We start from the raw sequence: 57,355 nt of genomic DNA on the forward strand, positions 1-57,355 counted from the left end.
TTTTTGACAAAGAAGTTCAGATGTGATGATAGGCTCTCACAGTTCTAATGCTGGGGAGCCATGCATTCATTCTAGCTTCAACTTTATCAGTTGCTGTTTTCTTTTCTGGAATGGTAAACCTGAGTTCTCAACGGTACTTTAAAAAGTGAGATTGTTTCTCCACTGTACATCTTTCCTGGGAAAAGCAGAAGGGATTCATCCAACGTTTTACTTTTACTCATGTCCTCGTATCATTTCCCAGAACCTCAAGCAGTGTTTGCATGTTTAGCTTAAAATGCATGTCCGAGTCTCTCATCCTGCTTATTTTCTTGTTCCTAGTCTCCTGTCCTTGCTGGGCAAAGCCTGAAGGAAAAGAGTTGTGCACTGAAATCTGTAATGCCTGTCAGAATTGTAGGGTTTTTTTTTTCCAGGCTTTAATTCATTGCACTGAACTTTTCCTCTGTTTATGTGTATCTAGCACTGGGCTTAGTGGTTGTTAGAAATATGAGCATTGTGTGGGTACCTGAATTGTAGCTTTAACTAAGCCATGCCATTTGCACATGAGTTGATTGTGAGCACTTGAGTTATCGTTGGTTCTAAAATATTTTCCTCGGCTATATCTGATGCTGAAATCTAATTTTTCTTGCCCCAGCATACCTCATCTCAGAACTGGAAGCTGCCAGAATGCTGTGTGTGAATGCCCCTCCTAAAAAAGCACAGGAAGGAGGTGGCAGTGAAGTCTTTCAGGAGCTAAAAGGCATATGTATTGCTTTAGGCATGTCCAAGCCTCCAGCCAACATAACGATGTTCCAGTTCTTCAGTGGAATTGAAAAAAAAGTAAGGACCAAAGGAACAAAACTAGAGTGCTTACTGTGTTGCCGTTTCAATGGAAAATAGTTCTGCTACCAAGGAGAGACTTGTCTCTCTTGAAATTCCAGAGTTTGAATTGTGGTGGTTTACTGGGTATGCTAAGAGTCAGAATTTGGAAAATGAGTTTAAAGGCTTTTTCCATGCCAAGGCACGGGGTCACGGACTACCGTATCGTTGCCTTAAAGGGTGAGGTGTTTCTTACTCTGCTCTAGGTTTTAATGTCATGACCTGCTGCAGGAGACATAGAAAATGCTGAGCTCAGGCCTTGGGAAGAATATAAGAAAGGAGAAATCTATTACAAGATACAGACATAAGAACAAACTTCTACAGGAACCTCCTGTTAAAAATGTTTAGACTAAAAGGTGTTGTTTAACTGAAGTCAAGTTTACTCCTTTTCCCTGAGGCTTTATCAGTTCTTGTGGTTCCATTTTTGGTTTCTTTATATGTATGCGTTCTCCAGGTGGCTCTTTGTTTTCCTTTTGTTCAAGCAGTTCTTACAAAGCTGAAAAATGAGGTAGTATAGACTATCTAGTGTGCAGACAAATAGCTTTTCTTTTGCAGGGAAAAGCAGAATAGCAGCAAAGAATCTTTGTGAACTTTAAAGAACAGAGGTGTTTACGTAGCTCCACAGAATACTCTCAGAGAAGTTAACTCTTTAGCTGCATTGCACTTAACCAAACTTAAGCAGCTGGAACCAGTGCTCCATTTCTTGCCCCCACCCCCTCAAGAAAAAAAAAATCATCTTTGATTTGTACCTGTTGAAAAAGGGAATGGTGTTTATTTTTTTTTTTTTTTTTTTTTTTTTTTTTTTTCTCCCATCAGTCCAAGATGTGGTATGGAAGCAGTTTGTTTTTGTTTCTGGTTTTGGTGTTGTCATGGGCATTTGTCAGTTAGATATATAAGAAATCTGTGCTTCCATTTTCAATGAAAGGTAAAAAATATTCTAAAAATGTACAGCGCTAGCAAGCTTTGGTGAGAGAGGTGTAAAAATACAAATTATACAATCAGAATCTTTTAAATCTAACATTTTGTTTTACCCTGTCACTGAATTTCCTTGTACATTGTCTTGCTTTAAAGCCAAACTTGCATATACCTTGCAAAATCATTGAGGCTACATTAATGTTATCTTTAGGATTTGTATCCATAGTTTCTATTATTCAAACTGAACAATCTTTACGGTTTAATGAAGTAAAAAATTTAACCTGCAGATCAGGCTCTGAGCAACCTGATCTAACCCTGTTCAGTGCAGGAGAGATGGGCTAGGTGACCATTAAGGATCCCTTCCAACTCAAAAGATCGTGTGATTCTGTGATGTTTCAGAAATACTGTACAGCTTACAGCCCAAATGTGTCAGATGTTTGTAGTGTTTGGGGACAAAGTAAAGCTATCTAATTAATGAAAAACATCATTTTCTATTTTCATTTCTAATTTTCATTTTCTAATGAAAATATATTGAGAAGTTGAGAAGAATGTGAAAACTTGAGTAAAATTTTCACTTTAAGGAGATAGCTACAGCAAGAAATCACCCTCAAGTTTACTTGTTTTTAAAAAGAGAGCCTTGCAATGACAATGCTTTGTACTGGAGTATGAAAATCAAGCTATGTTTTAATTTGTGTTTGGTTTGGGTTACCATCTTTGTGTAATTGCCTTGTTGTTAATGATCCACCCACAGCTCAGCTGTTCTGTTTAAAATCTTGTTTAACAAATGGGACTCAGCACCTGTTGGAAGACAGGGTCACCATACATGTTAGATTAACTGCTAGAATGAACAGCTGGAAAGGTTGAAAAATGTGGTTTGCAGTAGTGGAAAAGGGAAGCTTCATAATTCCAACATACTTTGATCAAAGTCTTTATCCATGCTGCTCCATTGCTTCCTCACAAAGTCCTTAGATTATCTTTCTCAAAACTTCTAACAATATTACCCAAATTTTTATAATCCAAATTAAATATTGAATCATATTGAATACTTCTTCCTTTTGATTGAAAAGAGAGGTCACTTTTTAGGTTCTGTTTCCTGTAGTCCAAACCTTTTTGATACAAGCTTTTCTGTTTTTTCCTAAAATAAGAGGATGACATATAGAGTATCTATATTCAAGGGGAGCTGTAACTCATGGAAACTTATTATTCAAAGTGTGTATTTATATAATTCTCTCTCTTAATTTTTAGATAATTGTAGCCAGGACTACCAGAGATACTAAAATAGTGTTTCTTTTCAAAATAGGTATACTTTTCTGTCTCAAAAAAAACAACTTGATATTGGAAGCTGCTTTGTTTTATCTGCAACCATTTAATAGTCTTCTGCTGTAAGCTGAATCTTGAAAAGCTGGTTTTTAGGCAATGCTTACATTTTTGTATGTCTTCTAACAGCTGAAAGAAACCCTAGCAAAGGTTCCACCTAATCATGTTGGAAAACCTCTCTTGAAGAAGCAGCTGGGACCAGCTCACTGGGTAAGCAGTTGCAGGTGTTAGAGCCTGTTTCCCTTGTTCATTTATATAAGGATGAAAAGACAATTTTTTTGCAGTATTTTAAAATGTATGCTGATACAGTAAATCCTCAACTGCTGAAAGATCTTTCTTGAGCTCGTGAATCCGTATGAACAGATGCATACAAATGTTTTCCAAAGTAAGGGAGAAAGCTACGGTGCTGAGCTGTGTGCTTGTGCCTTCCTCTCCTGCTGCTTTCCAGTGCTGGATGAAGTAGCTTTGCTGAAATAATGTAACACCCCTTTCTGTAGGTTCTTTTTAGCTAACCCATAGGTTAGCTAGGAAATGAGAGGAACTCCTCTCATTTCTTTCTCTCCTTCTGTGCTGCTGGAGTAGTCTTTTTTCTTCATAGTCTCTTCCCCATGAAGCAGTGGGTGCACAGGTGGAAGCTGAGAAAGGCTGTACACCCAGGTGGCAAAACCATAATCATCTCCAGTCAGGACTTGGTTTTGTCATCTGCTGCTCTAGAAGGATGTTGCCTTGGTGAGGTGCTGCTGCTGAGCAGCACAAAGCTATGACAAGACTGAGTCTCTTTTGAACTTCTTTCTCAAAGACTTGAAGACTTTCTATTTCCAACAGTTTGTATCCTTAAATACTTGTATTGCTTGGGCTGAAAATGGGCACCCACCACTTCCCTTCAGCCAGGCTTCAGTCTGTACACAAATCATCTCCTTACTGGAACATATTTCAGCTGTTGCTCTGACTAGAACATTGCGTGCTACCATGTGTATTTCTAGTGATGGCTTCTACCTGTAGGGCACTTAGTTGTCATATCTGTATGCATACTGTGTTTTAATCAAGATCCTCTTACAGTACTTTACTTTTAGTGCTCTGTCTTTGGCTTTAAGCTTACTTCTTTTTAAGCAGGCAAGGGCACTTTGGTCCCTAGGATTTAGGTTGTCCTTGCATCTCCTTCAGTTTGTTACGTCTAGTCTTTTCTCACTTTCTGTTTCTCTGTCCTGGGAGTATTGAGAAATGCATCAGAAGTGTGCAGCTTTATGTCTCTTATGAGCCACAAACAACTGTGTCTGTTAGAAATAGTACAAGACTGAATGTGGAGGTAGCAGCCTATGAAGCCTTTGGGAAAACAGTGTCAGCAGACATAGCTTACGTGGAGCCATTTGACAAGATAGTTGATTGCAGGCTTAAGCCCTGGTTAATGTCTGCATGTGTCTGGTTCTCTTTTATCCATGTATTTTATTGTCTGAAGTAGAAATGTTTTATCTCTAATCTATAGGTTATGTTTGCAAATTTTTGTTTCAGGAAAAAATTGAAGCAATTAATCAAGCCATAGTCAACGAATACGAAGTCCGAAGAAAACTGTTAGTCAAACGTTTGGATGTTACTGTGCAGTCCTTTGGCTGGTCAGATAGAGCTAAGGTACAAATAACTTGAAGTCCTGGTTTATGGTGATTCTTTATCTTATGTGACCCTGGAAAACCGCTTCACTGTTTTACCCTTTGAGCAAGAGACAACCAGAGGAGTTATCTGGTTTTGGTTTAAGTTTCATAAAGAATTTTCTGACAGTGTAAGATGATCACCAGATTTTACTTAAAACTGATTTGTTGGATTTAAAAGCAGCATGTGAAATGAGAAGATGGACCGTGTGTAACATACAGGAAAGCCAGAAAGTACAGAAAGTTACTGTACATACTGGCTGCTAGAAAAATAGTAACAAAAGATTATGGATACAACCATTTGCATTGAGAGGACCTCAGTGTGAATCTCTAAGTGCTGTGTCTGTGCAATGGTATAACAGCATCTTTCTCTTCTTGACCCTTTAGCTTTGTGCTGTTTACAGTGATCAGATTTCCTCAAAGGGTGTCTGCAAGCACAGCTCAACAGCTGCCCATGTGAAAAGCTCCTAAGGCACTATTTGCACTTTTACCTCATAGTCAGGATAATATTTTATATGCTGTTCTTATCTTTGAACTGTGCAAGTGGCTGTGATATGAGTTGTGTTTTCTCTAAGTAATATGATTGTTCTTTTAAAAGTAATTACATGCCTTCCCCGTTTTCTATGTTTTATCGTTTAAAAAAATAACAGATGTATAAAGTATGTCAGGATCTTAAAAATGGTATGTAACTTTTGTTTTCTAGGGCTAAACCAAATCTGCTAGCACACTGCTAGCAGTTTTGAGACTGAGGTTTGTTATTAGTCATAATTTGTGACCTAGAAGTGTCAAATGCTTTACTTTGGTATGTGATTTATATAGAAGCAACTGCATTTTAATTGTAAAATGTGAGCTCTAAGGTAATAAAGTTAATGTTTTCCTTCATTTTGAATAAATGATTCAGTTGTAACTTGTATTTTAAGTTCTTGGTTCTAAAAATTTACCCTGGAGACACTTGGAAATGCATACCTCCCCTCTTATCAGTTCCAGCTTTCTGCTTTTAGATGAAAAATGGAATTTTAGTATTTTAAAACTTGTTCTTAAATTCTTGCCCCGTTGAGAAATCTGTTGGAAAACCTCCCTTGCCTGTTCCCACTGCTGTCAATAGAGGTCCAGCTGTCTCTGCAGCCATTTTGGCTGAGTTTGGATTGCAATCTTTTATTTTAACTGCGTCCTTCATTATGCTTTAACCACACAGAGACATAACTAGCATACTTGCTCACACAGATCTGTTACCTCTGTCAACTGGATAACTGCTATTGTGCCTTCAGGTATTTGAAATATGAATACTATAATGCAGTAGAGGAAGAGAGATTGCAAAGCAAAGTTGAATCCAAAGATCCAATTTCTAGCGTGGGCTGTACAGTATGCAAGACAGAACTGAACTGAGAGGAGTAGTTGAGAGATTTAGTTATGCCAGTACCTCTTGATGGCTTGACTCTGTGATGATGCTGATTGGAAGAAAGACTCCAAAAGAGTGATTGCAGCCTTTTTCTAGTGATGCAGGGCTGGGGACTTGGTGATATTATTGTAAATGAAATGGATGTGGGGTAGAGATTTGTGCAGGCTTAGGAGGAGGGCTTGAAATGAGTTCCAAATTTGTTCCATTTCTGGTACCACATTAGTGGTAATTTATATACCTGTATGACCCTCCTTTACTGTGTTTGCCTGAGAACTAAGTCTGCATGTACTTGGTTGCTGTTAAGATTGTCAGAAAATCAGTTTCTCGTCAGTTGATTTAGAATAGTGTTAATATGACAAATGTTAGCTTTATTGTGGTGATTACAAAGTGATTGTTACTGCTTTTATATTCACTGTTTTTTTTTTTTTCTATTTGCAGTGACATCTTCTGCAGTTGATTCTTCTAGCGAGATTGCTTTCCCATCTCTTTAGCTGACTGAGTTTTGTTTTTCTTTTCTTCAACAGAGTCAGACAGAAAAGCTGGCTAAAGTCTACCAGCCAAAACGTGCCCTCTTATCCACTAAGTGCACTATTTCTGTTGCAAATCTCTTGGCAGCTCGGCAAGATCTGTCAAAAATTATGAGAACAAGCAGCGGATCCATCCGAGAGAAGACTGCGTGTGCCATTAATAAGGTACCCTTGGTGACAAGTAGCTAACATCACTTTTTCTATCATGAATATTAAAGTTACTTGAATGCAGTAATAAATCCTACTTTCTTTTTATGATTGTAAATGAAAGTTGGAAATAAGGGATAAGAAACTTGACGTCTATGTACTCTAAATTGTACATCAGGGCATTATGAGGAACTGTAGCTTTACTTGTTAAGGTTCAGAGTGCCCCTTCGTAGGGGCACTGGAAAAAACCAAAAAAGTGAAACATTTGATTATTTTCAGCAGGAGTTGCCTGCTCTGTCTCAGCATTACTGATGTTCTTGCGTTGCTACTGCCTAATTCTGTCATGATATCCAAAATAACAGCTACATACTAACTTTCTGTCCTATATAAATAGAATCTATTAAAATCTTTGAATATGTCACAGGTCAGATTCTCCTCTGCACACAAATGAGAGATTCTAGGCAAGTGTGTACTTTTAGTAATGATATAGTAGAAATATGATTTGGACTAAACAGTTTCCGTGTTTCAAGAATTAGGTTTTTACAGGCTCACAAAAGTACATTTACTGAACTTGAAGATCAGCAGCTGTGCACCGAAGTGCACTTTTAAAATTGTATATTCATACATGCTTTTCTCCATTTTGTACTTCAGGTAATGTTCTAGTTCATTTAGAATGCAATAGTGGCATTATTTGACCTCCTACTGCAAATAGCTTTTGCACCTTTTTAGTGTAGTTGGAGTGTGAAACTTAAAAGGAAGTAAGTGGGAAGACAGATGTGACTATCATCAGATTATATATACACTTTACTAGGAATGCGGCACAGCCCTGCTGCTGATTTGTGTTCTATTGACTTAATTCCATTATCAATATTAAGTGTCTTTCAAGACAGTAACAAAAATTAACAGAATAACTTGCTTCTGTGAGATCTTACAACTCCTAAGGCACTTGTCCCTTTCCCTTTGCAGGTGCTTATGGGTAGAGTGCCTGACAGAGGAGGAAGGCCCAATGAAATTGAACCGCCACCTCCTGAGATGCCACCCTGGCAGAAGAGACCAGAGGCTGGTCCACAACAAAGTGGTGGCCGAGGAGGAAGAGGTGGCTATGAATCCTCATATGGAGGGCGAGGAGGTTATGACCATGGGGGTCATAGCCATGGTGGTCATGAGCGAGGAGGAAGAGGAGGCTATGACTCATCATATGGAGGACGAGGAGGCCATGAACGAGGAGGTCATGATCAAGGAGGCCATGATCGAGGAGGGCGAGGAGGACGTGGGGGCGGCTATGATCATGGTGGCAGAGGAGGTGGAAGAGGAAACAAACTCCAAGGAGGGTGGACAGATGGTGGAGGTGGTGGCTACCAGGATGGCAACTACAGGGATAGCAACTACAGAGATGCAGGTTTTCAAACGGGTGGCTACCATGGCGGTGGTGGTGGTGGTGGCGGCGGCGGCGGCTACCAAGGAGGAGGCTATGGTGGCTACCAGTCATCTTCATACACAGGAAGTGGCTACCAAGGGGGTGGTGGCTACCAGCAAGACAACAGATACCAAGATGGTGGGTCCCACAGTGACCGAGGGGGTGGGCGTGGAGGAGGGAGGGGTGGCCGTGGTGGTCGTGGTGGCCGTGGAGGTCAAGGAGGAGGCTGGGGAGGCAGAGGTGGACAGAATTATAATCCAGGGGGGCAATTTGAGCAGCACTTCCAGCATGGAGGCTATCAGTATAATCAGTCTGGTTTTGGACAAGGAAGGCACTTCACAAGCTGAGGTTGCTAAAAACTTTTGCTTCAGCAGAGCTCAAATAATAAAAACCTGGTTTCAGAGTCTTGGTTTAATCATTTCAGAATTAGTACAGGTTTGTACATATGAGGCAGAATCTTTTGGGGTGGGATGTTTTGTATTGAACTAAGTACAGCTTTCTGTGCTTTCCTTCCCCCCCAGTCTGTTGGAATTGAATGCATCATAACTACTCACTGCACTTCACTTAATCGTAAATTAATAGTCATGCTTTTTTGATGTTGGACTGACATCTGCTCAGAACACATTGATTCCAAAACTACCTGCTGTGTTTTGCTTGAAGCTTTGATTGGAAAAATTATAAAGGCTGGTCTAGTCAAAATTATATGTTTCAATATACAATGGAATTTCTGCATCCCCTAGCCATTGTTCAGTTACATGACGTAAAATCAGTGCTAAATATTGCTTCCGGATTGCTGTCCTGTTGTTTTAATCAAAGTTACACACATACACAGGCCCACACAGCAACTTCCCTCTAACAGACAGGTTTGTTATCTATTATATGAGCTCTGCTGTAGATGTCATGTTTGGTAGCCTTATCTTCCATTAAGCAAATTTTTTCCCACCTGCTCAAGTCTGAAGACTTACCACCGCCAAAACCTGCAAAGATTATTTAAAACTAAGCTAAATTGTGAACTGGTAGTGTACATAGGCCTGTAGTTCGGTGTAGCAATTCAAACTGACCTGCATCCATCCAAAACAAGTTGCTCCTCCTTCAAACTTAATTTTTACTTGAAATCAGCTAAGAAAAAAAAAAAAGACAAACTGAAATGATTTTATTTGCAAGTTAATACCACTGGCTCAGCAGATCTAGGGCAATTTGTTTTGGGGGTTGTCTTTTTAAAGAAATGCACTACGGCCTGGGAAGTTTAGTTCCTGCCTGGAGGAAGCCCTTTTATTATTGCTGCAGAAAACAAAGCCTGGCTGAGTTTGATGTTCTAATGCATTAGTTTAGTTTTTTGTTTTTTTTTTTTCCTTTACTGAAAGCCACATAATGCTTCTTGCTGGGTTTTTTGTGTACATAAACATTGTCAAGCTGTGAAAGAAAATGGCTGAAGGTTTGCTGTTGTATAAAAGGTGAGCAATAAAAGTATCTGTATGTTCCCCTTTGCTTTGGTTTCTTTTCCTTCTGGTGATGAGTAAAAAGCAGTTTCTACAGTAGATGGGAACTTCTAGGTATTTCTGATTGCTTCATCAATTTTTTTGTTTTAATCAATTAGGTGGTCTAATCATCTCAGATGTACTGTGCATTTTGCCTCCTTAAAAGCTGTCAGGACAGGAGCAAATGGGAGGAATGGATCTTCGTTGTTTTCGATTTGTCCTCTTCCTTCTCTGATTTGGTGTAGCAGCACAGTCTCCCTTGCTGGAGGTTTCCATGCGAGCTAAGCTCTGCCATCATCAGGCTCCTTCACGCCACATGAACATGGTATGCTTCTGGGAGCTCTACTGATGCTGTCCGGGCTTGTGGGAAGGTTAGGTTCTTGCCTGGGTAGTTGTAGTAGAGACTGACCTGATGGCAATCCCTGGGCTACTTGAAATATCCAGAGGTCTGAATTCAGATAAAAGTTCATTGGATTACAGAAATAATATGAGCATTTGAGGAGTGTGTGTAACACTGGCCTCACTGAGATTCAAGCTGATCCTGTAAGTAAGCTGATAAAATGTTTAGAATCGATCTCCCTATGTTTCATTACCTGACCAATCTGAAAAGGCCCTATTCATTCTGACCACTAGGTGCTGCTAGTGGTTCGCAAGCAGGAAGTGAAGGTCTCTAAAGGCACTGGAGAATCTGTGTTGATGTCTGTAGGTTTTTTAATGCTTCAAACAAATCTAATGAGGCTAACAAGGGAAAAGTTGCCATATTGAATCCATATCGCTGGAATCACTGAAATAGACTGATCTCAGTAATTACAGTTCAAATCATAAACTTCATCTAAAATGAGTATTTCTTCATGAAGGTGTTGGTTTCTTGCAGCAGCACGCTACAGATAATGCATCTCTGTTGCTGAGAGTGTAATACCTTGTGAACATTAGCTGGTGACTAGTTGCATTCATGTAAGAATAATCAGTTTTTAATTTAAATTTTTATTTATTTATTTTTAAGAAATAGGATTCTTGCAACTGGGACAGTCCTAGACTGATACAGATAGACTGACAGAGGTAAAGAGCCGTTGTCTGGGAATGTAATGGCTTCAAGTTGACAGTTTCTGCTTTTTCTCATACAGCTTTTCGTGTAAGGAGACCATTGTTTTCTGCCAGCACTGCAAACCTGTATCTAGGGAGAGGGAATCCAATAGGCTCTTTAGAGAGCCTCTGGTTGAGTTGCATCGGCACCTTCAGAGATCTTCCTGTGGCAGAGCTGCCAGTTTCTCTGCACGGCTATGACTTGCTGTACTGGGTGTTCTCAGCTCTGCATGCTGAGATGATGTGGTGAAATGCTGGGGATGAGGGGACACAGATTCCCTTCCCTCTTGTTTTACCCAACTTGTTCTCAAAATACACGATTTCTCCTCCCTCTTCCAGGACCTAGGTGAGCTGTCTCCAATTTTACTGTTGTTTGAGGGGGAACAATCTTAGGGGTGGGGGTGGGGGGTGTGAAAAAGGCAAAACAGGAGGCTTCAGTCTTCCAACAGGAAAGAAAATGCTTTGCTTCTGCCAGCTGTTGTTATTTTCCTTACTCTGTTGTTTCCTCCCAGTGTGCTGTGACTTCTTTGTTCTCCGGAGAAAACAAACTTTGTGGGGAGAGCAGCCTTTATTAATGAAAGCAAACAGCCACTTCTTTGTTATTGTCTGTATGATGCCCTGATAATGTTTTGCAAACATAATTCCTGCTATGCTGGAAGGAGTCTCATGACTGGAAGTTGGGAGTGCAGCGATGGCTTGTGGAAGTTATTGGGCTTATGGTGGTTTGGATATATGTGCTGCATTTCACTGTGCAGTGATTGAAAGCAGAACTCCAGGATATCAAGAAGGCAACTAAGTAAGCAAGTGTTATGTAGTGGAACAAAGTTCTTCCTTTAAAGATGGTCGTGTTTGACAATCCTCTTTTTCTTCCACAAGTTTTGGGCATCGTGCTCTATTCTTCCCTTTGCCTTTCTTTTTCTCCAGTAGCTTTTATTCTCTGATGTTTCACTTGCATTGCTTTCCTACTGTCTCTTAGGATGACCCTCTCTCAAGTGTTGTCATAGTGCAATGAAATGACCATGGGGAGCAGGATGTAGTCCTGGACACACTCTTGCTTCCCGCATTAGGAGGTTGGTACATGTTCTATCTGCACTGTGCTCACAGCTGGATTTTCCTTGCAGCTCTAAGAAACCGATAAAAGTTCATTCCTTATTGTGCGCAAACCTGTAATGCAGCAAGGGAAAGAACATCAAGCTGAGCTTTCACCTGCCCTAGGGAGCCTTTTGTAGCTGTTTCCTAGCTGGTTTATCCTTTAGGATTGGTGTTGGTTGGCCAGACCAAGCCCTGAGGTGTGCAGCTTCATGGTGGTGTGTGCCATTACGAGTAGTGGCCCCAGAGGGGCTCCCTAGCTACGGGTTGGATTTCTCAGCTAGACCATACAGATTATTTGTTCTAACATGATGGGGGCTTTGGCTGCATGTCTTCATGAAAATGCTGTTCACACATGAATTAATTAGTGCAGCAAATGCCCCAAACACTGGGCTGTGTTTCTTAGTGTTTCCTAGTGCCTATGAAGTCAGTCTTATCAGCCATGTACTTCAAATGGGACTGGGAAGAGGCGGGGGGGGGAAACAAGATTGTGCCAGTATACTGGAGCATGAAATGTTCTGTGTTGTGAATGTGTTCCCTGTGATGGGTCATACACCTGGGAAATGAATATTAAACACTGCTGATTTGAGGACAATTGCAGAGGGAGTAGATGGCTCTCACTAATGCTTGATGACTCTGTCAGGTGTCCAGGAGACTTATGTGAGTTCTGGGAGCACAGATGTTAGCTCAGTTCCCTGTTAGGCCGATGGAGGCCAGCACTAAATCTTGACTGTGCTCATTTCATGTGGCTTAGCTTTAGTTCTGCCATGTTTAAGACTGCAATGTTGTTACTGCTAAAGACTTCCAGGCCTTTAATCCTGCTGACAGTTTTTTGATCCTGCTGCCTCTCATCTTTTGATTTCTTTGGGCAAAAGGCATGCTACAAAAACATGTCTGTATTTGAAGAAGTTGAGCATGATTTAGCAATCTCAAACGAGGTGGCTTACGATCAACTCCAAGCTTAATTTATCAGCCTCTTAACGTATCCTTATGTTAGAATCACATCAGTGCTATGACTGTAGCAGTATGATGTGAATGTGAACTTCTGTTTCCTCTGTGCAGGCTTTCAAAATATTGATGTGTTGTTTTTTTTGTTTTTTTTTTCAGGTAACGTGCTTTCAAAGGGACGTAAACTGAAAAAGCAAGTGCCATTGCCAGCTGTAAACATTGCCTTCTCTCTTTGGCTGAAAAAAGTAGTACCTCTAATGGCTAAACAAACAAGGTTAGAAGGGAAAAAATATTTTTTCTTTTGTGTTTACTTTGTGCTTTTTACAGCTCGGAGTGCTGTCAGTGTCATTGTTTCCCCTTTATTGTCCAGTAATTTCCCTTCTCGTCCACGTGGATTTTTCCCACAACAGAGGAGAGAAAAACAAGTACAGAAAGTAGGAAAACACTATTGTAAAACCAAAGAAAGAGTGAGTCTGTCTGTACTGTGGGCAGGTGGAAGGTCGTAACTCGTTTTCACACATGAAGCAGAGATAAAGGTGATAAGGACTCTTTAAACTTTCCGGCATTGGCTTAATTCATGGAAAAAGCAGACTCTTTGGCTAAATAGAACAGTGCCCCAGCAGTAGCCTTTTGCTGATGGCTTTTCTTTCTCAAGACTGGGCTGTCAGCAGCTGTAAATAGCAATTTGGAGTTCAGCACAGATTTTCCAATGAGTTTAGCCTGAGAGAGACATGTTGGCTGCAATGTTTATTTGAAAATCCAGTTCAGTTGGTGCTGATAACTCAGAAATTTGTTACCAAAATTACATCTGTTTCTCTGGTGTCCCTGTGTTGGCAAACTCTATCAGGACTCTTGAGAAGTAATTGGAGCTGTTTTCTGTGCTGTGTCAAAGCCCATCAGTTAGGCTGATGCTGAGTGAAGCAAACCTTGAGTGTGTGTATATATATATACATTATTTTTTTTTTCTGTGATATTCACAGAACAACAAGCCTCAATTTCTCCTGCCTCTTGTCTCCCTGAAATCTGCATTTGGATCTCCTTCCTTCCTTCCTTCCCCTTCTGCTTGGTCCCCATTGGGATCCTCTTCCATTCTTGGTGTCATGTAGAGAGGGAGAGCACTCCTAGCACTCTTCTTCCCACACTTAGTCCCCATCTGTCTGTTCTTTGTTCTCTGTGGTGTTGTTTTTCCTGTGTCCAAGTTCCCTCACATGTAGATATTTCACATAAGAGACACCTGAAACATTTGGAGCTTGTGTCCCGAGTAGGAAGGATCCCCATCTGGTTGCTTAGGCTGCCCTGGCAGGGCTGTCCAGTTCCCTGTGGGGAAAGCACTGGTGGGTTCACCAGGATCTGTGTTCACTTTGGCTTGTGCAGAGGAGTCCCTGAAACATGGGGGTGACAGCTCACTCCATTTCAGAAATGTGAAATTTTAGGCAGCAGCTACCCCTGAACTGACTCTGCAGCTCAGATTTTTATCCTCTGTATTAAAAGGAAAAAGGCCCACCTCTTCAAGTTTATGCTTTGAACTAGCTTTGATTAGCATGCATGTTATTGCATCCCTTTTCCCTTCTCAACTTTTCTCTGACTTACGCTGGCTGAGAAATATGGCTTTTAGAAGTTAATTAGTCTAGGAGTTTTTATTTAATTATTTATTTTTAATAGAGCTGGGATTGTTCTTTTAAAATCCAAAGGCTGATTAAGGTGTGGAGGCAGGAGGGGCAAGACCTGGAGCAAGAGACAGCTGAAATACTAACATTGTTTTACTGTTCGCTCAGAGCTAGTTGTTCCCTTGACTCCTTACACAGCAGTCAGGGCTACTTAATAAAGCTGATGGCAAAGCTGAAACTCTCTTATTTGTAACACAGGATGTTGTCCAGGTTTTGTGGAAGCACAAACTCGTGGTGGGTTTGGCTTGAAGAGCCACATCATCTCTTACAGGGTCTACCCTAAGCATTTGTATTTCTCACTTGTTGTCGTTGCTTTTATCCTTTGTCATTCACAGATAAAGCTGTAAATGCAACTTGGCATATAAATAAGGTTTGGTGTAATGTTTCTTTCAGAAAAAAAAAAAACCAAAACAAAACAAAAACCCCTCTTTCCACCCAGATTCTTAAAGATCTGGAGATTGAGACAGGGAAGAATGGTGGTTGAGGAAGTATCCAGCATCATCTGGGATTCTTCTCACTTCAGCTACTTCATTAATCCAGTGCATGTGACACTACTGCACCTTCTCCTTGAACTGCTCTCTTTGCAGACAGGGTTTCACCAAGAACTGCAGAGGTGTATATAGTGCAGTTGGGAATGGTAATGGGCTGGCAGGTTTTGCCTTTTGTGAAATCAGGAGAATCAAACAAGAAATTCTTTGTTACCGTGGCCAGTTTAGGAACTAAAGTTGTTTTTTGTGAGATGAGGAAAATTCTTGCCCCTGCTCAGGAGAAGGCATTGACTAGAAAGCAGGAGAGAAAAAATGTATTATGTATTCAGGCTTCCTTCAATGTGAAGAGCTCGTCTTACGCCAGCTTCTTAAAATGTTTGCTCCTGCCCTGTGAGCTCTCCCCCCTCTCAGTTGCTAGTAGTGGAACTAAAAAATCAGTGCTCTGCTGCAAACAGCCTGTTAATGCATTTTTTTTGTTGAAAGATTACATTGACTGACAAGTCTAGCTTTTTTTTCAGAGCTGGCTATATGTATTTCTACCCAATGTCTTTCTTCTTAACACACTTGTTACTCTCCTTCTTGAGATGCCTTTAAAGCAAAGGGTTTCCAGCATTCTCATGAGCCCTTCTTGGACATCCTAATGCTCTTCTTTGAAGGATCAGGTGTGTGAGTGTGCATGCACATAATCTGTGCTTGATCTACAACTTAACTCCAGCTACTGCTGCCCAAAGGTGCTGGGCTTTTAGGAGATGCATTGATGAGATTTCTGCAGCAGACAGAAATTCAAGCAGTCTAATTGCGAGTAGAAAGTCACCCAGAAAGTGAGAGCTGCTTCTGTAAAGAATGTGACTTTTTGCTTAAGAGTGAGTTTCTCTCTTGATGATGGTATACATAGGAAAAATGTGTCCTTTAGGAGGCCTTCTTGGAAGGACATGGAACATCTTGACTTTTGAACAACTTAGAGAAGAAGCCTGTAAATATCTTGAGGAGTTGCTAAGGTTGTGTACTAGAAAGTTTCTTGTCTAACAAAGAAAAACAGATGGGGGGATGGATTGTGGGCCTGACAGAACAGGAGAGCAAAATACCTTTCAGACCAAGAGCTACCACTGACTTTCAGAAGCCTGCGAGAAATGGTCGGAGCTGTATGGACTGAGCACTGGTTAAAACCCTTGCATGATGTGAAGAATGGAGTTGCACAAGAACATTTCATTTATGAAGTGTTAAAAGGCTTATCTCAACAGATCCGTTGGCAGCCTGTATCGCAACTAAATTTCTCTATTCAAATGTTCTACCACATCATTTTCATTGTGTGCAAGCTGAGTGCTGTAACGGTGCATGAGCAGTCAGTGTGTGGTGACCCATCACCTGACCCATCACAGACAGCACAGGACATATTTCTGCTAGTCTCTGCTCTTTGCCCACAGCAGTGAGAGCTAAGGATGCTTCTAGCCCCAGTGTTTGCTGTAGTGCTTATTTCTGAGTTTCAAGCAGTAAGAGCACGTTCTGCCTTTTCTCCTCAGATTTTTACCATCATTACTAGGGGGGTTGTGAAACAAAGGAAACCTGCACAGCTGAGCAGGCCCCATGTACACTGTGCTGTGCCAACAGTTGGATTACCACAGAGGAGTCAGTCAGGTCTGGTTAGGGAAGTCAGTGGAAGCCCTCCTTCACCCTGAGGCCTTGATCCCTTGGTAAAGGGTGCAATGACTTGAATTTTGTAGGACATCTTATACTCAGGTTGCTTTGATTCAAAGCCTGAGTTCCCCACATCTATTTCTGTGGGGAGGCAAAGGGAGAAGAAGATAACAACTTGTCTGCTAATTTGGACCATGCTGTTCAGGTATGAGCTTTGTCTTGGGCTTTATTTTCCTTGCTTTTTCCATGTGAGGGCTGTGCTTCTCAGGCAACTTAATGCTTCTGAGAAATCCCATTTCAAACCTGCTTCTCCAGTCACTACAGATGGAGGAGTTAGAGCCTACCTTAACAAGCTTAATTTGGATGTATGCTTAGTGTCATATTTTAGTCTTAACGTGTGACTTGCTATCCTGAGGAAAAATATGAAGTATTATACGCACATCCAGACACACACTTAAAACTAAGACATTTATTACACACTAATTCTACCATAACCAGTGCTGGCAGAGAGGACACCTCTCCCTTGCAGTATCACCAACCACCTGCACAGTGTCCTGGAACTTCCTCACTCCCAGACACATGCTTTGAAGGATCCTCCCTCTGGTAACAGCTATCACAGTGTTGGATGTGTGCTTATCGTAGCAATGTAAACGTGTCCAAAATTCAAAACCGCAGGTGTGTAAGGGATTTCAGTGTAGAGGACCTAATGAAAGGGGTTGTGGGTTTTTTTTTTCTTTTTCTTTTTCTTTTCTTTTCTTTTCTTTTTTTTTTTTTTTTTTTTTGTTAGATTTAATCAACATCCACACCTACTTCTTTCCTTAAGAGATCATTACAAGCCTCTGAAAAAGGAGTGTTATCAAATGAATGTGGATGGTTGGCTTCTGTCCTCGCTGTTGTTGTTGCTGGCAGGCATACTGAAATGATGCAGTACTTTTAAAGGATGCCAAATATATCCTCACTGGCATGGAGGGGAAGTTTCCACAAAGTCATACAAGAGAAAACACTGAGTGCAGAGATCTGTTCTGCTGTGTCCGTGCAATGTTCTTCCAAATGGCTTAATCGTGTGTGAAAATAAATAGTGCTTTTTTTAACGCCTATCAGCTAGGAAAACAGGGTGATGGCTGAATTTAGAAGTATGAGGTACAGGAAAACTTCCTATGACCAAATGTGGTCTATGGCAGTCTGTCAACTTTTGCTGTATTACTATTGCCATCTCTGTTTTTTGGTGTTTCAGGGAGAGCAGTCAGCTATCCTGTAACAAAAAGAAAACAGACACATTCTAGCAAAAATGATCAATCAAAGCATGAGGCCATGAAATCACAAACTGTGGGTAAAAACAGCAGCAACCAGGCCCCTAACCTGGGCACAGATGTTTATCAAAATGCTCCTTCTTATGGACCTAGTGCAGAGTACAGGAGGATTTGGCCAGGTATGTTAATGATTCTCAAAAATAAAAGATTCCAACTCATAACAGCACTGTCGCTCCGAACCAAAGCCCCATTTGCAGTGTTTCAGTAAATACAAGCCACTGTGTAAAAAATAATTTTCTATGGGTGATTTGGCATTATGACTTACGAGGCTATGCTCTTATGGACTAGCAGAATGTAATCTGTTCTGCTCACCTCAGATTCCTGTCTTTCAGGAAGCGTTTCTATGCCGTTGTGCTCCAGGATGTGCTGAGGAGCCTCAGCATCTATGTCTACATCGGCCTGCATGCTGGGCTTTTCATTCTCCCACTTTGCAAAGCCTTTGTTCTTCCCAGCCTTGCCGTGGAACTTGGACTTCATTTTTGGGAAAGTGTGAGACCCTGAATCGTTCCAGCCCGGTTCGTGCCACAGTGGTTCTGTCTGCGTTGCTTGGCTGGCTGTTGCCCTCTGCAGCCGCACTGAGATCTTCCGGGAGGAGCCGGTGACAAGGGTGATGGCTCTGCCGTCGAGGTCCTGGTGTTCTGCATTGACGCTGGGAAACTCAAACACTTCATCCTGGGCTGAACGAGAAGGTAAATTCTTTTCTTTTTAAATATTCTCTTTCAAGACCTTTACAAAGAGGTATCTTAAAACTTGGTTAAGGGGAGGGGGGGAAGAAGGGATTTAAGGGTTCAGAAGAAAATGTTTGTTATTCTGGAATGCTTATGCAAGCTTTTAGTGGTCAGATCTCTTTCAAGACTAGGGCTCTATGTACCACTGTATGCAATTGCATGATGGTTTGCAGTGGTGCATTGGTACGATGTGAAAATGACAAGTGGCAATAAGGACACTGCCTTTAAAGAGTCATCATAGAATTGTTTGTGTTGGAAGGGACCCTCAAAGGTCATCTAGCCCAACTCTCCTGCAATGAGAACGGAAAGAAAACAGAAACAAAAGAGTGCCCTCACCTGGTGGCAGGGAAGGGCTGCTGGGCAGGGAGCCATGGTTGCTGCCCACAGAGGTTCCTCGGGAGAATTTCCTGCAGGCAAGCACGAGCAGGTCCCTGCACTGCTTGTGGCAGTTGGCACCGCAGTCTGTAGGAGGGGAATAGTAAAGTTACAGCCACTGGGTGATCCCTCAGGGTTGTCAGCATATGTGCTGGAGGGACTTAGCCAAACAAATACGGTTACAAAAGTGGATCATTTATTGTGTTTAAAAAAAATAATATTATGGCATTCCAGCAGCAGAAGGAAAGAGGGAGATGATTTTGTCATCAGAAATGATGACTTCACGAGTGCACAAAGAGCAGTGGTTAAGAGATCTCATTTCTCCCATCAGATTGTTGCTTTGAGTGGTACTGAAGGACCTTCCCTGCTTGGTTTTGCAGTGGGTGGTACAGATGGGAACAGGCACTGGCTGCACTTGCTGACCACCAAGATCTGAGCAACATGCTTCACTGCCTGTTAGTTTTGATTCTGCAGAGCCGCTTTTGCTCTCTCCCCCCGGGCCATGGTTACAAGCAATGATGCAGGACAGCGCTCAGCTTTCAGATCTCAACTTGAGTTTATAGAGCAGCTGTGGCAAAACTTTACTTTTACCTTTCCTTCCTGCAGCCTGATGGTAAGAGCATAGCCCACAGCTGGCTCTGTTGTAGTTGCTCAGACCATGGGCATGTTCCCCACCCCTGCAAAGGAGAAGTTCACGTGTGGGACAAGGAGACAGGAACAGGGAGTGTCCTAAAAAAAAACCATCCTGACAATCCTTCACCCTTCTCCTAGGAGCCAGGCTAAGACTAAAGGGAAGGAGCTTGCCTATAAACATGATCATGAAGCCCCAGCACTGTGCATAACAGAGTTGCAGCCAGAGAAATAAATAGGTTTGCACTTTTGGGGCCAACGAGGACCACTACAGCTTTCTTGTTCTCATCTGCTTGTTACAGTGTGAGCAATTAAAAAATTTAGTGAAGGAAAGAGAGAGATATGAGAGTTCTGGGACTTTTTTTTAAGCTGAACTTCTGCAGAAGATCTTGCAATGACATCTGCTAGGCAGTCCAAGAATTAAGTATTTGTTTAGCTCAGTCACTGATGCATTGCATGGGCAGCAAGCCTGCAGTACAGGCATGAGGATGTACATGATACAGACAGTGCTGCCAGCAGACCTTTTCCTGACCCCAGGTCTCAGGATATGTACTTCAGGATGTTTCCCTGCTAGGATAAGGACACTCGGCATTCCAAGATGCCACTTGTTGGCACAAACTGGCACCTTGCAGATCCCTTGCAGATCCCAGGGGCTGCTGCGGGCCTTCAGCACCGGTGTTCTCCTGCTACAGTGAGGCTTTGTGGGATGCAGCAACCACTTGCTGGTCACAGCCAGCATGGACTCCTCAAGCGAAATCTGCCATTTCAGTGAAAAATACAGTTGACTTCTGCTAAAACCCACCACCTGAATTGTGAAAAATCCATGCAATATATATGTATTTACCTTTGCATTTGTAGCCTTGTTTGATTATACCCCAGAGCTGCAAAGAAAGACAAAAAAAAAAAAAAGTAACAAGGAATCAGAAAAGAAAGCCGGATGGAAAGCGAGGTCACAATGAGGAAGTACCAATGGCTACAGAAGCACAAACAGGATACAACTGCTCTTAACACCCTTCCTGTTAGGCAGACCTCCTCCTCTAAATGTGATAAGCCTTGTGTGGCTTCCCCCTTACTTCTGCCTGCAATGGGACTACCGGAGAAAGAACAGCACAGCTGATGCGTACTGCCAGGAATGGGTAAAAGAATCACTGTCCTTATCAGGCTTACCAAATCCAGCAAAGCACATTCTGCTTCTGGCTCGTTTTGAGCCATCTGAGGGATCATTTCCATGGTACATCTGGTCTCCAGCCACACGCATGTGAAGGGCCTGTGTTCTTCAAGCATGGCAGACAAAAACACCACTGGGGACAAAGTCACTTTGTGGCTTTGGAGCTGGTCCCCAAATGTGGACTGATCCATTCACTTGACTTCTTCCATTAAGAATGGTTGAAGCCCAAAACAGACAGACAAGTCACTGAATTCCTCTTTGCCTCCTCCCAGAGGCTGTCCTTGTTGAATATTGGCCTTCCCCCTGGCTGCATGTACGTGTTCTGCTTTTGGGAAGCTGTCACCGTGATGTAAGCTTGGAAGTAGGAAAAAAAAATCCCCTGCAAACTGTTACCTGTACACTCAGAAGAGAGTAACTGCAACGATGGCATTAAAAAAAAAATATTTTCACTCTGAACAGCAGAGAGAGGAGAGAGTCCAGTTCTAAAGGAAAAAGATGAGAGACCGCAGTGTGTGTTTATCCTGAATTCCCTCAAAACATAAATGGGGAGGGTGAGCACAACCAGACAGTTGAAGCTGCATGTGGTTCCTTGCTGTGATTCTATGAAGGCATGCAGTGTGTGGGAGAAATGTGCTGAGTAAAGGAATGGCCAAAAGGAAGAGCCACAGCCCATGTGGAGCACAAAAGAAACAGTAAAAAAAAACCTGCATATTGTGTAAGACAGAACTGCTTGCTTTTTTCCAATAAGAGACAAGAATATTGTGTGGAACCATATAAAAAGCCTTGCTGAAGTTCAGGTAGATTACATGAGTTGCTCTTCATCTACTGCTGCCATCCCTCCTTCGCAGAAGGCCACCAGGCTGGTCTTTTCCTGCAGATGCTGTAGATGTGCAGTGACTGTGGGGCTGTGGTTGACCCCTCCTGGAAGAGCCACCTCTGACTACGCTTTCCCCAGCTCTCTTTGCCAGATCCACTTGATGGGATGTGGATTACTTTTCCTGTTGTCAAAGCTCTGCTCTGTTCCCTCTGAGGAGCTTTCTCCTTAACATAACATGAATCCTGACCTAAAACTTTGAATTCATCTGACACGGCTCTATGGCAAAGCTGGCTTCAGCCAGGGTAAGAGGATCTGTGCAAATTTGGACAGCCAACCTGGAAGGGGTGGCTGCTCACTCACCCTGACATGAGGTGCAACTCAAGCTGTGCGTCGGAACTGAGACTGGTAGCAAGCATATCGGTTTCACTTGGTGAATGGCATTAGATTTTAGCTTGACCTTTAAAGTTCATCTCGTTTTAATATTAGACGTTCGACTGGTACTGAGGCCAGTGTGCTGTCACATCCATTTATCCTGCTGCACAATCGGTTCACATTTTTTTGACGGTGAATCACTGCATCAGTTCAAAACAGTTTCCACCCATGGTTGGTTGGACAGTGCTGAAATGCACAACAAACACACAGTGCATGCTGTGGCTGGTTGCTGTCCTATCAGCCCAGCTCATCCACAGGACAATGCTAGTAAATGCAGTGAGCTGGCAGGAAAAATGACCTTATTTCCATTTCCTACACAATACTTTACTCATTTTTATTCCTGTGCCAGTTGTAATCATGAAGACATGGAAAAACCTAGCCAGCAAACTGATAAGGGAGAAAAATATCTAGTAAGGAGGACATTGCAGGACACTCCTCAGCCCAACTTGGCGATGGAAGGCTTCCAAGCATGAACTAAGTGTCACGAATGCAATGATGTTTTCCTAAGGCAGCAGGCAGCCCAAAACAATAGGCTCAGGCCAGTTCCCAATGTTCTTTCTTCTGGAGTGGAGCTGCAGAGCCTGCCTGCAGGCTTCTGAATCAGCACTGACTCTCATTTCTGAGGCTTCTGCAGTTCCAGTGGAAATGAGCAGAATTCCTTCTTCCCCTGGCCTTGATCAGCAGCTGCAATAGGGAACGTGAAGGTCCTGGTGTGATGGGTGCCAAGCAGAAGTGAGGGAAAAGGGCCAGCCTGAGATGAGGTATGTTTTTGTACTTGGTAGTACTGTCGTTATAACTTTCAGCCACGAAGAAGTATGACTGAATGGGAAAGGTCACATACCAGAAGCAGGGTATTTTGCTGCTGTTATCTACAGCAAGCTAGCATGGAGCAGCAGGGACGTGCTCTGGCTTCACACCCTGAGCTGGGCCACATGTGGGCAGAGAGCAGGAGCCTCTGCCCTGGTGGCCTCCAGCCTTTCTCACTCATCTGTGTGGCTGCATGCAGGCACAAGCATGCACGTCTGCTGCATCCGTAAGTGACATCTAAACTATAATAATTCATGTTTCTTCACGGCACTTGAAGTGGAAAAAGGTGGGAGAGGCTTGCAAGCCACACAAGTGCTCACATTTTGTATACAGCACTCCAATAACTGGCTTCTTGTAAGCTATGACTGAGAGAAAAAGCAACTTAAAAACCAATACATTCAAATGTTTCTCATGTTATAGAACTGCTGGCAGCCAATTTCTTGACAAAAACAGAAGTTCTGTTAATTCAGTAGAGAAAGGATAAAGGCTGTTATGGCTGTTCAGAGAATTATGAGCAGAGGTACGTTGCCATGTGCATGTTCTGAGACAGAATGGCTTTTGCTTCATCTACATGTACCATTCCAGACATCCATTTTCCCTGGAGTTTGTTTACATGAGAAATCAAGCCGAATTAAAGAAGTTAAGACAAACCACATGAGGCCATTCATACAGTCCCTAATGTCCCTTAGCTAACATAGTTTATCTTTTTACCTGCAACAGCAATTCTTACAAATGTCAGTATTCAGGAACCACCAAACCAAAAGTGGGTTCTGCAGCTACAACAGGAGGAAATACCTTGTGCTTCTGAATGCAATGAGACATTTGGCTAAGCTGAAGAAACTTTAACAGTGCATGGAGCAAGGTTCACCCCATCTATGCTGGAGTATAAGAAATTATGAGTAAGATTTATGATTACAAAAACATACTTACAAAACCTGCACAGTGTTCACAGAAAGTTGGCTTAAGATAGGTCATTTCCTGGAAGTTGTGAATAAACCCAGGTCCCATTTTACACTGGAACTGGGATTTAGCTCTCAGAAAGTAAGCCATCATTTCTTCTTTGCTTATGAGTCCATCTCTGTTAGGAAAAAGTAGAGTGGATCTGTTACTGCTTGTGACACTGAACCCAGCAGTATCTTCTCGCTACAAAAAGCATGCAGCACACAAAATATGTTCTTGGAAAGTGCTAGAACAGTCCTGGCAGAAGAAACAAGCTTTCCCTTAGAGCCTTTGTTGTTCTTATTCTTCATTAAACTGCAAACACTGAACTCATAGCACAGGCCTTGGTCCCTCACTTGTTCAGGATATCAGAGAATTTGGTGGCACGGAGCAGGCCATCGTGTGGAGGAGACTCCTGAGGCATATGGCCACTACTACCCCAGCCAGCTGTGGAGAGGTTATAGGTTGGTGTTAGTCACCAGTCCTACCAAATAGCAAATGGAGTGCTCGATGGCTATACCACAAGAGGCCATGAGATATGGGAAGGTATCTAGACAGAACCTGCATGCTAAGTATTGGGTCCAAGTCCCCAAGTAGTCCAAGATTTTACTGAACGCAGTTCAACAAAACAAACAAAAAAAACCTTTGTATGTTATTTAAACAGAGCTTTTAGCTACTTCCCAGGCTGTGAAGATCCTCAGCTCTGGTAAGCTGAAAGCCTGGGCTGGAGGCATTCAGCTGCCAGATGTATCCACCGGTTCATGCAGAGCACTGCAAGGAAGCAACAACCCAGGCAGCCTGGGGAACTCAAAATGAAGGGACTGCCCAAAAACATCCTCCTGCTGCTTGATGTCCTTTGTAGCGTATCCGTACATCACAAGTGACTACACTCAGTCTTTCCCTTGGCAGATGGGGCTGCATCTATTTGAATAGATGCTTTTTAAAGCATCAGATAAAGCAGGACTCCAGTTTGAACCTGCTACAGCATAAGAAGTTAAATGAGAATAGAATTCAACATTTAAACCTAATACTAATTTCCTTAAAAGAGAAGACAGACATGAGAAGGTTGGAGGTCTGGAAGACATTGCCTCTTCAACATTTTGTTTTGAAGCATTTGTAAATTAAGAAGAAAAAAAAAAGCAAAAAGAAAACAAATTAACAAACCAAGAGAGCTCCAAACTTACTGGTCTTTGTCCAACACACAGAAAGAGTCCAAAAAGGGGAAGTTTGCAGCTATACTTTCAAAGTCTTCCTGAGAAATGTAGCCATCATGGTCATGATCATAGTTTCTGAAGACAGACTGGAAACAGAAGGAAATTATTGTCATACCCCCAGACTGTCCTGAATCTGTACTCTCTCTTCAACCTCACATTTACATTAACATTCAACTTTACTAATCATTTACTAATCACGTTTTCTATCCGTTGTTTTATTCCTATAAGTGCTAATTGGCACTTCAATATGCATATTTATTGGACTATAGAGGGGGAAAAAAAAGACTAATTTTTAAAGAAAACTTGACCTCAGTATTTAACTACTGGAATTCCTCTATACCTCCTCAGTCATAGTTGTGCATGGTTTTATTTCTTCTTTTTTGGAAATGTCACTAAAATTCTGCCCCATGTGACATATTCCCTTTGTTTAATTAAGAATATCACAAAAAGGAAACCAAGCACAAATAACCCAACAGCAGATTTCTCATAGAATTGTAGGCATTTTTGGATTCACTTTGTTTTCAGCCAGTCACTTCTGCTCTGCCACAGTGCTGTTTCAGTCCTAGTTTCTTATTAATACTTTGACATCCAGATCACAAGTACTTTGTATCTAACAACTACTTCCTCCCTCAACCAGCTCTCTATGATCACAGGACCTCAGCTACACCAAGTAGAGATTGATATGGGACCAAATTTAAAGGACTGCATGAACTTTTGCAAGCCCTCTTTAGCTGCTGAAGAATTCCTATATCCTGTCTTAAAATAATTGAGGAGATCTGTAAGGGGCATTAAAGCATTTTATACTGAGACCAACACATTAAAGCACAACCCAAGGCAGCTAGCAAATGACAAATACTGGAAAAATGCTGACAGTTGCACAGGGTGATGCGGGTCTCTTTGTGAGCTGTATCCATAACCAGTCTGTGTTTTAATTCTGTGAGACTCAATATCACATGTCCTGAACAAGGCTAAAGATGTGGAACAGGGGCCTGCATTTCCCTTGACCACCATGTTCAGAAAAGATGAAGGAGTTGCAACGGATGTGGTTTAAACAAGGAGAGTTTGGGGTGATTTTTATCAACACATGACAATGACAACAACAATATAGGAACACCAAGGGCAATTCTGGCATCTTTCTAAGAAAGAAGAAAACTTTTTTCTTATTTTTTTGAAAGAGCACCTACAAAGAGGAAACTGCAAAATGTACGTGTAGTCTGGTTGAGAGACTAAAGACTTTAATTTACCTTAACTACATAATCCCAATTATTGACCTGTAATATGGACGAGATCAGAATTTAATAGTTCCCCCCAGAGTTAGTTATTAATTTGTGAAAAGCAGAAGGAGATCTTGCTTCATTATCTACAGTGCATTCCTGGTTCCTCACCAAAAGTCCCTCACACACCAACACAACAGGGCTCTGTCTCTCCAAAAGGACCTTCTACTGTGTAGCTCTGTTTGCTTCATTCATCATGCCACCTTCATTCTGAAGCTGCAAGACCACAGCTGGAACTCTTCGTGACCTCATACCAGATTTTCAAAATGATATTAAGACTGTACTATCTTTACCATGCATAATACGCCTTGGACAGCTTGGCCACCAGGCACTGACATACCGACACCAAGAAACCTGCCTCTTACCAGCAGATAAGCACAGTAGAACGCTTGGTCCAGGGGAGGCTTTCCAGAGACCTTCTCTGGACTTAGTGATGTGTGAGTCCTTGAAAATTTGCCATTTTTGCCTCTGGAAACCTGCTTAATAAGTGTTAGCTCTGATTTCTGGACTAAAATATAAAAATTTCTGAAAGTATCAGCAAGAGCTCAAATTTGTGAACAGATATTTAAAATTTATCCCCACCACAATAATTGCTCAAAAACCTCAAATGAAATTGTTTACAATGATTACAGTATCAAAATGAACGTTCTCTTTGACCAATATATTCTTTTGAGTACTTACATCCACTAACTTTCTTATGTGCTTGTTGATGACAGTTGGGTCAGGCTTAGGTACCACTCCAGATGCCCACTCCAGTGGCACCACTGGTTTGCTTGGGGTTGTTGGGGAGGTAGGCTGCTGGGAGACCAATCAAACACAACGATGTTAGAATTTGAATTATGAAATGTGAGTTCTCATAACAAGCAGCACCATATGGCAGTGCTGCAGCCAGCTTCAATAGCAGTGAAACCTGAGGGCAGGAAGGAGGACGCAATGAGAATCAGGAATGGCATAGAAACCTACTCTTCTTCATCTTGAGAGAGCCCCTAAGGAGCCCACAAGAGGGAGATAAATAAGCCTAATGAAAAATGTTATATTATTGTGATAATAAGGATATTGTAGACTTTCATACTGAGATGAAGAAGGGTCACAAGGTCATACTATACTGTGTTTGGTAAGGAAAAAAAAAAAAGGACATGCTCTTGACTCACCACATTAGTGTGCTCGGGTGAGTTTAAGAAGAAAACAATCCCTATATCCGCAGAACTGAATTTCAACAAGAAACAGGGAACATGAACACTCAACTCATGTCAATAGCACTTATGGAACTTTTTAATCCTAGGATTAATGTCACCATACATTGATGAAACAACCTGCTGGTAAATATTTTTGCTCTAAAAACATACAGGAATGCAGCAATCTTTTAGAGACAACGTGTTATACGATAACACAAAACATGCCAGTGTTGTGACATCCTTACAACTGTGGTCAGAGGAAATTTGATGTGTTCCTTCTCTCAAAAAATATTTAGGTTAATGGGACTCAAAGAATTAGCACACTGGTGCTGGACTACTACAGACTCACAGAGAGCTCCTGCTGCTCTGAGTACACAGTGGCAGAAAGAAACCAAATCCACTGGAGCATTCCTCTTTCTTCTGAACAATCAAACTCTCTCTATATATATATATTTGGTGCCAATGCTTATATGTTGGAAATCGATCTTACATTGTAGCAAAAAAAATCTATGTTAGTGCACCCTCAGTGGCAGAATTGTGCTGGGCAGAGATGCCTGCTACCCATTGGCTGTACAAGCAAAAAAAAAACCAACAAACTAGGTAGTCCCTGGGTATTCATTGAACACAGCATCAAAGTCTCCAATAACAACTGGGTACTCATACTGCTTTTGTCTTTCTGTAAACTGAGGCTTGAGATCAAAGCAGCAATGAGGTAAGTCTCTTCACTTACAGCAGTGACCCACTCCTCCCACAGCACAGAGCTGTAATTGCCCAACTTTACTGGCAATGAAGGAAGCATGAGTGAGCCAGTATAACTGTGGCAAAGGGAACAGTTGTGGTCAAATTACATCCAGTGCGGACAGGAGAAATTCCAGGTATTCAGACTGAATTAGTGCTGACTGTGGAACTACTCAATATTGCCCATCATCTTCCATCGAAATCATACACACACAGTCTTCAAGCTGGTCTCCAAAAGTGATGAACTATCCTTAAACTCAGGTAAGTCCTATACTTAATAGCTAAGGGCTTTTGCATCCTTGTTTCTCCTTTTAAGAAGATACAAAAGTATAATAAGCACTGAAAAGAAAGACCTCCCAGTACTGGTCTCCACCTCTCACACCCCACTGTGCATTTCCAGCCACCCTTATTTTCAGCTGGTGTCAAAGTGGAGCTCAGCTTGTGAGGATCATGTGCTAGATGTGACAGGCAGTAAGGGTGTTGAAATGCTCACAGGACAGAGGAAGTCCCAAAAGCTGGTAGCAGGAGAGAGAGCAATACTTTAAACGAAATGTCAACTATTAAGACGTTTACCTCTGACTTACAAAGCATAATACAAAGTGTACCAATGCAGTCTTATCTTTAGCTACACATAGTTAAAAATCATGAGATGTCTGTTCCAAGGTGTTCAGACATTGCTTGGGAGCCCAACCTAAAGACTGTTCTGAATAAGCTAATGTAGATCATTATAGCTAATGTCATGGCTTACCTAAGTCATGTCTGGATTCAGTGTGATTTTATGTAACTACACCAGCATCCAGAAAATGAAGTAATTATCACACAATAAATAATTGATAGGAGCTTATAAAGGTTCTCTTTGCATAAAGCAGAACTCTGCTTTCTGGAGACTTCACTAAAGTCTGACATGTTTCATTCTTCTTTACATATAGAATCATACACAGTAAAAAGTTTAAGGTGAATATGAAGGAAACTAACTAATAGACATTCGAAAATACAAAAAGCTTCATGCAGAAATACTAAATAATATGAAAAAAGTGCAGAAAAAGATAACGTACAGATTTGGAGTTCCTTGGTTCTAGCACCAGTGAGAGCTTATAGATGTCATCCTCCGTGTGATAGAGGTCCAGGGACAGCTAAGGGTAAGAAAGAGAAAAAGCCAGTAATATTTATTAGACAGGGTCAGATACAACAGGGTTGTTAGCAGAAAGATATCTCCCCTGGTACTAAACACCAGAGCAGGTGCCCAGGGCCATGCCCAGGAGGCTTTTGAAGGCCTCCAAGGAGGCCTCTGGGCAGCTTGAGCCTGGTGTTCAGAGAGAGCCTCCTGTGCTCTAGTTTGGCCCACTGCCTCTTGTACTGGTTCTGGCTCTATCCTCATATCCAAGCATACTTCAGTAGTCCAGCTTGGCCCATTCCTGGTCCCCTCATGCTGAGCAAAACAAATTCCCTTTCAGCTTCTGTTTCTAGGTAAAATTAAATGTACTCATCCTTTTCCCTAGAGGATTTGCTGAGAGAAAAGAAGGGGCTTAAGTACAGTGGAAGTAAAATGAACATTTTTGCTTTTGCTGTGGCAGCTGTGGTCGTGCAGTGGCTCATGTCTGCAGTGAACTCTTCCTTGCTGAGGTGATGAACGACAAAAGTGATCCCCGCTGTGGCCAGCTTTATTCAATGAGATGAGACTGCATGCTTCCTGTGGTCATCTCTTTGCATCAATTGGCTTTGGATTAATTGGCTTGATTTGAAGTTATCATCCATCTTTCAAACCCCCAGTTAAGCTGGAATGTTCCACAGCAGGCAGATGGAATTACTACTGTATAAACAGCTGTAACAGATGATTATTTTCAGAGAACTTGAAGAGCAGAGTTAGTAAGGAGCAGGACCAGGCCCAATAACCATCTTTCCTTTGGCAAGGTGATTACACAGTGGTTAAATAAGCTGTCTTTTGAATTTAGGCTACAGTTTTGTGCCAACAGATGAAATGCAATGAGTCTTCTTAGGACAGCCTTTACAGTGGCAGTTTCCAGTCTAATTTAACTCTCCTTGCTGTCCTGTTCTCCTTAGTAATTTGGGCAGGGAGGGGTGTGAGGAAAGCAGAGGGGGATCAGAAAGGCATGGCTTTTTTCATATGTGGAACTTACTGAAGAAAAGTTGGGGAGGGTGACTTTCAATTTAGCTGTTTAGACATTTCTCATTCTCTTCACTAGACTGTACAAGCGATAGGGACTTTCCACCATTTGCATACAGTCTTAGAACAGGTTGGTTAAATAGCCATGGAGACCTAAAAATAGCTGGGGGGAAAACAGTGGCACCAAATAAGCTGTAGCTCAGTATAAATCCACTGTGGACTAATGAAGAGACTGAGGTCCTCTTCCTATCCACAGAAAGTGATGGGACATTTACCCTCAGGCTTTTATTCGTATAGTGAAATGAAAACAATGTGGAAATACTGCACAATAGGTAAGAAAATCATAGAACCATAGAATTGTTTCAGTTGGAAGGGGCATTTATAGGTCATCTAGTCCAACTCCCCTGTGTTCTAATTATGAACCTGTCCCTAGAGCCATTAATCCTCTTGGGTGCACTGCTGAGCTTGTGCTTAGGTTTGTTTTTGCCACTTTTGCTTCTTTTTCCAAGTTTCAGCTGTCAGAATGTAAAATGGGTGCAGTCAGTGAGGATGGAGCTAGTGTGGGCGATAACTCAGGAAAGGGGATTGAGGAGCACGGGCTAAGAGTAAGCATGTAACATGCTCCCAGGCAGCCAAGTCATGCTACATTCAGGTCTCTTGCCTAAGTAACTTGGCCTTACGTACACAAAGCCAAATGAGAATTCACATCATTAAAGCTTGCTCTCAGCCATTGCAGCCTCCTGTGCGACTAAACCTGGTGTTTGCCTCAATGCCCTCCAAACAACAAACCATTGCCTTATTTGTGGAGAGAACTCCAGTTCCCCTTGAAAAATGATCATGCAGCAGCTAACACTAAAAACAGAGAGATTTAAATTCTCTTTTCAGCCGTTCACCTTTATCAAGGAGCCTGAGGTTTACTACCAAGTTCTCTGGCCCAGCTTTTAAGCCAGTAATCCCTCAGTAGCTCTTAACACAGCCTCCACGACAACCATTTCCAAAACACTTGAAGGGCTCAGCTTCTCCAAAGAAGACAGAGCTTCATCACTGTAGAAAAGAAACACCAAGGCAAATTCCCATATGCCCACTTAGTTCATGAAATGCCCTTTTTATTGCATTGTGCAAGCTGTGGCCCAGGAAGCCAGCACCAGAGATGTACTTGTCAAGCCAGCACAGCCCAGACTGGTGGCACTTGCTAAATGTGGTGTAAAAGGCTGCACCTCAAGGGACGGAGGCCAGATATAAGAGATTTACACATTGCTTATCAGGATGAAACACCTACTAAAAGCTCTCCCACATAGAAATGGCTTCTGCTGAGAAAACAGCGAAAGTAAGCAAATAGCTGAGCCAGCTGATTGGTGTACAAATGAAGAGCACAGCACTAGCAATGCATTTACATGCATTTACCAGTTTTGGAATTAATTTAAAGATGTATTAGAGCAGAAAGACATAGCAATAAACTGAATAATTACTTCATCTGGCTCTGAAAAGTGAGCTTGACTTTGCAACAAGGGAGGCTAAATCTGCTAAAAGACCATTTGCACATCCCAAGGTCAGCTATTTCCAGCCCGCAGTTCTTGTCAGCTTTCGGCTGTGACCCCAGCTTTTCTTCTCTTTCTCTGACCCCAGCCTGTAATTTCTAACTTTTTTATTAACAAAAGGATTGTTAGAAATGTTTCATCTGCCACATAAGTTCATTAATACCATTCAAGAGACAACTGTAAGTAAAGGGACTGAAATGTATTCATATGGTACAAAGGAGGACAAAACATAACACACTGGAAGAGAAGTTGGAATATTCATAATAGTATGAGGTCTTAACTCAGATCCAGATGGTATCTTGTACAAATTTATTTCTAAACTTCCAAAAGTTGCTGTCTTAAGTGAAAACTCCCACACTACTCAACAAACAGACAGAATTACCCTGGAAAAGTCTTAGGATGCCTATGGCCATCTTCATCACTACTGAACAGCTACAACCATGGAATCATGACAGCAGACAAAAAGTGGCACAAGTTAATTTTAACCCCTGATCAGGCCTGGGATTAACATTGCAGCATGCAGCTTCAATCATTTACAGTCAGATTGGCTCAACTGTTACAAAGCCAGCAGTGCAATATGAGGAACAAATATATCAGAGCATCATGAATGAAGTAGTACTCTTCTTATACTCAATTACTTTTCCTGGTAAATGAAATATAGATTGGAAAAAATATTATATAAATATAAATAAAATCTCATTTTGCTGAAAACGAAAGAAATACTTTTAAAATGGAAAAATGGGTAAAATACAAGAACTCATGCTGATACAGTGATGGATATCAAACTGCAAGTCTTTGAAAAATCTGATGCTTTCAGCTCCTTTTGAAATGCAGACTGTTACCCAAAAGAGAGTGGCAGCTAATCAAAATGACAGCAGTAGTTCAGCTTCCATTTCTCACTTCACACTGTCTAATTTGTGCCCTTGGGTGCTCAGTTTCTTATTCCTCAGTTCTCTAAAATCTGATGTTCCACTTCCCCCTACTTGCAGCCAAATCTGTCAGAAACTGTGAACTCGAGATGAGAAACAACTCTCAATCCCTATTAAAACAAAACAAGATGATAAATATCTATCTATGATCAAATTAGAGAGGCATTACCGTGGGCTATATGTGGCCCCTTCTCTTCGCTGCCCCACCAGCCGTGATTAAGATGTGCTCCCATTTGCTTCATACAAAGTGCAACAGAAAAAGTTTGTCCTACTCCTTAATGAAGTGACACCAGATTGGTAGCTCCAAGCTCAGGCTCATTTTTGTCAGTCTCTGTACCTGATCAGTTCCAGAATACATCCACCACAAAGTACAAAACTGCATAATTTCTGATAAACATATCTTTCAGCATTTTAAAGTAAAGTGAAAGGAACAAATCCAAGCTCCTGCTCAATAACCCCTACTCAGGGCATTCACATAGAAGGAGACAAGTAATGAAATTCAGCTCAGGTCCATGACCTGACTGAAGAAAAGCTGGAATTCAGCTCCCACCTCTCCAGGCAGCGATGAGCACAGTAGTTCAGAGCCAAAGTCATTCCCTGGCTTTGATCTAGCTTTTGTCTGTCATTTAAAAGAGACAAAAGAAATCTGGAAAAAAAAGTTGGTGTAGAAAAGTTCATGCTAGCCAATAAAATAAACAGAATCACTGGAAAAGTTCTCAAATCTATCTTATTCTGTCTCGGACAGACCTTGCTTGATTCTAAGTTTACTTAGAAAAGAATTCTACTGACTTAATGACAGCAAGCAGCTTCTCTTTCAGTCTGGATTAGAGATATGATGGATAAAGTGAAATAAGAATAGAAACAGCATAAAATGATCACACATTGGGAGAGTTCTTTTTATCTAAAGTGATATCTTTAGAAGACAGCTCTCAGATGAGGAGATGTCTTGCTTTTATCTGCATGCAACATGAACTGTTTTAACGAACGACATTCCTTTCCTTCAAGTTTCACTGCTCCTGTCTTTAATTCCAACTGGTTTTTGCCACTAATCAAACCATGGTGCTGGATCAAATGCTGCTGCGGTTAAGATCAATGTAACTTGAAAAAAATTCAGCAGAAGCAGAATTTGGTCAGTAGATTCAGGGGGCACGCTTCAATATCTTTTGAAGTTAAGCATCGTATTTATTATCAAATGACACTAATTGTCTACATATTTAAAAAAGGGGACTTAAAATAAATCCTTTTCAGCACTGACACTTGTGGGTGTTTTTTTCAGGAACTATTTAACATCATATAGGAATATATTTACTTATGGTATAGGAAGAACACTGTATCATTTACAAAGCAGAGGGGAGAAGGAACAAAATTACTCCCAAGTTAGTATTTCACTGATGTAAGTATGCCAACACATAGCCCAAACTTTGCAAAAACCTAAATTCTAAGTAGTCAGAACTTTTTCCTTTTAATACAGAAGCATCTCTCTTTCCATTATTTTTTTTAAATAAATGAATCGATGCAACTGTTTTCTGTTTCTGTATCCAGTCATCACATACTCTCTGAATACATTCACATCTCACATGAACTTGTTTCTATTCTGCATTGCCTCTTTTTTTAAATTAAAAAAAAAACAATGTTGTAACAACGTACACTCAACTTTGTATTGGCATTCTACATCTAAATAACAGAAGTAAATTGGAAGTTGCACAATACTTACTGTGAGCAGGTTAATTAAATCCATATTAGGTTCTAAGTGATGAGAAGCAGTTTGCAGGGAAACCAGTTCATTCAAGGTGATGGAAAGCTGCTGCATTTTCACTATGTTCACTTTATTTTCATCTATCCAGTCAGGAAAAATGACATGGACAGCAATCAAGTCTTTCAAATGAACTCCTAAAATAGGAATTTTGAAGCCAACACAGTCAGCAAAAGCCTTGCGGTAGTTGCAGTAGTTTCCATTGGAAGAGACCAGCTCTGTCATTTCATTCCAGTCCTACAATAGCCAAAGAAGCAAGTCCTTGTGAAAGCATTCATAGCATTTCCTTAATCTGTTTTAATGAGCATAACTTGTGGCTGAGTCAACAGAGTTAATTTTCTCTCTAATACAGGCAATCAAGCAGAGATTGTGAGTCGATTCCTCTTCACTGAGAGAAACCCAAGCCAAGTCCCTTAGGATACCCTGCCAAGATCCAAGTATTGTGCTGATGAGACCTGAACTGCAGAACTCATCAGACCTTCAAGAAGTGATGTTCTGCTCAATATCTTTACATTCTGTTGTCCACCATACCTTTGTGACTTCCGAAGACAGATGAGAATGAGTCTCTTTCAGGCGAGAAATAGAGCTGTGGCTAAGACCTCCCACAACTGCCATCAGCGTGTTGAAGTTCTGGAGATGAAGGAGCTTCTGTAGGAGAGATGGATCACGGAAAAATAAAAGTAAGGGGCATATGTATAGCAGCTATCCAGTATCACAGAAGACAAGCTAAGGGAGACATCCTACCATTGCTGCATTGGAAACAACTAAGCCAAAGGATGTAAGGGAATTCAGCAATTATTTTTTAAATTAGTTTAGTTCCGCAAGAAACACATGATAATGACAGTTGGGAAACAGAATACAACAAAGAAAAAATACATTTTATTGTTTTGACTTCTAAAAAATGCAGATGTGCCACACCTGAAAGAAATACTAGCAGTCATGTTGAACAGACTTTTCACTCAGGAAACAGCCCAAAGAGCACCCAGTTCACTTGTTTCCTGCAACCTCTGTACTGTTGCTTCATATTGGAAAGACTCATAAACAAGACATACCTGTGCAACATTGATAAACTTTGTGATCACTTCTGCCCTTTGCAGGGGTGTTGGCTTGCTGAGAACCATGAGCTGGACCCACTTGGAGATACCGTTAAACAAAGCAATAGATCTCTCCAAAGTAGGATTGTTCTCCAGGCAGCCATGGATTACATAGCTTTGGTAGTCTGTGAACTAACAAGGAAAGGGAAAGACATTTTCAGTAAAATGGTGGACAACTTCAGAGTCAAACTGAAACTTTGATATTTTTTCCCCGTCAAAGCTCTTCTTGTTTAGAAAGTGCCTACAACTGAGGCTCAGCAGACCCTGCTGCACATCAATACTTTCTTAAAATATTTTCTTTTGTCTTATTTACAGTTCTTGTTGTATCACTTAAAACTTCAGCATTTGAATGCCAGGTAATACTAAGGCACGCATGATGAATATGATTATTACTTCTATGGAATCATTTTTCTCCATGATTTGCTCAACACTTAAAACATTTTATTTTGTGCAGTTTTACTTGACATCCTCATGCAGTGATACTGTATAGGAATGACCTAGTGCTACAAGCAAGAAGCATATAAAAAGGAACTTTCACTTCACTCCAATACCTGATCAACAGCATTATTGATGTAAAGAGCAAAATCTGGGCTCTCAACAGGAGCTCCTCACAGCAGTGTGAACTGCAACTCAAGAAGCTTACTATGCACCAGTTTTCCTATGCCTTCCTCCTACATCAATTGATCAATTTGTAGTGCAAGCAGCTAGTTCTGCTAAATCTTGCTCATTCTGATATTGCTCATTCTCTGTATGTTCATGGATATTGTTCCACATGGATAGCTACCACCAGAATTAGATTTCCTGAGAACTTCTGGAAAGTATTCTTCAGCTCTCCCTTAAACGTGGATTTTCAGAAGCTTATGATGGAACTTCAACTTGTGTAGGGAGCTGTAGCAATACCAGCCAACACTGACTTCTTGCTCATCTTAGCTGCTAGAACTGCCTGATAGAAGACAATATGACAGCACATTCTCTTACACAGTAGATGAAATGTAAAAAAAATGTTTTGTTAAACAATATGAACGCCCTTTCCTAGGATGGGATCCTAGCTGCAAACAACAAAGTTGGAGGCTTCTTACAGAAATTCTCCTAAAAGATTTATGCTCCAGAAAAGTGAGATGTTCAGCTAGTTCAATGGGCTCCAGATGATCAAACAGTAGGCAGGCTTTTCCTTTCTTAGAAATCTTCTTCCTTTGTGTAACTCTTCTCATCCAGTCATAAGAAGGTCTGCAGCAGAAAATTAGACACAATTCTCATTTCTCTTTGGGGAGTAGCCATCAATACACATAAAATTATCAAGAGATCTATCTGTGACCTCTAGCAGACAACGCTCAGCATAGGATAATGTTCAGATGTATAATGAGGGGTAAGGATTTCAGAGATATCTGCATAAGATGCACAATAGCAGGTTTCCATCAGAAGAAAATGAGAATGTACAGGAGGCTGTAATTCAAAAGTGCCTTGGAAATACAAGAAAAATAAGTCAAATACTGATCAAGAAAAAAAAAAAGCCACCTTCAATAACATCAAGAATTAATTTTAACTCTGTAAGACCACAAGTCCATAAAATAACAGAACAGTAGAAATACCATCAGTTGAATGTTTGTGCGTAACAGTGTAAACCATTTGCTTACAAGTAATGGAATAACTCCTACCCAAATACAGCAAAGGTACTTCGTAGAGCAGAAAGAAGTTCCTAACTTAATATTTTAAAACTAAGATTGAAGAGCTAACATTCATGTGATTTCACTGGCATTCTTGCACAAAATCTTGCAGCCTTCACTGAGATTAGTTGGGCCAACCTTCCAGGTTGCTACACTGATTTTTAAATAAGGAAAAACAATTTTGACTATACCACATTTTAAAAGAAAATCTACAATATCAGGTGAGATAAAAGAGCCTGTTTGGTGATGTTTAAAAGGTAACTTCTTAGAAGTCATGGAAATAGTAGTATAATCACTTAATACAAGAAAATTACACGTGTCAGTGCTAAAGATTATTGAATTAAATAATAGAAAAAAGCACACAGAAATGCATTGAAAAAATAGGCAGGTTACAGATAAGAGAACAAAAAACTTCCATAAGAAAATAGAAGATTTACACAATGTGCCAATCACTGTGTTGCTTATCATGAAAAGTAACAGGAAGAAAGTAATATTAATCATTTAATTATTACTGGCTTTTTCAAAAGAATCAGGAAAATTATTTATTTACCATTTATATTAAATACTTATGCATAGATAAGAGACTTCAGTATCAAACTACACGTAGAATTTCAAATTTAGAAGGTAAGAGAGTTTTTTTTTGTAAATGATTGTTTGCTCTCTCAAGATTAGGATGGCCCTTAATACTTTCATATTTTGCACAGAATTAGAATTCTGCTGCTACAGAGAACAGAGAGAAAGATGCTGAAGCTCATGACATTCTTACATGCTGCTGATATCAATGAGATCGATGTGATCCTCATAGCCAAGCTGGCTGGCTAATTCTCGAAACTCTTCAGTCAAACGAATCAGCCCAAGGTCCAAGTTAAATTCTGCAGGAAATTCCAAAATCCAGTATCTGAAATTGACATAAATCAGTTCAGAGACACCCAGGGATTCAGGTGTAATATTTAGTGGCTGTACAGATATACTCATATTTTAATCAACAGAACTTACAAATATTTCAGACTGAGTGGTTTTAGGGCAGAGAGAGTGTGCAACCCCAGCCTGCTGATGTTGTACTTCTCTCTGACACTGATGACAAAGACTTTAAAAATAAACAGTCACAGACCTAGAAAAATGGGCTGTACCACCAGCTCTTTTAGTAGCTGAATCAACAGTCTCAAGTAACTCCAAAATATTCCAGCTTATAACTGACGACAGGATTGGTGACACAGTGCAATCAAATTATCATATAATTTCCTTCATTTAACTCACCACAGTACCAGACAGGAGCACTCTTTTGAAATGTCAAATTAAAAGATGTGTGGGGTGACACACACAAAAGACAGCCACACCACACCCACCCCAACTCACACTGCCAGGGCACCCAAATGACTTGCATTTGTCTCTTTTTTAAGTGAGACACTGTGCTCAGAAAAACATTTTCCAGTGAAAATGAAAATGTGAAGTTAAAGTGGCAGCACTACCACGATAACCATGTAAACAAGGTAATTCCTCTTCTATTTAAGAGGGCAGGAAAAAGGCTTTATCAGTGCTACTTTCAGTACCTCTCTCCCATTCCAACACAGTGATATAATTTAGTCATTTGTTTGAGGGAAGCAGGTTGTAGCACGTTAGCTTAAAAATTCATACTTTCTATTTTATGGAGAAATGCTCCTAAACAAGCACAGCCTAACCAGGGAGAGACAGTTAGATGCAGAGTTAGATGCAGATGTTAGAGTCAGAGACAGTTAGGTGCAAAGATCAGAACAAATCTGATCTGTAAAAGCTCTGACATCACTAACATACTCATGTCATCATAAATTACGCACAGATTATTTGAACTGAAGCCAACAGCCCAGAGATAAACTTCCTCCACCAAAATAGATGATATATGGAAGTAAAAAGTATTATTGTTGTGTGTGGCACTGATCTCGTCTCCCTGTAAGAGATGTCATGCTCAAACACCACGTAATACACAGCACAAGGTTTCAATCAGCTCTGTGCAGTTATATGTCTTAAGCACTGGTTATGCTGAAACCATTGTTTTCAAAGCACAGTAATTCAACTTTACTATGGACTAGAGATCAAATTAAAACAATAACTTTTTTAAACGTTAGGAAAATAAATTACAATTATAGTATTCACAGCAAATAGAAAACAGAAGCATGCCTACCTCATGAAATAGCAGATTTTTAGTCTGAATTCATTGCAGTTCTCCCCACTGGCATCTCTATACGTATTCTAGTTAAAGAAAGCTTTAGGTGCCTTGATTCAGTAATGTGGCTTCTATCTACATTAGACAGTGACTCTAGACCAGTTGAACAAAACCAGTATTAACAACTTTCCTCCAGCAGACAACTACAGCATGATCTGATATTCATTCAATTACACAGTATCTTAAGACAATTACAATTTCTTGGCTGCCATTTTTGTTTTTGCCCTAGCAAAAATGCCTCTACTGCACTATTCTGAGTATTCTGCTGAACAATTTTGAAGACACGTAGGTTCTTAGCTACCACTGAAAGCTCATACTAGTCCAATACCATCCTGCTACTATAAATTTGAAAAGTTATCTTGGCAACATTTTTCCATTTATTCAAAGATAATTCAAAGCATACCTCAGCAAACTTGTTCTTATGGAAAATATCTACAACCAAAAGCCGAATGAAGCTCCCAGATTTCCATGTTTTAGGGTGAAAGAGCCAAACTCTGTTTGTCACTAATTAAGTAACAAATTTTTACATGCAGTTGCAGAAACAATCTCCTTTCAACACTGTAATGATGACTTGCAAGACTTCCTGAAAGGATATGTAGACAGAAGCTTGACAGCCAGTTCTGTGGAAGGCAGATACCAGCGATGCATTAGAAGAAAGATTCTCGGCAAATGGCTGGAGCATTGATTTCCTCTGTCATCTGCAAAAGAGCAACAAGTGAATGAACTACTTAGCTGCGAACAGAGAAGCATATATCCTTCAAGTGAAGATAAGAAATATCAGAAGTTAAAATCTTGGGTCATTATTTACCAAACAGATAGGAAACAAAAGCAAAGCACACAAATACTCCTTTAGAGGAAACTATTGGTAGACCATAGTGCTGCAGGGAAAAGAAAGTCCAGATAACAGGCATGGACATGTCTAGCATAAGCTAAATGAGTGCAATGAGACAGTGGGTTATGCAAATAACAAATCTAAAGTTAGTCCACTGAGAGGGCAGGGAGATGGTTTATCCAAAACCACTTATAAGATTTGTTTAGTTGCATATTAACCACTAGATTGTTTAAAAAGGGGGATCAAAAGCAACACTTCAGTCCATATGTGGATCGCACCTCCAGCTGCTGTACAGACTCCCCCAGTTTCTGCAGTGTAGCCACTGAGGCTATGGAAGTTACTCCCTGGCTGGCTGCCTGACTGTTCACACTCCACAGTACCCACAATCCTATGTTATTTTCTCTTTGTTGCTATTTCAGTAAACAATAGTCTATATGTGCATATGAAACAGGAACAACATACAGACTAGAGTTGTCAAGGGAGTATGTATATATGGAAGAGAGATATTAGTCCCAACAGACATGAAGTATGTGGGTTCTGCTACCTCTCACTAGGTATACAGGACAGCAGATCTGATCATGGTCTACAAAAAAAGGATATACAGAGTTGCAGTATGCTCAGGAACCAAATCTGGCCCATAAATATTTAATTCCTCTCATCTTTGGATGCTTCCTTCTCTCCGAAAGGCAAAAAAAACCAAACCAACAGCCTTCGATCAAATCAAAATCTGTCCTGTGTTCCAAGAGACTTTAAATGTAGCTTTGTGAATTAAGAACTCATTTCAAAGCATATAAGTATATCCATGAACTCATCTCATCTGGCTATAGGGTGACATAATTCTTGATTAATGGCGCTGTGGATCAAGGTCTACTTCATCATTTCTTTCCCTCAGACCTGGTACACTACATTTAAATAAGAGTAAAAAGATTACATGACCCTTGAGTCATATTATTTCCAATTATTGCATGATGATTTGAAAAACGTTTTAGAGTAACAACTGGTCAGGAAAGCAGCTGTGTAACCACTCAAGACAATGCCAGAAATAACTCCTTGAATCATCCAACTAAGCATTTGTTTAGTTTTAAAACCACTATACACAACATTGCTCTTTATCTGTATTAAATTTTCTTAACACAATATGCATATGACTAAAATTCTGGCCTGTATAATTCTGGGACAAAATGAAACATGGAAAACTTTACAGAATAGAAATGTTTGCCAAGGGAAAGATTGCCTAAATCAGAGAACAGCAGGGGTTATGCTATAATATGAATTCAAAGAACAACAGCAAAGCAAAGTATTGAGAACACCTACCAAACATTTCAATACAAGCGTTCAAAAGCTCATCTAATGTTGCAGCCTTCCCAAGTGTGTTTGACCCCATTGTTCTTCAGTCGCTGTCAAAAAATAAGAGGCATTTTCACCAAGTAGAAAAATGCTTCTTCAGTTCTTCAGCTGCATAGTTTTTTCATTTTATCGTTGGTTGTGTTCTTAGCTGGGCTTCCAGGAAAATCTGCAGAAAGAAAGTAAAGGAAATTGTAGCTATATGGCTACATGAGAGAGTTATCAGGATGCAGCGTTTACAGTTCAATTCACCTTCTCTGCAAACTGCTTTGTCCCCTGCACACGACACAGACCATGTGAAAGACTGCTGTACGATTTCTATACATTCCAGCTTGTGTTTTTAAGTGTTTTCCAATTGTTTGCCCACCACACATCCCTAGCAGGGGTCATAAAACACAAACCAGATGGCAAGTGAGGACATGCATGTATGCTGACGCACACTTTGTTCAGGTCATTTTATTTACACTTGATAAGTCACTTTTTGTTAATAACGCCGCTTTCATGTTCAAAACATAAACATTTGTTTTTCCTAAGGTTACAGGCTCATGGCTGATATCTTTTTATGCTAATGGTTTTAATTGGCATAGGCCACATAGAACGTTTAATGAAGGTCATAACAAACACTAAACTTGGAGGCAATTTTTCAAGGAACCTGAAGATTGAATGCTACGGTTTTTTAAAATAGATCTTTCTATAGGAGTTGAGCACGCACAGAAGGCTGAATGTGTACAGAAACTGTACCATACATCTACTATGCATTTAATTAGCAGATATCCATTTACACCTGAAAGATGTAAAAAATACTGATCCGAGATTTCAGAAATAATTGCAGATTATGCTTAAAGAATTGGTATTTCAAAATAATTTAGTCGACACTTTAAAAATGATTGAAGATTCTGCCTATCCCTTGAAAATTGCTGCGCATGAAATGTAGGAGGGGAAGCAATTTGATCAGATTTTTTTAACCATTCCCTATTACATAAAGCATAGGGCAGCATCATCCCTATCTTCTGTTAACAGCATTAAGGCACCTGTACAGCAATCAACAAGTAACACTCCACGTAGAATAGCAGTGCTTTTATTTTTAATTGTATGACAGCTATTTAAATAGTAGATACCTAGATTCTAACACTACAGTCTACTCCCTGAAAAAAGCCTATCTGACCACTAATCGGTTTTATGCTTATAATATTGCTAAAAGAAGGATGTAACATTTCCACTGGAGGAAGAACTGGCTGACTGGGCCTAAGCCACATATCCTCAGCTGAGCCAAAACATTATATCATATCTCTTGATCACAGCCTCCAACAACCACAACCATTACATCATTATTTGTGTGATTAAGCACTGTTGTTCTATTAGAATGAGAAATGTCTAGATTGTGCCATAAATAGTATCCAACCACAACACCACATCTAGAGATGGATGAGCAGATCTCACTCAGCAGCTGCTCCATGTCAGAGCAGTCAGCTCCAACTGCTCCATAAAGGACCCACTGCTGGACAGAGCTGAGCCAAGAGCAATGCTGGTTTTGACTCTGGGAGAGAAGATTTAAGAATGGGAAAAACTGTTACACTACAGCAGCTGGGAGAGAGGAATGAGAGATGTGAGAGAAACAGCCCTGAAGGCACCAAGGTCAGTGCAGGAGGAGGGCAGGAGGTACTCCTAGGAGTTTCTTGCAGTCTAGAAGCAGCCCATGGAGGAGCAGGCTGTATCCCTACAGCCTGTGGGCACCACACAGGACAGATCTCCACCTGCAGCCAAGGAGGAGCCCAAGCTGCTGCAGTGGATGAGGCCTGAAGGAGGACGCAGCCCATGGAGAGCCCCTGCAGGAACAGCCCTGGGCCAGAGCTACAGCCTGTGGAGAGGAACCCGTGGCGGGGCAGGAGTTTCACCAGTCCAGTAGCACTTGCCTATGAACCAAACTGCGTTGTTAAGCATGACATCATTCTTTATTTGATGACATATTACCATTATGGGAGGCAAAATTCCTTAATAAGTGAAAAGCAAAAATGTCTGCAGCAGTGTGTCCAGAGGTTAAAAGTTTGTAATGGACTGACCTACTAAATGCAGACTCCCTTACAAGTCTTGACCTCACCATGACCACCACATTGAACAGTCATTTGAACAGAAAGCTTTCCTTAACAGTCTCATGCAGCCTAATTGCATTTTTTATTCAACATTTTGGAAGTCCTAAGATGACACTGTGGACTATCCTGAAAGATGTGTTTAAAATGAACGTGCAGGCTGTGTGCTCCTGAGGCAGATGCAGTCAGGTGTAATGCCTTATTTTTTAAAGAAACAGGATACACTGACAGCTAACTTGTGGTCTCATGCAAAAGCATTGAAGGGCAGGAACAGAGCTGGGGGCACTAGTCAAGTTTTAACTGTTGGCTATTATTAGTAGTATAAACAGAAGTCATCATTTTTATTGCTGGAGGCTACTAATGGGAGGTCCTCACCTGGAAGCTGCAGGAGCTTAACATAAAACCCTGATGTCAAGCCAATACAAATCACTGCACAGGCACTTTCACACGGGTTCCATACAAGCTACATTGGTTACAGGTGCAAGCTAAACCAATAAGCTGGGTTTAAATAGGCTTACATTTGACAAATGGGGTAATATTTATTTAGCTGAATTGAATTAAAACAGCTTTTTAGCTAAACCAAAGTAAACGTAGATGTAACATTTTCCCCCATCAGTTAAAAATGTGTTATTTTTCTTCTGCCAAGGGACAACAAATAGAGCCAGGTGTAAATAGTTCAACTTTGACACACAGGCACCTCTATGGGTCTCAGCTCATCTGTAAAGTTTCCAGAGACCTGCATGCAGGAAACTCACATTCTTTACAAGATTAGGACATTCTTGGGAGGTTTAAGTAAGTCAGACTTCTCCTCTTCTTCCCCTCCTCAAATGAATGCTTGCATTAGATGATTTCCACCACCTGGCTGCTGGGCAGAAACTGCTGAAGTGAGCAGCTGAACAAGGAAATCAAGTCAGAAGCAGTACACAGAAAAATAAGCTGAGAAAAAAATCAGGAATCTCATGAGAACATTTATGGTAACTGCCCTTACTGTACTTTTTTTTTGCTTTACCCTGTCTTGTTTGCAACCATGGTAAGCTCTTCAGGACAGAACTCATCTACCATCCTTCAGTTGTAGTGGAGGACCTCAGTATGAGGCCTTTCTTGCTATTAGTCTCCAATAGATTAGTGCAATTGCCATAATAGGAATCCCAAATGGGACACATAAGGCTGCACCTTTGCCTACACTGGTGCAGTCCAGACATCTGTCTAGGCTCGAGTTGACACAAGTTGCCTAATGCATGGTTCCTTAAGTTTATGCTGTTTATGCTACCGCACAAGCAATTAAATATTTCTTGTAAGTTATCAGTACCAGTTTATTTATTACAGTACATGCAACTCCATGTCTAGAAAACTCTAAGGAAGTGACATCCTTGGTCAAGTTTCTCCAGCTGACACATGCTAAAGATGTTCTAAGCAGGAAAGCACAGTGACAGTGTGGGCTGTCAGGCAGCCTAATGCCACTGTTTCTGTCACAGTCCATGACTTCAAGCATCACATGCTGCAGGATGGCACACTGGCTTACCAATGACATTTGTCATGTGGTGTGGAAACACAGAACAAGGGAAGATTGTTGCACTGCCCTTGCATGCAGGATATGAGCCTTGCCGGGAGCAGGAGAGGAAAGAAAAGTAAATCTGAAAGTTCTGGGTTCTTCCAGTGTGATTCACCAGTATTTATTCACCTTTGCTACCCATCTTCAGACAGTAGTTGTCCAATTAACCAGGAGATCTTCGATAATCGCCTTCACCTTATTACTTTAATTCACTTTTTCTGGATCAAAGGGGAACTTCAAAATGCACTAAACAGAATGTTCAGTCTACCTCTCAATGGAGGAGGGGATGGAACATAGCTAAACGTATACTGCTAATGAGTAGCTAGAGCCAAACCTCATACTAACAAGAGACATCCCCTGCACAGGGGATGTTAGTGATTCTATGCCTCTATAGGCTCCACAGGATAAAATTTCAACTTCTCCACTTCATTCACCTACTGCAAACTAGCCAGGCTGTCCCCAGCTAGCACCCAGGCACCCATATCCACTCACTTACACTCCATTCCCTGCTGTGCAGATTATACTTGGTACTTTCAGTGAGATACTGAACAGAGTGGGAGGTCAGGATCAGTTTCTACCTGCTGCTTCTTCTCTTTCACTCTTGTCTTATGCTCCAGTGTGGCTCTTTTAATGTAGCCCCTTCACAAGAGTACTGGCTCCATCATGAGCTTATCCATGGTCTCAGTTCTTTCAGGGAAGTACCTTTTCTGCCACAGAGCATCTTCCAGTTCTCTGACCTTGCTATTCTCTCTGTTCTTTCTTCCTCTTCATGTTTTCTGCCCCTGCTCAGACTTTTTCACAGAGGGACCAAGAGCCTGGCTGATGGGCTCAGCTGTGGCTCAGAGTGTGTCCTGGTTGGAACAGCTATGTCTGGCACAGGGCAGCCTCTGGCCTCTTCCTCCCACAGAGGTCCCATCTGCAGCCCCTCTGCTGCCAAACCTTTCCATTGGCACCTAACACAGCCTCTAAGGGATGAGTGCTTGCGGCCCTAAGATAAGAGCAAGCAAGGTAAAAATTGTGAAATGTATTTCATTGTGTTCAATTTTGAGAGAAGAGTCCTTTGGGCTAACTACTTTCAAGTCATTGCATGCCACTTAATTAACACAGATGGGTGTTATAAACAATTTGGAGGCCTTCTGCAGGAACAGGGGTTAAATGAATTGGACCATAGCTGAGAAACCAAGTGGCAATATAGATCTGCTCATATGCATTACCAAACTATTAGTTCAGAGCCACGTAATACCTTGCAGACATTCTTAGAGTACAGAGTACAATACATACCTAAAACAAAAGAGAAGCTTACAGAAATCACGAGGAATGCTAATGGATAGTCACAGGACCAAATACTTTCAGTAATCAGAAAGTCACTTGATTAAGACCCAAGCTGCTTAGACATCATTTTGTTTAGCATTCTTACCTCTTACTGTGAAATGTAACCAAGATTTCTGACATAACAGAAATAAAAATAGGTTTCTTCATATATAAGCTCTGCAAAATAATGGGTAAATTGATAACCGGATTTCTAAAAACAAAAATCTCATTCTCAATTGCAATTTTAGCGTTATGCAATGTTATCTACTATACAGTTATCTACCATACTTGGGCTTTTTCCCATTCTCTTCACTTTTTGCTTCCTCAATTTACTGTGTTGGCCTTTGTCTCCGCTTTATAAGCTGTGAGTCCAGCTTATAAAAGCAGTAAAATCTGAATGTGCATCCTTGAATTATTTAATGTGCTGGAATACTACCTTATTTCCCCTCTCCATGGGTCAAGGTACTACAATTGTCCAGGACGGCATTAGGTTCAAAGAAAGATCCAAAAGTGGACTTTATTTCACCTTCAAAATGAAGAAAACTTCTAGCCACACTTCTCAGCAGATAGTCATTAAAAGGTGTTCTGCTCTTCCCAGTAAAGCAAAAATAAAATTTCAAATATCAGACATTTCATTGATGTGCATGACACAAGGGGACAGAGCTTTTCTGAGAATATTTGCCCTTCAGACATGTTAGAGATCTCTACCACCAAAGTATAACTCGTCAAGAGGGGAGAGCTAACAGCAATAAGAATCCATATGTTTCTATATCCTTTTTTTTTCTTCCCAGAAACTGAATCAATACTCTATCAGTACTTCTTACAAGTTATGTTTCTACTTGTAAGCCTCAGGAAAAACTCTTGGCAATTACCTTTATTATTGACAGACTTGCTTACGAGTTTTGACAGCCTTTCATGAATAAGCGTGGTTTGTTAACCAAGCAGGGGGGAGAAAAGGAAGCCTATATTCTTGACTGATCACACTGTTGTACGCTTTTAGCAGACTGGTTTTTCTTTTCCCAAGAGAAAAAATTTATTTTAAGCTATTTTAAAACACATATGGGGAAATAATCATATCTTCAGTTCTGAAAGATAAAGTCAGTATTCATTTCCATTTATCTGTAACAAAATACTTTAATATTTTACCATTATTTACTACTGCCAATTTTATTCTCTTAAAACCAAGCTAGAAAATCAGACAGACCTATTAATTAGCTCACTAAGAAATCCTAGGTCCTATTTTCCTATGTCTTCTGTTATATTCAGTGTGGAGATTTCCTTTTTCCCTCACTAGATAATTTTTTCTTATTTTTAACTACGTCAAAATTCTCATACAGTAGTACAGTCCCTGAGCAGTGTCTTTTATGAAGCTGTTAAATCTTCCAAGACTTATGAGAGGTTTAAGAGTCAACACTACTCCCAGTTTCAGGCTAGCATTCAAACAATGTTAAAGCAAAGGGAATTATAAGAACCATTAACTTTGAATATAAGTCAGTCAATTTGATATAAAAATTTTTGTCTGACAAACCCATGGTTTCCAAAGCCATTTTCCCTTTGAATAAGCTTTCTTCCTACACCAAATTCAGTAACTTCCAGTTATTTTCTTTTCCACTGTAGATGGACTATCTGTTCCTGGCTCAAAACATTCTAAGCCCACATTGACAGCTGCATTGCAGATTGTGTGTATATATATACACACACATACACACACATAATGCTCATACATTATAATGATGCCAAAAGAATTACAGCCATTTATGGAGTATCTCAAGCATGTAAATCTCAGCAGAGTTGCAGTGGTCACTCAAACAGACAGATTATTGCTAAGTGCACTGGAAAGCAAGATGTTCAAACATATTCTCTCTCCCCTCTTCCATCTCTGCAGCAACACTGATATCAAGAGAAGAAATCTGTAATCACAGATACCAATAAAGGGAAACTTCCACACCTACCTATCTCCCATCTTTCCCAGCATCAATGACTGTATCTGATTTTTCCCTCTTCTTGTTTCTGGCATTTTCCTAGCTGAAGAACAACTGCAGTTATTTTACATCTAATAAAAACAAGGCCAACGCCTTATGAAGAGATGCTAAGCATGCCTTTATTTTTATCTCTTGAGCACCATTATCCCATACATCACATTTCTCCCTGCAAATTCACAACCTGTACTCATCCCAGTGTGAGGAGTGTCTCCTCCTGTGAACACAATCAAAATACTGGGCAACTTCAGAAATATCTTGACCACATGGCCTGGGAAGTACATATTGGTGTGCTAAGTTGAAGGTAGCAACTGGCAAAAAAATAAAGGCAAGAAGAGGTGTTCAGGGACTTAAGTAAAAGGAAACTGGATGACTGAGATGGAGTAAGACAGTTATGAGGACAGAGGGGCAGAACGGGGCTTTGGCTCCTTTTTATCATTTGGTTGTTACAGTGATCTTATGCTGAAATCATCCTTTTCTTTCGCCTTTGATGAATGTAGAGAGTAGTTCACATATAACTGCTATTTCCCCACAGATATGCTAACAGGTCCCAGACAAGAAGAGAAGACTGAACCAGTTGCTAACAGTCAGTAAACCTTCTCATTCCCTAATGGCAATATCCCATTTATTTGAGAGCAATTGCTCTTTGAAGAAAAAAAGCAAATAAAAATGGCACACAAGAAAACAGTAACAGGCACACATGACAGCAGCCAGTAAGTGCACAATCCCAGGAACTCATGCAAATTGCTGTCTGTTGCATGCTCACATGAACTGGGGGTGCCTGCCTGCCACAATGGTGTGGCTTTGCACCCGCAAAAGTTGATAATGACTCAAAGCTCACAATGAAGCAGGTGTGTAAAAAGCTGGTGGAATAAAAACACAGCCCGGAGGTCAGGAGAGATACAGCACCTTCCTTTGGCGAGCTGTCAGCAGATGCTGAACAGCTAAATACACAAGTGGTTCCTTACATCTAGGTATTTTCTGTAAGTTTCTCCTGGGAAGAAGTGTGAAACAGTGGCAGGCTTCTGACTTCTTAATGGTGCAGAGAGAATAATTTAAACACATACATATAGAGATGAAGCAGTTCAGAGCTTTTAACAATAGTAAGCCTCTGACAGAGAAGGGCAGAGAAGGGACTATTGGCACTTTCTAGTGCGTCTGATCAGACTTGGAACTTATTTTCAGAGGTAACAAAGCAATGGGCAGATGGTTGACTAAACACTGTTTCCTTAATGAGAAATACACTGGTTAGCATGATCCTATGAAGACATGCAACAAACTTCTCAAACTCTTTATGATATCAGAAGAAATCCACAGAGCACAGGATATGACAACAGCATCACTACAGTTAATGGCAACAGCTATGCTGTTGGAACAGTGGGTTTTATTAATAACCACGTACTTTCCTAACAATAGGACAATTTGCAGCCAACAAGTTAAATACTTTAATTAAAAAAAAAAAAAAAGAGTAAAGGCAACACAGGCATTTCTCATCAAAAGGCCTGAAACACAAACAAGCTCATACCTGTCTCAAATTAAAAAAGAATAAAAAGCATGTTACAAATCCAGCTTTAATAAGTAACACATTCAACAAGTACCTTTTAACTTCAGTACGCTAAGTTCTTTTTGGTAATTAACTATTTATTATAACACGGAATATTTAATCCAGGACTGCAGCTAGACAACTATCACCCCTCTGAAGTCACAGGTCACACTGCTACAACGGACTTCAGAGGAATGCATCTCATCAGGAATTCCAAAAGAAGACTGAACTGGAAAAGGGATGCAGGGCCCAAATCCACGCTCCCTCTCATTCACTTCCAAGACCATAATTCTCAGCCTGGTCTCTGCTGTCTCACCTCCTCACTCAAGAAGGTGACTTCCCATAGAGCTTCTGGCCTCTTTCTGCTTTTTCAGCATTAAAGATACCAAATGCTTAACTATGGCCTTGAGGAACATATCAGAGTCAGTAAAACCAAGTAGCTCCCCAGCTAGGACATCATTTTAAATCTTTTCAGGATTTGCACACCAGAAACTTCTCTGCTTTGCCAATATTAGGTAACACTGGTCACACCTAAATTGCCCCTCCCATACTGAACAGGCACAGCAGCAACGCCCAAGCTCTCTAAGACATCTGAACACGTTAAAAGTGTGAAAGACACAACATCTGTTATTGTTTTTAGTGGAAGGATTGTAGTCCCCCACTTGGCTGAGACAACAAAGTAGATTTGCCAGAGTAGGTTCTTCCTGCCCCAGAACATCAACGAACAAAATTCCGTATTAAATGAAATGAAATATCTTTGGGCTTCAGAGAGAAAGCAAGTAAGAGGGTGACTAATTAAAGAATACTTGTTCTAGAAGAGGAAAAAAAAAAATATTGTGAATTCTAGTTCTTGTTCCACTGCCTAGTTGAGACAAAAATATATGGACAGTCATAAGGGCAGAGCCTGGAAACCAAGAGTTTTAGGAAGGGTGGCATCTGTTCCAGGAAGTACGTGCTCATGAGTTTAGTAAAGTAGAGCATGAGTAAGCAAGCTAAAGTAGGCAAGACATCTTTAACAGATGAGACTTTTTTGAGGTGTTTTAAGGAAGATATTTCATGAACAGTGTGATAAAACCAGAAAGTCAGGGCTATTCTGATTTGAACAGAAAAAAGCAAACAAACAAAATGGTAAACTGACTCAAGCTCTAATCCAGCAAAGATTTTCTGATGCAATTTGCACTGCTGGCAATCCATTATATCATAATATCATGTGCACAAACTGCTTTTCCGCCTTCCCACTAGCAAAACCAGAAATTTCTGAGCAAGCTCTGGGTTCAAACACTGGGTTGCTGCAAAAAAGGAGTTAATTGATGCATGTTATATGAACCAGATTATGGACTGGGCTGAGCTAATTAAATGATGAGTTATGAATGGAAGCCCATCTATAATAACAATATTTCAGACTAAGGAGATTAAATTTGGTGAGATCAGAGCTTGTGCTGGAGAAATATTAAGTCTTTTCAAAGACTACAGAGAAGAATGTAGCATCATGACAAAGAAAATATGCAACTTTGAGTCATTTATCAAAGAAATCAATGTGTGTAAGCAAGCATGCAAATGTACCCACTATAAGTTCGATCTGCTCTACTGTATCATCTACTATTTACTTAAATAATAGACTCTAAGGCTGTTTTCTACTTGGAAATCATCAACAACCCTCAGGTACAGTAAGCAGAATACACATCAACAGGAATGGAAAATTCTTGTTCATCAAGAGCCTTTTCCTGCACACGCTTCCCATACTTCAGGTTCTCTTGCACAAGCCCACCACTACTCTGAGTGAAACACATGTTGCCGTAGTAAGGGCTGAAAGAGAAGCAGTTTTAACAGTGGCTGATGGAGTTGTATATGGAAATGCAATTATATTTAACATAACATGTAGCATAGTGTGTATCTACTGTTATATACTAAGCTTGGTATAACCTGAGTGGTAGACTAAAGCAGATGTTCTGTTGAATCACCAATTAATTTAAGATCATACGGTTATTTTCTGTTTGCAGAAACTAAATATATTAGGTATCTGAACAGAAATAGCTCGTTTCACTAATTTTGCACAGTTTAGTAGGTCTGGTGTTATTCTTTAGGTACCGAAGCCTTCCCCCCTAGCCTGAGAAATTCCAGACCCTTAGTAAAGATAATATGCACTAATCACAGGTGTGAGAGTACAGTGCAGAGAGAGTCAAACCATTTCATCTATTTGAATGTGGTCAGAGGACACAGGAGCAAGGGGAGCGGCTACTTAGAGTGAGACAGCAGATGGCCACCAAAACAACCCAAGTAATTCTCAGGGGAGACTGAATTTTCTGCTGAGCTGTAAACATCAGTTGTGTGGGTATTTCCACACACCCACACTTTGATCCTGACCACATACACACTTAATGTAAGCCAAACTTTCTGATGGGACTACTCATGACTTCTGGTCAGCAAATATCTGTGTGTTTTCAGAATGGCCCTTTGTAGCTGAATTGGACTTGCCAAGTCAGTGTGTTGATCTTGATTGTAGCTGACATTCTTTTAACTTCACTGCAAGAAAAAAGTTCACCCCTGCCCCAGTGCCTCTGATCTGGTAATCAGGTGGCTTTCAGACAGGCCACTCCATTAAGCAAATGAAAAAGTAACACTGCATTGACTATTCACATTGAATAGAAAACCCACACTGAAGACCAATGATCAGAAAAATCTGAAGACCTGAAGGGATTTTTCTGTCAGCTTTTTGATTCAAATGCTTGGGAATTAGACACTGCCATTCATGAATTAAAAGAGAGGGCCAACATGAAAACATTTCTATCAACTCCAGCAATGAAAAGCGATTGCATTACAAACATGTTAACAGAAAGCATTCTCTGGAAGATGTTTGGAGTACCTATAAAAACGTTGCATAATCAGACTCAGACAGCTTAGCAAAAAAGAAAACCACAAGTACCCCTGCAGTATTTTTAAAAGTAGTTTCCTCTCTTTATTCAGGAACATCCTGGGAGTGGCTCCTGTGCATAATAGCATTTTCAACTACAGCAGGAAGCTGGCAAAACTGTGGTTACTCTAGATGTTTTCTTGTAGAGCACAAATATGCCCATTCAGAGAACTGCTCTAATTATTTCCTTGGAGTAAAGGAAAAGAGGAATCTTGAAAAAGGCTCTAAGCGATATGCATATGCACTGAACTTCTGCAGAGGGACAGCAATGCTCAGGCTGTTATCAAATCTCCCCTACTGTGTAATTAAAAAAAAAAAATCATCCAGGATGAAGATTTCTGTTAGGTATCAGACTTTCTAGACGTGTACCTATGTCAGTGTGTCAATCTAGATGTGTCAATAGCAAATGCAAAGGCTGGGCACTTCCCATAACAAAGGATGCAGAAATCCAATCCATGCGTTATATCATCTCTACGCAGAACTGCCTTGACTTACACAAGCATAATTTGGGGATGTGAGTGTGATATTCAAAAAGCTGAGCACATGTGCTTCTGGGAGATCATTATACTAAGTTATAAAAGAGTGGTAGCACAGTGGCTGTGTCTTTCACTCAAGTGTAAAATCAGTGTGTGCCCCAACAGCATCCTGATGGGTACTCCAGTAACAGAGGTTGCAGCTGGAATTCATCAGAAAGGCCATAAAGTGAGAAAAGCTTGAAGACTGCAATATTCTAGTTTCTGAAAGCACACACACTGTGTTTAACAGTAACTACTGCTAAAAAAGTGGGCTGATAGGAACAGAAACAACTGCAGCCTTGAGAATCTTGTAATGCTGATCAAGCTTTCTCTACTTTGTGGACAGAGGGTTTAAAGGGTTAGCTGTTACCCTTGAATTTCATTCAAAATAAGATATAATAATGATAGCTGGGCACTGCAAGTACAGCAGAGTTGTTTACCTTCAATTTTGCAGATCTCAGTGAGAAGTTATTTTCCTTTATTGTAAATAACCTTAAAAATCAATAGCGTAAAGGCCCAAAACTGAGCTTTCCTCACTGTTTCTTTGAGATAATTCAGCGCTAGCTTTGACAATGTTTCAAGACATACCTTATACTACCTGAAGGTAAGCTCAGTGGTGCGGTTATAGAATTTTTACCATAAAATCTGCAGTAGTTTCCTCTTATACTTTGCTCACTTCCCAGGGATGCCTGATAATAAAATCAGCTGCACAACGTATACATACAGCAGGTTAGTGATGCAGCTGACACAGGACCATATGGCTTTACATCCGTCTTTTGCACCAACCCTGGCACAGTGGTTGTTCTAGAGAAGAAGGAAAACAGGAACAGTCTGAGCTGCTAGCTATTTTTCTGGTGGATTTGGGGTTTAGCTTATGTTCAAAGCATGGCCCTTCACAACAGACAGGTCCATGAGATGCCACTGTAGCCAGCATCCCTAGAGGACTATGGGCTCCTGAGTGCAAAGCCAGGAGGCACCTCAGAGCCCCATAGCCTGCAGCACTCTTGGCTTTGCGTGCCATTTGTGGGAAGGCTGCAGGGCAACTACAGTCTGTAGTACTCCAGCTCAAGGTTCAAAGGCACACTACCCTCTGATACAAGAACAGGCAGGAAGCCAGGCAGACTTCTGGTTTTGTGAACAATTGAAACTGATTGACATTTTCCTATAAATTTCCAGTTAACCATAAACTATGGTTTAAAGGAGAATTAGAAATCTTTAGGGAGAAATAAAAAATGAAACTTCTCTTTTTGCGTGAGAAGTGAATGAGGATTATTCTGCTCACCTTTGAAAGACAGACAACATGATTCACTTAACTAAAACTCCAGTGTTTACTCTTGATCCCATTCTGAAATGTAGGTCTTCCCTTCCTCAACAGGATCCCACTAGTCTCCCTCCTCCCAGCCTTCCCCAAAGCACCTGGCAACCCTCAGCCTTACTGCATACCAAATGCCCCACTACCTCTCAGCCTTACTGCATACCAAATGCCCCACTACCTGTTCATTTGTTCCAATTCTTTCTCAATCTTACTCAAAAAAAACCAAAAACCCACACCAAAATGAAAAACCACTCCACAATAACTCATCTCTATATAAATAATTGATCAAAAGTTCCTTTACAAATCCTGTAATTCTTGTATTTTTAGCAAAACTTCAGACCAGAGCTTTCAAAATTTATCAGATGGGGAAATCAACCATTCATGAAGCAAAAGCATAAAAAATGCAAACATCTAAAAATAAAGTGAATTAAAAACCTGGAGATATTTAGGAGACTCACTCCCTGTTTTTATGGAGGATTTTTTAATCTTCACAAGCCAGTTATGTGTTATTATCAACAATCAATTGTATCTTAATCAGTGCACCTTCACTTTTCTCCTGTATTTCTCTGCTACTACCTTTATCTTTCAAAAAAATTTCTTCTTTCAACCCCCAAAACTTGCCAGTCACAAGCAGCTTTCTTCAGGTTGATCATGCAATTTCAGTGGGGTACATTTGTCAATTCCTTACACGACTATTTTTAAGCCAAATGCTGAAATTGCTGTATTCTCAACTTGCATCATTACCTATTCACTAGCTCTACAGAGAAAGAAAAATACATTAGCCATTAACAACCTCTTCACAACATCACCTGTGTAAATAAACATAGTTTTCCCTCCCCGACTAGCACGAGGACAAAACACGGTACCTGTCTTGTTCCTGCAACAGCGAAAACAATACAATCATTAACCACAGATCAGAAAAGTATAGACATTTGGAGCATGAATGACTGTTTATCAATGAGGCGACAAAAACATGCCTCTCTCTTAAGTGTTTTCACAAAAGGTCTCAGATGAAAATAGGAAAGCAGTGGTAGCTTAGAAAAAAATAAAAACAGGGAAAATCACTTACTGTACTTGGTTCTGCAGAGGTATTCAACACAAACATCACCCTTCCTTGTCCAGCTGCCAAGTGCTAAAGCATGAAATGAGCAGCTGTTTCCTTCAAGCTGGGGCTGTGTGTCTTAACTAGTCACATGCCCCTCCTGATAAATCTCACTGCTGTGCCAGGAGGTCAGAATCTGAAGATCATTATTCCCCCTATTTGAAAATCCTTTTCATAATAGCAGCCTTTGCTAAAACGCTTGACTGGAACGTGGCGCTATGTGTTCCATAACTTCTTCTTTTTTTTTCCCCCCTCTAAATGACTAATGCCTAACAGTAGATAAGTCTTAATCAACAGTTGGGGCAGTACAAATGGAAAGTTAAACAGATCTCTGTTGATTGCTTCAATTTTGCACCTGAACTTTATGATTTGCTGCATTTAAATTCAGTCTTCCTGTCAGGAAGAGAACATTTTAAAGCACAGTGGTGTTCATAACGTCTTTAAGACTTGGTCACTCCACTAATCACACAAAATAAGGGAACAATCATACTTTCGGAGATTAGGCATATTTAAAGGGCAACATCGCTACCTCTTATGTTTACATAGTAGAATGATGAGTCCCTTATAATACTGCAGATAATTTTTATTTTGGTGCCTAGTATTTTTGCAGCACAGAGACAGAGCCCCATTGTGGCAGACATTGCCTGGTCACACAGGGATATCTTTTCTGGGTTGGGGGCTAACAGTCCAAACTGAGTCAACAAAATGGAAAACAAGAGCATCCTTATCCCCATGTTTCTAGATGTAGGACAAATGAAGGTGCAACCCTGAAGTAAAAAAAAAATTACAGATTGTAATGGAATTTTCCAGGGAGATATGTGGCCATACATTTCTGAAATATAAGTGAGATTTTGTAGCCTAATTCCCTACAGCTTGGCCACATATTTAAATATATTCAGGTGTTTGAAGGTAAAAGCATGCAGTCAATGTAATTTTGAGGGTGAGATGCAGAACTCAATTTTCTGAAAAGTTTAATTTCTAACACACATATAGGAAATACCAGGCTGAAACTCCAGTGGTAGTTTATATCAAAAAACCTGACAGCGCACTGTTGCTGTACCTCAGTATGGGGTGCTGTAACGATGGATGATATTTTATGGTTTTGCAAGCAAACCAGACCTTGCAAGATCACACACACAGTCACACTGAATTATAAAGGCATTTTCCTGAAATAGAAACTCTGCTAATGGTACTGCATTGGAGAGCTGAACAAATTCAAGGAATTGCTCAGAGCCAAAAAGCTACCCATTTATTTCAATTATTCAATTTTAATTGCATATCTAACTGGCACATTTGTCAGAAATCAACAAATGCCCTCAAGTTACTGAAGATGAAAGCTGCAGGAA

The 57,355-nt window shown here is 40.6% G+C and overlaps 2 protein-coding genes across 4 annotated transcripts; one reads left to right on the forward strand and one right to left on the reverse strand.

Annotated features, from left to right (window-relative positions):
- The first annotated feature begins 598 nt into the window (after nucleotides 1-598).
- On the forward strand, nucleotides 599-9,356 carry LOC100541189 (protein FAM98A). Its single transcript, XM_010706883.3, has 5 exons — nucleotides 599-816; nucleotides 3,217-3,297; nucleotides 4,597-4,713; nucleotides 6,654-6,821; nucleotides 7,770-9,356. Exons 1-5 carry the CDS (start codon nucleotides 664-666, stop codon nucleotides 8,565-8,567), a joined length of 1,317 nt encoding a protein of 438 aa, XP_010705185.1. The 5' UTR covers nucleotides 599-663; the 3' UTR covers nucleotides 8,568-9,356.
- Nucleotides 9,357-17,057: 7,701 nt separating this feature from the next.
- Nucleotides 17,058-56,262, reverse strand: RASGRP3 (RAS guanyl releasing protein 3). Of its 3 annotated transcripts, none has more exons than XM_003203939.4 (17): nucleotides 55,977-56,262; nucleotides 41,665-41,863; nucleotides 40,114-40,216; nucleotides 39,477-39,539; nucleotides 38,085-38,216; nucleotides 36,734-36,881; nucleotides 35,613-35,786; nucleotides 35,092-35,208; nucleotides 34,522-34,797; nucleotides 29,271-29,348; nucleotides 26,984-27,097; nucleotides 24,999-25,114; nucleotides 23,806-23,953; nucleotides 20,496-20,532; nucleotides 18,983-19,108; nucleotides 18,231-18,595; nucleotides 17,058-17,860 (listed from the first exon to the last, which is right to left on the reverse strand). In XM_003203939.4, the coding sequence occupies exons 2-17, from the start codon at nucleotides 41,732-41,734 to the stop codon at nucleotides 17,852-17,854; spliced, it is 2,076 nt and encodes a 691-aa protein (XP_003203987.1). In that variant the 5' UTR covers nucleotides 41,735-41,863; nucleotides 55,977-56,262; the 3' UTR covers nucleotides 17,058-17,851. The 3 variants fall into 3 exon arrangements, with proteins under 3 accessions (XP_003203987.1, XP_010705187.1, XP_010705188.1); XM_010706885.3 differs by having other exon boundaries at nucleotides 26,984-27,100; XM_010706886.3 differs by lacking the exon at nucleotides 55,977-56,262 and adding an exon at nucleotides 41,947-42,087 and having other exon boundaries at nucleotides 26,984-27,100.
- Nucleotides 56,263-57,355: the final 1,093 nt, after the last annotated feature.

Source organism: Meleagris gallopavo, chromosome 2 (assembly GCF_000146605.3).
Source record: "Meleagris gallopavo isolate NT-WF06-2002-E0010 breed Aviagen turkey brand Nicholas breeding stock chromosome 2, Turkey_5.1, whole genome shotgun sequence".
NCBI classification, from domain to species: domain Eukaryota; kingdom Metazoa; phylum Chordata; class Aves; order Galliformes; family Phasianidae; genus Meleagris; species Meleagris gallopavo.

Coding starts and splice junctions, on each gene's coding strand:
- LOC100541189 (XM_010706883.3), top strand. CDS start 664: ATGCTGTGTGTGAATGCCCCTCCTAAAAAAGCACAGGAAGGAGGTGGC. Junction 817..3,216: donor TCAGTGGAATTGAAAAAAAA/GTAAGGACCAAA, acceptor GTCTTCTAACAG/CTGAAAGAAACCCTAGCAAA. Junction 3,298..4,596: donor AGCTGGGACCAGCTCACTGG/GTAAGCAGTTGC, acceptor TTTTTGTTTCAG/GAAAAAATTGAAGCAATTAA.
- RASGRP3 (XM_010706885.3), bottom strand. CDS start 41,734: ATGGGGTCAAACACACTTGGGAAGGCTGCAACATTAGATGAGCTTTTG. Junction 23,954..24,998: donor TGTGTGTTGGACAAAGACCA/GTAAGTTTGGAG, acceptor TTTTCCTAACAG/AGATGGACTCATAAGCAAAG. Junction 19,109..20,495: donor ACAAGGCTACAAATGCAAAG/GTAAATACATAT, acceptor CCCCTCCTACAG/ACTGCGGTGCCAACTGCCAC.